The sequence below is a fragment of the Aotus nancymaae genome, unplaced genomic scaffold, assembly GCF_030222135.1.
Source record: "Aotus nancymaae isolate 86718 unplaced genomic scaffold, 86718_ANA_hifiasm-v0.15.2.pri h1tg000039l, whole genome shotgun sequence".
Taxonomy (NCBI): Eukaryota; Metazoa; Chordata; class Mammalia; order Primates; family Aotidae; genus Aotus; species Aotus nancymaae.
In genome coordinates, this window is record NW_026988453.1 from 10,079,843 (window position 1) to 10,137,066 (window position 57,224).

At 48.7% G+C, this 57,224-nt stretch overlaps 2 protein-coding genes across 3 annotated transcripts; both read right to left on the minus strand.

Annotated features, from left to right (window-relative positions):
• Nucleotides 1–3,464: 3,464 nt before the first annotated feature.
• PIGR (polymeric immunoglobulin receptor) lies at nucleotides 3,465–20,961 on the minus strand. Its single transcript, XM_021677317.2, has 11 exons — nucleotides 20,833–20,961; nucleotides 15,078–15,173; nucleotides 13,727–14,071; nucleotides 11,698–12,351; nucleotides 10,047–10,379; nucleotides 8,999–9,325; nucleotides 7,566–7,746; nucleotides 7,036–7,157; nucleotides 6,275–6,406; nucleotides 6,101–6,159; nucleotides 3,465–5,079 (listed from the first exon to the last, which is right to left on the minus strand). The coding sequence occupies exons 2-11, from the start codon at nucleotides 15,118–15,120 to the stop codon at nucleotides 4,984–4,986; spliced, it is 2,292 nt and encodes a 763-aa protein (XP_021532992.2). The 5' UTR covers nucleotides 15,121–15,173; nucleotides 20,833–20,961; the 3' UTR covers nucleotides 3,465–4,983.
• Nucleotides 20,962–32,539: 11,578 nt separating this feature from the next.
• On the minus strand, nucleotides 32,540–44,253 carry FCAMR (Fc alpha and mu receptor). Of its 2 annotated transcripts, none has more exons than XM_064360307.1 (7): nucleotides 43,903–44,253; nucleotides 40,911–40,971; nucleotides 39,343–39,486; nucleotides 36,676–37,014; nucleotides 34,939–35,704; nucleotides 34,200–34,318; nucleotides 32,540–33,209 (listed from the first exon to the last, which is right to left on the minus strand). In XM_064360307.1, the coding sequence occupies exons 1-7, from the start codon at nucleotides 43,939–43,941 to the stop codon at nucleotides 33,049–33,051; spliced, it is 1,629 nt and encodes a 542-aa protein (XP_064216377.1). In that variant the 5' UTR covers nucleotides 43,942–44,253; the 3' UTR covers nucleotides 32,540–33,048. The 2 variants fall into 2 exon arrangements, with proteins under 2 accessions (XP_064216377.1, XP_064216378.1); XM_064360308.1 differs by having other exon boundaries at nucleotides 33,118–33,204.
• Between the last annotated feature and the right edge of the window lie 12,971 nt (nucleotides 44,254–57,224).

The window sequence follows — 57,224 nt, forward strand, 5'->3', positions numbered from 1 at the left end:
GAAATTGTGAAGTTTACGATTGTTACATCCTTACCTTCTTCTCTTTTTTTCTTGTCTGAATTCGATTTCTCCTTTCTGACTCACAGGGCTGCCATGGTGCTCTGTGTAGTAGGAATGTGTGTGAATGTGTGGTGCGTGGCTGTGTGTGTGTGCTCTGTGGAGTGTGTGGTGTGTGCTTGTGTGTGTGAGTGTGTGGAGAGTGTCTGCCAGGCTGGAGCACACCCTGGGGCAGGGGAGCCAATGGCCCAGCAGCCTCTAGGGGCCAGAAGGCGTGAACCTGACGGAAAACATTCACAGCCCCCCAACAGCCGGGTGGAGAGAATAAATAATGTGAGCGACACTGGAAACTGTAAGACCTTTCTGTGGATTCATTCACTCTCCGTGATGAGCTTTCAGCTTAGGCTCTGCCATCCCCCCTATGTCACAGATGGGCTAAGAAGAACATTTCCCATCAGGCTGTTGTGAGGATCACATGAGGCCAGTGTTACAAGGGACTCCACACGGCCTGTGATCCAGTCGGAGTGCAGTGGAGATGAGCCACCCCCACTGGCAGAGGTTATCTGGGTTCTGCCTGGTTATTGCATTTCTCTACTTTAACCTCCTCATGGCCGGGTTAGAAGGGCCCTTTCCTGGGCCTTCCCAAATTGAGGGCCTCCATCCTCAGGTGGTCCTCTCCATGACCCAACGCTGTTCTCTGCAATGACCACAAGAATCTCCTTGTCTGGTGGACTCAACGAGAACAAGCCCCCGCCCCAGGGAGAGGTACCTGACGCAGGCACTCTGCAGTCCCGGCCTTCCCAGCACCACAGGACCCCAGGCTTGCCTGTCCCAGAGCGAGCCACTCCACAGGAGTAGGGCCTTTGAGCATTCCCCTTTACAACAATAAGCCTATTTGTAACTTTTTAAAAAATAAGAAATGGTGGAATTTTGGTGACTAAGATTTCTTTCCTGACTACGGCCATATTCCTATTGGAGTTCTGAGGTTAAAACTCCAAGCTTTTGGATCAACTTCTATGTGACATAACAGCAAAAACCTGGGTTTTAGACTATTCATGTCCCGGTATCTAGGACAAAGGTTTTTGGCTCTGGGGAGAGCAGCTTGGCTGCCCTTTTAAGAATCAGCCAGGCGCGGTGTTTCCCACCTGTAATCCCAATACTTTGGGAGGCAGAGGTGGGCGGATCACAAGGTCAGGAAGTTGAGACTAACTTGGGCAACATGGGAAAACCCCATGTTTACTAAAAAACTACAAAAATTAGCCAGGCATGGTGGGTGCACCTGTAATCCCAGCTACTCAGGAGACTGAGGCAGGAGAATCGCTTGAACTCAGGAGGCAGAGGTTGCAGTGAACCGAGGTTGTGCCACTGCACTCCAGCCTGGGAAACAAAGCAAGACTCCATCTCAAAAACAAAACAAAACAACCCCCCAAAATAAGAATCAGCCTTGGAAGAGACACACCAGACCTGCTTGGTTCCTACTCTCTGCCTGCTCTATGATGCCTCTTCTATGCCTGCTTTGCTTCACGGCCTGCTGAGGCCTTCGGTCTCAGCCTCACGGCTTGCTTCTCAGCCTGTCCACTGTCCACTTAGACATGTAGCCTTTTTGAGATGATCTCTTATTTTCGTGGCACAGACTCCCTAGTAGAGATCATTATTTTAGGAAAGCCAGGGGTGATGGTGGGAAACTCAACTTATTTCTCTGCCTGGGGGACCAGTTTCATAGACCACAGCACAGTCCATTCCTCTCGCTGCTGTTTAATGTTCTTGGGAGAAATGTCATGTCTTGAGTCTTGGAAAAATCGAAATCAGGGATCTATTTTTAGCTTTACAGAACAAAATCATTTGCTATCAACGACTTCCTGGCTGGATGCGGTGGCTCACGTCTGCAGTCCCTGTGCTTTAAGAGGCAGAGGCGGAAGGATTGCTTGAGGCCGGGAGTTCCAGACCAGCCTGGGCAACAAACAAGACCCTGTCTCTATAAACAAACAAAAAACTTCCTAACCACTGTTGGGCCCCACAGTGGTTGAGCATTAATAATCGTTGGGCCTTAATAATACTCCTGTTGGGCCTTAATAATAGTCCTATCTTTACATATTGGACTTTAAAAAATAATAAAAATTAAGATAATTCAAGAATTTTGGGGAAGATTTCCTTGTCATCAAATGTTTAACTAGTTCCTTGAATGCTCGGAGCCATGGACCATTGCTAATTAACTGGTTTATCACCATCAGTCCTGCAGTTGATCGTCACTGCCTTGTACTGAGCTGAAGCATATCCCCTCCAAACCCATGTCCACTGGAACCTAAGGACAAGCTTCCTTCTTTAAAAGGGTTTCTCATGCTACATGTGGGGGCAGATGGACTTTGGACGGTACTGACAATATCACTTAGGAACAATATAAGATCGCCTTTGGCTTTAGTGACATTTCTTGACCTTTGCTTCTAGGGACTGGGATGGGTGGCATGAGCTCAGGACTGGCTCGCTGGTTATTGGCACTGATAACAGAAGTTGCATTTTAATTCTCTACCATACACACGGCCCTTTGGTGAGTCAGAGAACAGCTTCCTGGAGGGGTAAGACACTGGTAGGTTCTGACACACCTTGTCATTTTGATTCTCCTGGAACGCTTTGGTGTCATTCCAGAAGCGATGCATCCCCATCACAAAGAGAAATAAACATTCCTGATGCCCCCTCTTCGGGCTGGATAGAAGCCCAAGGCTCTGACCCAGGTCAGGGCCTGGGAGCTGAGACTGAGTACTGTAATTAGTGGGGCTGGAGGGGAAACCGAAAGAGGACTGAAGGCTGAGTCCCGGGAAAGGGTAGGCTCGGGACGCTCGTAGCAGCCTCGGCATTATGTGCAAGGCCTGAGTGGAAGCAAAGGTTCCCATCATGCTGGCTGGTAGACTGGGGGGAACGCTCGCAGAGGGAACTCTCCACACACAAGCCCTGTGGCAGAGTCTAGGGGTGAGATGGGGGGCTGGCTGCCAACAGACAGCTTGGACAGTCCTTATAGGATATGACATGGTTTTGCACCAGAACTTAGGAATGATCTGAACAGACAAGGGGGTCCCGGGGTGCCTAAAAGTGGGACCAAAGCAAAAGGCAGCAGGATGCAGCGGCTCACGCTTGGGTTCCCAGCGCTGTGGGAGGCGGAGGTGGGAGGATCAATGAAGCCCAGGAATTCGAGACCCGCCTGGCAACATGGCGAGATTCTGTCTCTACAAAAAAGCACACAAAGTTAGCCAGTGTGGTGGCAGGTGCCACCAGCTTCTCTGGAGGCTGAGGTGGGAGAATCACTTGAGCCCAAAGGCCGAGGCTGCAGTGAGTCATGATTGCACCACTGCACTCCAGCCTGGGCAACAGAGTGCCCTGTCAAAAAAAGAAAAGAAAAGAAAAGAAAAAGAAGGGCTCTGAAGGGGCCATCTGGGAGACAGAAGGTATTGGGGACAAATATAATCTGAGCCTCCTTGGTGGCAATCACAGTCTTTAATTATTCATTGTCATATTTCTGATTTGTTAGCAAGTATCAGCTTGTAGGCTGGCTGAAGTACAGAAATCAGAGGGAAAAAGAAACTAAATTTTAGCTTTCTGGAGAGCTGCCCCTCTGTGGCACCATCAGACATTTCTTTGCTTCCCTTCAACTTGGAACTCTTGAAACATCAGGGGTTGTGAGGGTTTGGCTGTTCTTGTATCTTAGGTCCATGTGAGTGACAGAAACGGATAGGGTTGTCTTCCCTCAGGTGGGGTCTGGGAAAGATCAGTCTCCTTTCTTTGTATTTTCTCTTCTTCCTCCTCCTCCTTATTCTAAAACTGTACCTCCACTCTTGCAGAGAGATCCCTGGCCCAGAACAGGAAACGTCAAATTTAGTTTATCTCACTAAGAGCCCTTTAGAAAAACACTTCAGGGCTGGGCGCAGTGGCTCATGCCTGTAATCCCAGCCCTTGGAGAGGCTGAGGCGGGCAGATCACTTGAGGCCAAGAGTTCAAGACCAGCCTGGTCAACACGGCGAAACCCTGTCTCTATTAAAAAAAATACAAAAAATTAGCCAGACATGGTGGCGTATGTATGCAGTCCCAGCTACTCAGGAGGCTGAGGCATGAGAATCACTTGAGCCCAAAAGGCGGAGGTTGCAGCAGTGAGCTGAGATCATGCCACTGCACTCCAGCCTGGGTGACACAGTGAGACTATGTCTCAAAAAAAAAAAAAAAGAAAGAAGGAAAGAAAGAAAGAGAGAAAAAAAGGAAAACAAAACGCCTCACTCCTCCAAACCTCAATTTTCTCACGTGAGATAGTAAGAATGTGGGTTTATAATGACCTGTATGTATTTCCTTCATACATGACACCTAGGGCCTTAGGACTCGAGATATTTCATGACATCTCCCAACGGAGGCAGAGGTGAGCACACCTGGTGAGAAGTTAAGACTCAGTGAGTGTAAATTCGCCAAGAGGAGCTGAGGCTTCTTTCACTGGTGTCCTCAGAAAGGCTGTGAGCGGGATTGGTGGCACACTTGTTCCAGCCTCCAGCAGAGCGCTTGGACTCTAGTACATATTCAAATATATCTTTTGATGGAAGGAAAGAAGAAGAGAGGAAGGACGGGAGGGAGGAATGGAGTGGAGGGAAAAATTCTGTTGCCATCCCATGATAAGGGTGCAGAGAGACACTACATGTCTCTCCTTTCTGCCACCCTGGTCCCTCTTCCTTCAAGGGACACCTGAGGACCTCTCTATTCTCCTCCATAACTGAGGTTCTCTCAACAGAAAGAAGCTACAAGTGGGACCTCCTCACGCCACCCTCACCCCTGATAGGAACAATTAGGCCAGGCGTCGATGTCACTGAGGAGAGGACCAGCACGCCTCTGAGGACAGCAGGAAAACCTAGGCAGGTGTGAGAGCAGGCAGTGGGGTCCCCGGGAGCTGAGGGCCCCAGGATCGACATGATTCCGAAGGTGATTGTCATGGGTGCAGGGAGCAGGCGGCGGCACCATCTAAGCTTCCCGGGGGCCGTCCTGGGCCTCAGCGGCCACCGCGCTCGACTGCAGCAGGAAGTCTCTGTAGACCATCTCGGCTTCCTCCTTGGATGACTAAGGGACAACAGGAGGGGCGTCAGTGTTGGGGGCGCTGGCTCAGTGGGTGGAGTCGGGAGGGGGAGGTACTCAGTGTCCTGAATTCATGATCTTGACCCAAGTAACACAAGCCGGTGGGGCCCACCGTTCTCATCCCAGCCCCCATGCTCACCAAGAAGGACCCATTTTGAGAAACGGAAAGTTGCCGCCTCTAAAAATATCTCCCTCTGTCTCACTACCTCCTCATGACACGTGGAGTGGAACCACCCCGGTTGCCTGGGCCCGTCCCCGGAAGCTGTGCCCACACAATCCAGGGTGTCAACCACGGTGGCTTATGTTTTCCTTTCTCTCCCAGCCCAGAGAGGTAGCTTTTTGGCACCGCGAAGCTAAGGGGTAGACTGTCTCCAGGAATAACTCGTTCTAACTTTGTAAATGCCAGAGCCGTTTCAAGAAAAGGTAGATATGATAAACAAAACAAAACAACTATTGCCTCGCGATTAGAGGCACGAGATGGTATTTTCTGGGTGCCCTGAGTCCTAGGGAAGCTGGAGGGAATGGTAATATGGCACCCAAAGGCAGGAGTTGCCTCTGGTGGGGCTGCTAGCCTCAAACTGCCCACATCTCCTAGGCCCAGGCAAAAGGCTGGTCCTGAGCAAACCCTCAAGGGGGGATGTGTGGCCCAAGGTCCTCGGGTCCCCCAGCCCAGGAAGAGCATGCATTTCATCAGCAGCATCCAGCATGGGAGCTTCCCACCTGCGATGCCATCTTTTATGCGCCTGCTTTCCACATCTCCCGCCTGCCTCCCTCCTGCAGGTTTACAGCCTAATCATGCAGCTCACTCCTTCCTGGGCCTCACCCACATCTGCATCCCACAACCAGTAAGATATAACTCTTCCTCAAAGGTCCTGAGGACTATTTACACCATCCTCCCTATTCTGGGATCAGCCCACATGTTGAGGTAGTTCTTCCTGAAGTCTAACTGCAGTCCCTCATGCTGCATTTCCTTGTCACATAGTGGGGCTTCCTTCTTCCTCCTCACCCTTTTTGCCTTCTTGGGTTCCTTGGTCTCCGTGGTGTTCTCAGTGGTGGCAACGAACCCTGTGTGAAGAGACGGGATAGGTTAGCCCTTACTAGCCTCCTTTTCCCAACCCCGACGTGGGGCCAATTCTTGCTCTCCCCAGGGGCTGAGCATTCTCTTGAGTGGGGGCCATACCATCTTTTCCTCCGAGTGATGTCTCCTGAGTGATGGAGGAGGCTCCCATGTTGTCGTTGGCTCCAAATTCCCTGGAGTTCTCAAAGTCTGACATGCTAATGTCTGTCCTGTAGCTTCTAATCGAAACTCGGTCTGTACAGGAGGAAGAGGAGTTGGTGTAGGGACAGGGGCTGGGGCCTAGAAGGCCAGGCTGGGCGGATCTGCTGCAGCTCCGCGGGACAGCTGAGGTAGCACACCTCTGACTGTGGCCCAGGCGGATGGAAAGGATCCTTCCTAGTCCCTTTTCCTGGGTCATCAAGACTTGATAATCCCTGATCTTTGTCACTCTGGGAACTTTCAACGCACAGCATCTCCCTTGGTCCTCACATCAGCCCTGCAAGGTGGCAATTATCACCCTGGTCTTGACCCATGAGGAAACCGAGGCATGCCATAAAGATGCCCCAAAGTCACACAGCTCATTAGTTAACCAACTAGTCCAAGCCCAGGGTCTCCCAAAACCCGATCTCCTCTTCCTGGCAGCTCTGCCTCTGAACTTAGACCATGGGTAATTGGAGATGATTTTCCAAAGATAGTATTTGGACAGCAGCTCAGAATTTAAATTTTGAGTATGTGTGGTTTCTCTTTGCCCACCCTGCTTTCTCGGGATCCTTTGTTTTAGCCCATGAAAAGGAAGAGACAACACAGCCTCCTCTATGGGTGGATGATTCAGGACCGAGGGCTAGGGTTGGAGGTGTGAGGCAGGGAGTATCCCAGGGACTCACCCACGTTCTTCCTGTGCCGGGCTCTGGCCACCCCTACGGCCACGGCTCCCAGTGCCAGCACCAGGCCCAGGGGCACCAGGGTGGACACCAGCACTCTGGAGCTCCCGCCTTGTTCCTCAGAGCTGAAAGAAGACTTACGTTAGTTCATCCCTGGAAGGGAGAGCTGGGGGCCCAAGGAAGTGCTGACAAGGTTGGCTCGGCTACTTTTTCCTCCCAGATTTATCCACCCCATCCTGCTGATGCAGCTCCTTAGCTCTGTTCTCCTAAGAAGGCTTCCCAGACTGGCAAAGGCAAGCACTGGGTCTTGTTGCATCCCAGGCCTGGAAGATGGAACTGCATTGTAAACACCTCCTCAGCCATGGGAGAGGGCAGAGGGTGCCACAGGACCCTCCCACATATAAGCAGAGGTCGTAAGGGCTGCCCCAGTGCTCAAGAGACAAACAGGCTTTCCTCCTTGGACTTGGTGGCCCAACCTCAGGTCCTCAGCTCTGGGGTGTTCTCCGAGTGGGGAGCCTTGAATCCTTCCTCACCTGCTGGAATCCACAGATGCTCTGCTCCCACCGGCTTGATCTCCTGTGTCTGCCACCGCCTTTTCCTCTGCAAAAAGCCTGGGATCCTGAACGGCTTTGTTCTCAATCTCCTGGACGCCAGACTCCAGCACCTTCTCATCAGGGGCAGCATCTACTTTCGCTGGGCTGGCATCACGGGACCCTGCAAAAGGGAAGATGGGCCTGGGTCGTGGTTTTTTCCCGCATGCTCTTACTCTTTGAGGTGAAGGAGTCTGGGGAGACTTCATGAGGAATCACAGGATCAGGGTTCGATCTCAAGGCTATTGGGGTAGGACCCAGGATGACATTAGAAACAGAGCCGCGATGGCCTTCGTCAGCTGTCACAGATGATCTCTGCCCCATTACTAACAAAAGTATGGTGGGGACCTTCAAGGCTTTGTGTATTAGATCATCTGTGCATAAAGGCTGACCCATCACTTAGGCCAGGGAGACTTTCACGGCTCTCCAGGCTTCCTGGCTGCAGTTGGCTGCAATAGTGCTGCCCCCTAGTGGTAGCCTGAGGATGGGCCCCCTCAGTGAGTCCCACAAGCAGGGTCCAGACACAATAGGATTTCTTGAGGGATTACAAAATACCCTTATTAGGGATAAAACAATTCATGTGAAATTTTAAAAGAGGGCTTGAAATGCAAACTTACTAGATGAGTTGCCTAATTTTCTTGATCAGACCTTGTAAATGAAGGTATCTGGCCTTCTTTCGAGGGCAAGCTTTGGCAAGGGGAAGGAGGATGAACGTATTGCATATGACAGTGATGTATGCATATTATTCTATGCACGGAAGAATATTTACAGAGAAGAGATTTCAATTTGGCCTTAAATGACAACTATTAAACTTGGTTTCTTTTTTTTTTTTTTTTGAGATGGAGTCTAGCTCTGTCGCCTAGGCTAAAGTGCAGTGGTGCAATCTCAGTTCACTGCAACCCCACGCGTCCCGGGTTCGAGCAGTTCCCATGCCTCGGCCTCCCAAGTATCTGGGATTACAGGCGTGTGTCATCATGCCTGGCTAATTTTTGTATTTTTAGTAGAGACGAGGTTTCTCCATGTTGGCCAGGCCGGTCTTGAACTTCTGACCTCAAGTGATCTGCCTACCTTGGCCTCCCAAAGTGCTGGGATTACAGGTGTGAGCCACCACCTTCAGCTGGGACTTGTCTTAATGCCGAGGTTAAATAGCAAACCCACTATTTCTGCTTAGTTGGTATGTTTATTTGAGATGCCCCTTTTGAAGGGCTCAATGAGGCTATATAGGACCTAAATGTCCCCTCCCTTCCCCACTCACTTTCAGCCTCTGACAGCCAAACATAGGGGGCCAGCACTGATTGAGAAGCTCTCAGTCAGGGGCCTTCAGGAAGTCCTGCCTCTGGGTCTGGGGGGCACAGGCCCTGCCCTTGGAGACTCACCTGCCACCTTCTTCTCTTCAACTGCCACATAGACGGCTGCAGTCTCTCCGTAGGAGTGGTCCTGCTTCACTCCACACCAGTACCAGCCTTCGTCCGCCTTGGTCACTGGGTTCAGGGTCAGGGAGACGACCCGGCTGTTCTGGTCACAGTTCACGAGGGCCTGGCTGGGGCCTTCATCTTGGCTGGGCAGGGCCTGGCAACCCTTGTTACTCCACTTGCACCAGTATTTCTCGTACGAGTAGAATTTGCATGGGAAGTGGCAGAGGAGCTTGAGACTCTCTCCCACCACAGCCGTGACATCCCCTGGTACCTTGAGGTTTGGTTCTCCTGGAGGAGGGAGAGAGGTAGAAATAGGCACAGAATTTGGTACTTGGAGATGCTGCAGGGAAGTGACTGGTGGGAACATTTTTCCATGAGTCTTCTTTATATATATATATTTTTGAGACAGGGTCTCTCTCTGTGTCACCCAAGCTGGAGGGTAGTGGTGCAATCATTGCTCACTGCAGCCTCCATCTCCTGGGCTCAAGTGATCCTCCTGTCTTGGCCTCCCAAAGTTCTGGGATTACAGGCATGCACCAGCATGCTTAGTCTACATTTCCTCTTTGGACAGCATTAGAAATTAGTATGTTTTCTGACCATATAAACAATGCAATTGTGGTCTAGGTAATAATTATTATTGATGAGCACCATGGTCAATCCAGAGTCTACCATGGCCCATGGATTCTTTCACATGGACTTCAGTTTGCTTTCCTCACTCTTCCTTCTCTTCTAGACTCAATACAAAGAGCTATCTGCAGTCCTCGACTTCAGCTGACGCCTGCACACTGTGAAAGAGATCCTGCTCTCACTAGCAGGAGGTACCATGTTTGGTATTCCGAGTGTAGGGTGTGTGTTACAGGTATACAAATGTGACCTCTGGACAGGGGGCTCCCTCCTGAGGTCGGGCCCATCAGCGTGGAGGCAGGTGAGAGAGGAGGAGGAGTGGCTGGGGATGCGGCTGCTGGCTGGAGAGGTCTTAGAGCTTTCTCCCTCCCCGTTCAGCTCTTACCTTCGATAATCTTGATCTCCACAGTGGTCCTCCAGCGAGTATCGCCGTTGGTCAGACACCAGTAGAAGCCGGCGTCCTGGCTGGTGAGCTGGTTGAGGATGACAGTGTAGGTGCCGTTGCCGGGCTCCTGGTGCAGGGCGAGCCGGCCCTCGTACTGCTCCTGAACCAGGCCGTCGCTCTCCACCAGCAGGGGGCAGTGGCCGTTCCGGGCCCCTTCCCAGCGACACCAGTACTTGATGCTTTTGCTTTCCTTAGGGTTGTAGGGGCAGACCACGGCCACAGAGCCTCCTACCACCCCCTTCACCACAGTGGGGCTGCGGGGAATTGTGGACTCTGGAAGCACAGACAGAGATGGGATGGGAGGACGGCCACTCAGGAAGAGCCTTGCGTGGCCTGAGAAGTCTTTTGCCCTGGGGTTTCAGCCAGGATGGGGAGTGAAGTTTACACGCATCACCCTACCCTCCTCAGAAAATGAAAAGGAACTTTCCTAATGTCACAGAGTCTGCAGCTGGAGCCACCGGGGCCAGACTCTGGGGACACGGAGTCTCCCCAATCGGCCCGGAAATGTCGTTCTTTCCCACCTTATTCTGAGCAGAGAATGGAAGGAGTCAAAGGGAAGAATATCAGCTCTTCTCCTGTGGCTTCTTACGAAGTCTCCCTCTGTATAAGTTTTTGTCTTTTTATTAGTCTCTTCTACAAAAGTGGCCAAATGGATCATTTCCAAATCAAGAAAATATATTTAGAATGGTATGATATAGAATACAAACTACATAGCACAGGTGACCTTAATTGTTGGGGCCCCAAGGGGCATCTCAAAGAGGACAGCCATTCTCCAGGCAGCTGCCGCTGAGGTCCAGAGAGAACCCGCGTGACCAAAGATACAGGGGGACCTGGTGAGGACCTGGAGCTGGATATGGACAGGACGTGCAGGGAACATAAGTCCCTTAAAGAGAAGTCGCAAGCACAGAACTGCAAGTAACGGTTTGCTACTTCTCACAAGGGCAGTTCTGTGCAGAGTGCTCTGGGAGCGAAGGAGCTGGGATTTAATTCTTTCACTGTGCTGATGGCTTGCTAGAGTAGGGCTGAGTGGGCCAGATGGTTCTGATTGACAAATAACCCTATGAGATGTCGGAGTGAAACATTTAGAAGCTGGGGCACTCCAGTTGGAACACATTGAGACTAGGATAAGCCAATCTTTTCCCATCTGAATGTGAGGGATGAGGGGTGCAGGGTGGGGCTTATCACTGAGACCTAGATAAGCCAATCTTTTCCCATCTTGTTCAGGGGCCAGGGGAGGGGACAGAGGACCCATGCAGAGCCTGCCACCACCACCCTGAAACACAGTGTAATAAGTCCTTAGACTATCCTAACGCTCAGTCAGGAGCATTACTCACCGCTTACTTGTTAAGCAGTGAGAGCCATCAAAAGGACTTTGATAACAGAAGAGTAATTAGGAGCTACCACCAGGCAGAGGCTGCTTTTTCTTGCTGTCCTCTGCAGCAGCCCACACAGCCTCCAGTTCGAGACTGGTCAGTGAGTGGATGCTGTCAGCTGACTGATGACTATTGATGAATGGACTCACAGGGAGCTGAGCTGGGCTCTCACCTGCGAGACTGCCCCACCTCCTCTCCCTCCCTCTCTAGGGTCTTACCCTCATTGACGAAGAGCTGCCAGGCCTGGATGGGCCAGCCTTCCTGCAGCTGACCATCTGGGTGGGCTCCGCACAGGTAGCGTCCTGCATCCTCCTTCCTCAGGCCCGTGATCAGCACACTCAATAAGCCATTCTTGTCCTTGGGGCTGAGCAGGATCCTGCCCTCATAGGCTGGAGCCCTGTTCCCCAGGGTGTTGATGAGAACGTCACAGTGTTCCCCATTGCTCACCCGGCACAGAAATTTGGGCAAGTTTGCCACCTCAGGGCCCAGGGCACAGTTGAAGGTCACTGAGCCCCTCAGGTCTCCATAAACCAGCTCGGGCTCGGGCGCTAGCACTTGGAGGTCAACATTCTTGTCAGCCCTGGAATCAGCCCCGGCCTGGCAGACATACATCCCCGCATCGCTGAGCCTGAGTTGGTTGATGACGACGGTGAACATTAACTGGCCAGTACCATGAATATCAAGGTGTATTCTGTCCCTATAGTCGGGACTCACATACGGGGTAGAGTCAATGACCAGCACAGGGGTCTGGTCTATCATCTTGTAAAGGGACTTTTTCTTCTGAGCATCCTCAGACTTGAAAGGGCAGTTGATGGTCACTGTTCTGCCCACATCCACTGTGTAGACTTCAGTGTCATTTAGGAGCCCAGGATCTGCAGGATGAGGGGTGCAGGGTGGGGAAAGCTGTGATTCTAATTTCTTGCAACATGGGACTATTTTCTATTCCCAGTTAGGGTGTGGGTGGGCTTATAACCTGGAATGTCCTCCTTCCCAGAGAAACACTGTCAGAATATGTCTTCCGAGGCCCAGCTTGACAGCTGTCTCCTCCGTGAAAACCTCCCCGGCCGACATGAATCTCTCCCTGCCCTGTGCTTTCTTCATGCATCTGCATCACTTATTACATCCAATCTGGCATATGGTTGATTATGCTCTCCATGGACTGGAAGTTCCTTGAGGGCAGGGACATGTTTTTCTCATGTTTGACCCCTCTGCTGTGACAAGCACAATGCCTTTGGGTAGCAGGTAGCCAAATCGATGTGCGTTGAAATGAACAGAATGAATGTAAACCCAGGGTGATGGATTTCAATGCACTACAATAAAAGTTTCTCAACATTACGTAGTCTAAATGTGGAATGGGCTGTCTCATGGAGCAGTGAGTTTCTGCTAAAGTGCTTAGTCAGAGGCTGCATACTCATCATCTGCACGTTCTTCTAGGCATCTGGATAGGGTGAACTCTAAGCTCTCTTCACCTTTTAAGATTCTGTGGTTTTGAGACTTTATCCCCACCTAAATGACCTCTTCGTTTAGTCCACAGACAATAGTATACATATTCCAAAGGAGCCAAACGTAACTTTGGGAGTCCCTCTAAATTTCTTTCCTCCCTTAAGACCTCTCTTTTGAGTTGCTCTTGATGGTCTACAATAGCCTCATTGTTAAACCCTTTCAGAAAGAGCTTTTTTTTTTTTTTCTCTTTCTCCAACTAGAAAAGGCTTGTTCGCAACCCATCCCTTCAGGATCTTGGTGTTTGGTCAGGAACTAACAATCTAATTTACCCTGATAACACTGAAGAACTAAGGTTCCCGTGTTAAAAAATATATACGCATTTTACAGGAAGCCATCTGGTGGCCCAAACATTGATGGAAAGGTGCATTAATGATGGGAATTTAAGGATCCCTATAAATCTCCCCCTGCTTTTTCTATCTCCTTAGGCTGATGTCAGATTTCCCTTTCTATCTGTAGCAAACGCAAGAAAGCTTGTCCTATTCATACCTTTCTAAGCTGGGGTCTCCAGAAAGCCCAAAATGTTATAGGCCACCAAGTCCTAGAAAGGTTCACTCATCACCCCCAGGTAGGCCCTATCTGTCTCCTTCTCTTGTTCTAAGAAGTCTTCGTCTGGGGAGAGAGGAGCCTGCTGACCTCCCGCCGGTCTATGCACCCTTGTCAGGAAGATCCTCCTCCAGCTCTTCATGCACCTTAGAGAATTCCCTCTAACCTTCGCCCAGAAGCCCAAGGAGGCTGGATCCTTACCCCGGCTGACCTCCAGGCTGACATCAAAGGACAGGCCTCGGCTGTTGATGCCCAGACCACACTTGTAGCGCCCAGAGTCATCCCGGCTCAGCTGGGCGATGTTCACCACAAATGTGCCGTTCTCCGGGAAGTTGGTGAGGTTAGCCCTGCCTGTGTAGCTGTTGGAGACGTAGCCCTCCGAGGAGATGAGGGTTATGCAGCGGCCGCTGGCTCCCTGCCGGCACCAGTACTTCCGGGTGTGCCGGTTGACAGAGGTGGGTGGATAGTAGCACGTGATGGACACTGAGTTACCTTCCACACTACTCACCTCCTGGGGACCAAATATGGGACTCTTCGTGGATACGGCTGTGGGTACAGAAGAGAGAGGCTTTCTGAGGCCCTTAGGAGGTAAAGCCTGTTCCAGATAACCCACCCTGAGGAGATGTGGTTTTCTACCCGATACGTAGGCCCTCTGTTGATAATTTATCGTATATTATAGCTGGAAAATTGCTGAGATTAAATAAAGTGACTGCTTTAATCATGATTAAATTTTACTTGTAATTCATTAATGATACCCATTTCAAGGACAAGGGAATGACAAATTTATCATATCCCTTGTTTTTTATTTTTTATTTTTTTTGAGACAGAGTCTCTCTGTGTCGCCCAGGCTGGCATCCAGTGGCTCAATCTCGGCTCACTGCAACCTGCGCTTCCCAGGTTCAAGTGATTCTCATGCCTTAGCCTCCCAAGTAGCTGGGACTATAGGTGCATGCTGGCTAATTTTTGTTTTTATTTAGTAGAGACAAGGTGTCTCCATGTTGGCTAGGCTGGTCTCGAACTCCCAATCTCAAGCAATCCACCAGTCTTGGCTTCCCGAAGTGCTGGGATTATAGCTGTGAGCCACTGCATCCAGCCATCCCTTGTTTGTTAAAACAAGAACACCGCTTTTGTAGGGTGTTACGTGCTTGCACTTGCCACGTGTTATTTCCTTACATTTCTGAAAACACTTCGTCGATGATTTTCTTTTCTTTTTTTTCCCAGATAAAAATATTGAGAGCCAGGAAGAATAAGTGACTTCCCTCGGATTCCACAGTGGATAGAGATGCTTGGTTGAAATCACATTCTTTGTTATTCTCAGAGAGGAGACCCCTGGCTTTGAGAATAGGAAGCGCCATTCCTGTCCCCCATTTCCAAGGCTCACAGACATGGCCTTTCAGCATTGTCTCTGTGTAACTCTTCCTCAAAGGGGGTGCCCATTTTGAGAGGGACATCCCTGCGGATGAGTCTGACTTTAGTGTCCCCAGGGAGGGAGCCCTGGAGTGGGGCAGGCTGGAGGGGTAGAGCTTGGGGAGTTGGGACCTGGCAGACGCACCTGGGAAGGCCACCAGCAGGCAGGTGAGCGCAAAGAGCAGCATTGCTGGTGACGCCTAGCTGCCGCACGGCTCGGGCCGACTTCTCGTGTGCAGTGCTGAAAAACGATAACCACAAGATGAAGCTCCCCTTGTCTTCCAAGGCTAGTCGACCTTAGAGTTTCTGTGACACCTGTTCGGCTTTGTATCTCCAGCAACTGACATAAATCCTGTGGAATGAATCAGAGCCTCCACCTTTTTCATGACAACTCATTCTTATCATCCTTCAATGCTTATATTTCCTTAATAGTTATAAGTAGCTTTTGCCTTCTCAATTAAGCTGCAAGTTCCGTTGGGATAGAGATATTCTGTCATTTGTTCTTTTTCCCTGCCCATGAGGCACGGTCCCAGGCACACCGTAAGAGCTCAGGGATGGCTCGCCGGGTGATCGGTTCCTACCAATATGTGGCCCCATCTTTCTGTTTCAGCTGCCCCCCCATATCCCTGGGAGGTGAAGCGGGCTGACATATTTCATGGTGTGTTCAGATGAGGAAACTGAGACCCACAGAGGAGGTGTAATGGTTATTAAGGCTGTAAATGTAATGATGATGGTCCTAACCCCATTGATTGCTCTCTTATCCTGTCCCAGGCCACTGTGTGGAATAATTTATGTGTATTATCTCATATAGGCTTGACATCAGTCCTATAAGGTTAGTATTCTTACCCACTTTCATAGGGGAGGAAATGAAGGCTTAAAGGCTAAGTACTTTCCTCAACGGCACCCGGGGGTTAAGTGTGTGTGGGTACACAGAATAGGGGTCGGGGAAGATTTAGGCCCAGCTTTGTCTGACTGCAAAGTCCGTGTGCTTAACCTCTCCACTGTACTGTATCACACCCCAAATACAACAGCATGCTTTTACCTTATACTTATTCGTGTTATTTGTAGAGATCCTGTTACTTACGAAAGCACTATCTATCATTTACGTTATTTCATATGAGCCTTATATGTTCCCTAGAAATAAGACAGACAGGTATAATCACAACCATTTTATGGATAAGAACGTGGAGATCTTGAGATACTGAATGATAGGCTATGTTTTCCCAGTGACTCGATTATGGGATTGGCATTAAAAGCATAGGTGTCAGGGTCTTGCAATCCTCCCTGGTAAGGCCTGGCAGACAAAGATGAAGAATCGAAGATAAGACCACTCAGATGGAGCAACCCATGTGGACCACGTGGATGCAGCCCAGGGCTGGGGAGAGTTGAGGGTCCCGGGGGCCCACCTGACAGCAGCTGTCATCAAGACCCCAACTATAGCCTAGAGGAGAGAGGAGTCCCCACTTTCCCAGACTTTGACAGACTTTAAACTTTGGAGTTGTCTTGACAAAGAGAGTGTTAAATGATCATAAGCTTGGGCAGTAATGAGTGTCCATAAAGATAAGGACGCTGTAAGCAGGAGGAAGCTGGGCATTAACTCCCAGACCTCCCACACCACCCTGGCCCCTGCTCCTGCTCCCAGAGTCCCTTCACCAGCCTGAGCCAAAGGCAATAGAGTTGTTTATCTTGATTATTTCTTTGCTGCAGGGGAATTTCCCAGCAAGGAACCTTTTATTTCCTTGTGAAGATAAAGGTATTTTGTGTCTGCAGTTCTTTGGAAGTGCAAGGGGAGGGAGTGGGAACAGATATGGGTGTCAGATGGCAACGCTGAGGCTCTCTTGAGTCTGGTAATTGCCCCAGACCTTTCTCACCAGGTCAATGATTAACCTGTGGAGTGGGGCCTTAGCCAAATGCCAGTCAGCTCCAGCGTGGAAGTGCTCTGGGGACGCTGGCTGAGGTATCATCATCTGAGTGGGCACTCCAGGCTGGCATGAGAGATGCTGCCAGGTGGGAATGGCTTTCAGGAGGCCTGGAAGTCTCGGGAATGGTTGGGATGGGCTGGCTGCAAAGTCCTGAGGGGTCTACCATTTGCCGCTTGTGCTGGCACAGGGTTGGTGCAGTCACAGGTGGGAGGACAAAATGCTGCCTGCTTTTAAGAACCCACACCAGCAGCAGCCAGCCTTGGTTCTTGTTCCTGTCCTTACCTCTAGATAAGCAAGCTTTCTAGTATTTCTGTGAGACAGGAGTGGTCTTCCCACAAGCTGAGCTGGGGGATGCAGCCCTCCTCTGGACTTGCCCTGGGTTGCAGAGTCAGGTGCCAACTTCTCCAAGGTGAGGATCCTGACCTCCATCCCAGACTTCTCATGTTGTGACATGTTTGGTGGCTGTGCATGTTTGTGTAGAGAGGGGACATGTGTGTGCATCCATTACCCTCTGCACAGTCTCAAGCCAGGGATGAGAGCATCAGGCATGCACAGGCAGGCCTAGCAGACAGCAACCTCCCTGGGGTGCACACAGTCCAGTCCTAGAGGAGATGATCGGCAGGAGAGGACACCCTTGCTCTGGGGAACAGGAGCACTTCTTTGCCCAAAGCTAAAACTTGAAGCACAATTTCTCTAATAGCAGCTGAAAGGACCCTGAGCTTTCAGAATCACTGGAGACCGCTTTCTCTCAAAACCAGAGACTTTCTTCCAAACTTGGGGGATGTAAATCTCAGAGAGAACCCCCCGGGGTGGCTGGGGCTAGATTAAAAGGATTTGCTTAAAGAAGGAAGAAAAAGAACATAACGTTGGGCACCTGCTATGTGCCAAATGCTTTGCTAGGTTCTTTACCTGTGTGACTTCATCCATCAGCACAACAACCCAAGAGACAGATATTGTTATCTTCATGTCACAGGTGGGATATCTAAGGGTTATAGGGATTCCTGATCCCAAGACCCACTGCAGAATTGGAATTTGAGGTCACTACCTCATTATCACTCTTTGAATGAACAGAGGGGCCTGCTTTATCAGGTTTTGTGTATGATACTATATTATGCATGAGGGCACGTTTTTCTCCTCTTTAAACTAGCAGTTGTTTTTTTCACTGCTGAGGCTAGGATGTGCTAGATCATTTTCATTTACTAACGTAGTGTCCCAACATATGTGTAACATATGTCCCCACAGTTGGATTGGGGCAGGAGTGTCAGCTGTGCTGAAGAATAGTTTTTCTTTTTATAAAATGTATTTAACTAGCTCCTATTCAATTAAAGTGACTGCATTCAGGCCTCATTGTGTAGAGTTCAAACCTTTGTCCATCTAATCTCAGGTTTCCCTCTTTTTCAGGGGAAGAAAGTTCCCCTGGGCTTGACAGGAGAGTAGAAGTCTGCTTGCTGGGCATCCTTTGAATATAGAGAGTGAGCTAGTTAGGTTGGACCCATGTGGGTAAGAGAGGAGACAGGCACTATGGGCTAGGCTAGAAGAATGTACACCAAGTCCTTTCCAGGGGCCTTACATGTGTTAATGTGTTTAATTTTTACAGCCACCCTAGGAGGTAGGAGAAAACGGGCAATCCCATTCCATGAGTGAGATAATTGAGGCACAGAGAAGTAAGACATTCGCCCCAGGTTGCACAATTGGCAAGTGACTTCGATGGGATTCTGGATCCACAGCATAGGCCTTTAGCCACTCTGCTATACCTCGGAGGGTCTCGCTATTGAAAGGAAGCAGTGGAGAGAGGAAGGAGCAGGATATCCAATCTTAGAGAAGACAATTGTTCAGTTCTCCTCTCTCTGCCTTTCACAGAAAAGGTGATTCTTATAAAGAGACACCTGTGGCCAGGCACGGTGGCTCACGCCTGTAATCCCAGCTCTTTGGGTGGCCGAGGTGGGTGCATCACGAGGTCAGGAGTTCGAGACCAGCCTGACCAACATGGTGAAACCCGTCTCTACTAAAAATGCAAAAGTTAGCCCAGCGTGGTAGCGCACATCTGTAATCCCAGCTACTCGGGAGGCCAAGGCAAGATAATCACTTGAACCTGGGAGGCAGAGGTTGCAGTGAGCCAAGATGGCCCCACTGTGCTCCAGCATGGCTGACAGAGCAAGACTCCGTCTCAAAAAATAAAGAGACACCTGGACCCAGGGGTAGGTGCCAGCAGAGAAATTTCTTCCTGGAGAATATTAGCTGCTGTTTATTTAGCACCTACCTCATGTAGGCTATGTAAATAACCATGCCTATAACCAGGCATGTTGATGCCAAAGCCCCTTTCCACTCCACCGCACGTGTTGATGCCAGTGATGCTAGGACTCCAGCCCCAGCCCCTCCAGAGAGAGGGCAAGACGTAGATGGAGGGTCTCTGCTGAGCGCAATGCATAGGTAATAATTTTTTAAGTTAGATAGTTTGCTTTTTAAGTGATATCAAAATATCCTCATGACCATATCAAAATGGCTGTACCAAAACATCATGATTCAAACTTGCTGGGCGACTTTACACCACTCAGATAAACTAGGGAATGGTATCACAAAACCAACCCTGCCTACCTCCTCGTTTCTATCAGGGGAGGATGAGAGGAAGCTGTGAAAGCTCTGGGCAAGTGGGTGTACCAAATGGAAGCCTGTGTGACCCCACGTTTTATTAATAAAACCACAGAGGTCTAGAGGCCCCAGGAGATAGACAGAGAGAGTTGCTTTCCTGACTGCAGGCTCAGTGTTCTTTCTGCTACCTTAGCACATTCAGGAGCGGGGAGAAGGATGGAGAGAGAATTCCACATCTGCCTCTGGAAAGCCACCAGACAACTGGCTTCTACCCAAACCCCTGAAATTGCCATCCAGATGTTAAGGAGCATATAATTCTCCTAGTGAAGGGGGAAGGTGATCGCACAAAATAGGAGCAGCTTCGATGGCTCCAGGCACCGTGGCAGTTGTACAAGGGAACTGGAGGTTGGGGACGGGACGGAGCTTGACCAGCTGCTGCCGTTGTGTGGGGCGGTTTGACAGCTGGCTTGGGATGCTGTCAGGATGGGCAAAGGGAGGGGTGGCCCACGTCTGAGATCTGCTGACTGCAGAGCCAGGAGGAGCAGCGGGAGCTGACCATGCTGCCTGTGTCTTTAGGGGCTCAGCCCCACCTCACTCAGTGGCCCTGTGAGGACCTCAGTTTCTCTACCTCTAGCAAGAGCAGGATGATGTGATGACACACATTGATGTCTCCCGTGGCAGGAATGTGCTAGAGCAAAGCTAGGTGGACTTGGAAAGGATTTCAGAGCTTCTTGGAAAATGAGAAAAAGGAGCTGAACATGCCTTCAGCACAAAGCCACAGTGGGAAACCTCAGAGACTGGAAGAGGACTTGCTGGGTGCCAGACTTTATGTGCATTATCTGATTCCAGGTCTGTCCGGTGTTCGAGAAATCCTTGACTAATTAAACTGAAAAATGTGAAACAATCCCTATTTCACTCTAGAGGTTACAAAGCTATTTCACACATATTTTCTCATTTGAACCCACATTGAGCCTGAATGATAGGTGTTATTTCTATCCTTGTTTTACAGATTAAGAAACTGGAACTCAGAGAGGTTAGGTGGCTTGCCTAAGGCCACACAGGTGATCACTATGAGGATTTAGGAAATCCGGGGACAGACCAAGCTGAGAGAGTACAGCTGCATATGCTCACCACAGAGGCCCCTTCCCACATGCTGATATTTCTCAGAAAAGGACGGGGGGGGGGCCTTCCACACACGTGTGTCCCTACTTGGCCCACTGGGATCTGCACGCTTACTCCCCGACCACACAGTCACGCAGTCTGCCCCTTGTCCTTCTCTCCCCATTATCTGGGAGACTGGGAGTTGTGAATGGAGGGGATTGCCCAGCCACCATCCCAGCCCTTTTCAAATAGCATCCCATCTGAAGATCCCAGAGCAGTGACACTTACTTGTAGCCACTTCCTTCTCTCCCGTTGATCTGATTTCACAGACACAGCCTGCTGGCCAGTCAGTAACCCCTGCCTCTCGAGGAGCTGCTGGCAGGGCACTGGATGCTGCTGCCAAAACTGAAACTCTGCTCAGTGTTTGACCCACACCTGGGCTCTTAAAGGGCCACCCTCCCAAGGCGCCGTGGCCAGCCAGGGCCACGTGACTTTCACAGATCCCTGGCTTTCCTTTCGTTTTGGCTTTCCTGGCTGGCTCCATTGGCTCTCCTTTGACCTTGGGGAGACTCTGTTACTTGGGAATCCTCCATCATTGCAACTGCAGGATGAGGGACAGAATGTCAAGCGTGAAGATGCTGTTCTGTCACTTTCTAGCTGCAAGACCTTAGGCGAGTCACCTTCATATTTCTTTTCATCTGGAAAAGAGGGATGGTAATACCAAATCTGCAGGTAGAGGATATAGCCAGATATTAGCTGTGAAAAACCTGGCCAACGCTTGATTTGAGGTTGACATGATCTGATGGGGCACAGGCAGCAGGAGCGGTTCTCACAGTACTTGGTTTCATAGCCCCAGTTGCTCGGGAACCCTCTCCGACTCCCTAGGTTACTTACCCTTTACACACCTCCTGCAAAGCCCCTTTTACCAGCCCCAGTGCTCCGGGAACTGGCAGGACCATGGTCCTTCCCTTTTCACTCCCCGGAGTCATGAAAGACTCACTGCTTCTGGGCTTCCCTGATCATGGCTGACCTCAGAGTCTTGTTAGGGCCTGGCCTCTCTCCGTAGCAAGGAGGGTGCCGACTCGCGGAGCTGGAGCAGCACCTCTTTGCCTATCTCAGTTAGTCCATGGGGGTTGCCAAGACATGACCTGGTTGGGACTCCCAGGTGTTCCCCAAATGATCGTGGCAGTCCTGTGACACACAGGTGAAGCCCACACCCCAAAACACACACGTGTGCCCCCATCCCTCACTGCAATCCCCCACAGAAATGCTGCCCCATCCTACCTGTGCAGGGCTGACCCAGGCTCTCCCTACAGAGTCCTACAGGCCAAACACAAGAAGGAGAAGGAGAAAAAGAGGAACAGAGCCCTGGAGGACACAAGGCAGCCAGAGCCCTGGGTCTTGTTTGAGCTAACACTCGCTCACCTGTGGTTGTTAATGCACAATCCCAGATTTCAATGGCAAGCAAAAAACCCCATATTTTCTTTACTTTATGTAGCTTATTTCCTTTTTTTTTTTTTTTTTTTGGTTTGCAAATTTGGATTTTCTTTTTTTTTGTTTTAGGTTCCAGGATACATGTGCAGAACGTGCAGGTTTGCTACATAGGTAAACGTGTGCCACGGTGGTTTGCTGCACCTATCGACCCATCGCCCCCAGGTACTAAGCCCCGCACGTGTTAGCTATTAGTCCTGATGCTCTCCCTCCCCCGCCCCCCACAAGCCCCGGTGTGCGATGTTCCCCTCCCTGTGTCCATGTGCTCTCATTGTTCAGCTCCTACTTATGAGTGAGAACATGCGGTGTTTGGTTTTCTGTTCCTGTGTTAGTTGGCTGAGGATGATGGCTTCCAGATGTACCTTAATTTCAAACCCTAAACCTATAATCTGATTGATAAAAGAAAATAAGTTACCTAGTCACTTCCAGGCAAACTCAGCACAATTCAATGATCTCTCAGTCACTTCACTCCAGATTTAAAGTTGAGTCTCATGATGGAGTTCCCTTGCTTTTTTGTCTCCCTTCTCTCCTCTGGGGTCCGTCTGGGGAGAGTGGTCTTGGGTGAGGGGGTGGTCAGTGTTACTGCTGAGGCAGTGAAAAGGAGTGACCCATTATTTTGGTTTTGCTTTGCCACGATGCTGTGCTGGGCTTGGGCTCCAGAAGAAAACAGTTTTGTCTACTGAGATGTAACTTCTCCTGCTTGGTTAGCGGGCTTTGTCCCTGCTTATCCTGAGGGGTCTGTGGTCTATGCTGTACCCTCCGAGTCCATCCTCTGAGCTCCCTTGGGCACGTCTTCCAGGCTCTCAGCCTCTCCTTGCCCTTCTTGTGTGTGCAGGGTGAGCTTGGCTGACCGCAGGCTCCTGAGGCCTTTGGGAGATCCCGTGCAGCAGAGCTGCATTTTCCCCAACACTCTTGTAGCCTCCCATGTGCCAGTGTTCCCATATAATTGGGAGGTGCAATGGATAGCAGCAAGACTGTGGACCACCAAAGTTCTATACAGGATGGGCAAAATGAGGGCCCCCCAATCTGGAATTTCCAAGCGCACCTGGATATCTCTAACATTGTTAATCCCCTCTCCCCTACTGCAGCCGGGACTCTGCCCCATGGTGGCGGGTGGGAGGTCACCAAGACACGTCAGTAACTAAGCTCTCCTTACTCGTCAGCAGTCTTTCTCCTCCCCAGTTCTGGGATTAATGTCAAGGGGGAGGATGTGAGGGGAGACAAGATGTGCAGGTTCAGTGATGAGACAAGCCTGGTTCTGTCAGGTTATGGCTCCTTTCAAAGGGTTCCCGATTTATGCCTCTCTCCATTTGAACTTGATAGTCAAAATATTTGTAGGGTTCGTTTCTTCCTTTCCAAAGTAAGAAATAACGTTCATCCAGTTATCCAGGCTGGAGTAGAAGTCAAGGCAGGTTCTGAACACTAGCGTAGACATTTAGTGAGTGAAGCCTTGCAGGGAGGAAGGGAAGAACACTCATTAAATCATTGCTGGCCAGGTGCAGTGGCTCACGCCTGTAATCCCAGCACTTTGGGAGGCTGAGGCGGGCAAATCGCCTGAGGTCGGGAGTTTGAGACCAGCCTGACCAACATGGGGAGAAACCCTGTCTCTACTAAAACAAAATTAGCCAGGCGTGGGGTGCATGCCTGTAATCCCAGCTATTCGGGAGGCTGAGGCAGGAGAATAGCTTGAACCTGGGAGGCAGAGGTTGTGGTGAGCTGAGATTGTGCCATTGCACTCCAGCCTGGGCAACAAGAGCAAAACTCCATCTAAAATAATAATGATAATAATAATAGTTGCTTCTTATGCTGCCTTTGTGGGGGTGGAGGACAGGTTGCAGATTTCCTTCCCTGCTTTGCTATTTCATGATGGTGGGTAACTTACCAGATCATGTACTGCTGCATGGTTTTCAATAGTCTCCAAAACTGTCTTAGCTGACCCATGTCAGACACACAGGTACACACACAACACACACACACACACACACACACACACACACACCCCTGGAGCCCACTGATCCTACTGACCCAGTTTAAAGAAAGGGGAAAACGAGAAGTAGAACCCTGGGAAGAGCCAGGGAGTTGAAAGCCTACGTCCTATTTTGAGCTCAGCCACACGCCGGTGGTGTGATTGGACTCACTCACTTCCCCTCTCACTCTGTGGTTTCCCCATCTGGAACCCAGTGGCCCTAAAACAGTACTATTTCCTTTTCCTGGGGGAAGAGGGACTAGTCAAGAGGATCTATTGCCCAAATCAATAATAGTGATGATAACAGCAGTAATTTTACTTTCCAAACTTACGACACTTCATCTGCTCACTCTCCTCGCTTCTTCTAAAGTAATCATACAAAAAAATATACAAGCAGAAGAGCAGCTTCTATTGGACTTTCCTGACTCTGGGACTCAGCAAAAGTCAGGGTGGGGAAGTTCAGAGAGACTGGTCTGGGGTCAGAACACCTTTGTTCTGTTCCTGATTCTGCCTCTCACTTGCCGAGTGGCCTTTGCCAGACCACTTCATCCTGTAGGGCTGCGGGGTTGTCTGTCTGTTCAATCAGAGGGCAGGGCCAAATGGTTCCCAAGGCTCTTTCGGTTTTAGAATTCTATGTTTTGGTTGAGCCCTGTATTAGTTTCCGGCAGCTGCTGTAACAAATTAACACAACCTTAGTGGCTTAAGACAACAGAAGTGTATTCTCTTTCTGTTCTGGACACCAGAAGTCTGAAATCAAGGTGCCGGCAAGGCCGCCCTCCCTACGCAGGCGCAGAGGATGGCCCGGCGCTCGCCTCTTCCAGCTTCCGGTTGCTGCTGACATCCCTTGGTGTTTTGGCTAATAGCTGTGTCACTCCAGTCTCTGCCTTCGTAGTCACATTGCCTCCTGTGTGTGTCTCAAATATCTGTTTCTCTGTTAGATGGATGGCATTTAGGGCCCACCCAGCTAATCCAGGATGATGTCCTCATCTCAAGATCCCAAACTGAATCACATCTACAAAGACTCTTTCCCAAATAAGGTCACATTTCCATGCTCCAGGGACTGAGACATAGACAAACCTTGGGGGATGAGGGGTTATTTCTAAGCCTACCGATCATGACCAGCTCAAGGTTCAGGGAGATTTAAGCATGCAGGAGCATGCGCCCCTGTTCCCGATGGGCAGGTAGTCCAATTGAGGGGTCATTATCACATACAACACTGTCAAGGAATAACACAAGCCAGGAGGTAGCAAGCGTGGAGGGCCTGCGTAGCCTTGGGGGAAGAGCAGGGGCTCTGGACCTTGACTGCTCTGGGTTCACATCCAAACCTTATCACCTGCCAGCCAGAGGACCTTGAACAAATTCTTGAATGTCTCTGGGGAAAATTATACTTACTCTATAAGTATGTTATAAAGATTAAGTATAGGCCAGGCTCAGTGGCTCACACCTCTAGTTCCAGCACTTTGAGAGGCCAAGGTGGGAGGATCACTTGAGATCAGGAGTCAAGGACTAGTCTGGACCAGATAACAAGAACCTGTCTCTACAAAAAAAAAAAAAAAAAAAAAAATTAGCCGGGTATGATGACACACCTCTGTAGTCCCAGCTAGTTGGGAGGCTGAGATGGGAGGATTGCTTGAACCCAGAAGTTGCAGTCTGAAATGAGGTATGATTGCACCGTTGCACTCCAGTCTGGGTGACAGAGCAAGGTCCTATCTCCCCAAAATAAAAATCTGAAAAACGATTAGCTATAATGTGTTCAGTGACTAGCATCTAATAGGTGCTTATAATTCAGCATCAAATGAATGGGACAGCAAAAGGCACACATTTGTGTGTGTGTGTGTGTGTGTGTGTGTGTACATGCATGCATGTCTGACACTGTCTGCTAAGACAGTTTTGGAGACTACTGGAAGCATGTACCAGGACATGATGGAGTAACTAGAGTGATTCTCCACTGAACGGTGAAGGACCAAGGATAGAGAAGTGAAATGACTTGTCCCAGTTTGCACAGGAGGTCATGGCACGGATGGTTCTAGAACCAAGGTTTTCCAGCACTGGGCATTTTCCTCCACTTGCCAAAACCTTTGCTGTCAGGATGAATTTTTTGGATGATCTTTCTACAGACAGGACGTCCATTGACACCCTTGGTTTGGCCAGGGAATATTGGAGATGATCAAGCCCACAGGCTCACACAGATCTAACCCTTCAGGCTGTCATTATTAGCTTGATGCTCCATGACCATGAGTTGACACAATTATCAACAGAGAAGGGGAGACTAGACAGCCCTTCTTTATACTCTCCACTGCACGGAGGGCATCCCTCCACATGGATGGTTCCTCCGAGTGTGGCTTTTCCATAAAAATGAGATAAGAGGGACAGAGGAAATGTGGTTTACTGCCAACTCTCTGCTCCTGTGTACAGATCTTCAGCTGAGTCAATGTTTAACCCCTGTCTGGAGTCAATGTTTAATCCCAGGCCAGTCAGCCCTGCAATCCAGCATTCCTCATCGGGCCTAAAATACAGAGTCATCTTAGAATCAATCACCGAAGAATAAAATTGTGACTGAATCTGCTAAAGCCAGATAGACTCTCCCTCCTTTTCAAAAGATACTGGCTGTTTGGGATTATTAATGCCGTCTGTTCCCATTAGCAGATAGTGATATACTGTTTGCAGACCCTAGCTGTCACTCGGTGGCAGGAGCACAGCGTTTATTCTTCCTGTTCCAGTTCTTCCTTTTGTGATGGGGGAGAAGAGCACTGGATGCGGACCACTGCCCTGTGGCAATGAGGGTGCTGCTGGGTGGCAACATGCTTCCTAGTAAGGCCACTACTTGGAATCCCACTAGGGGAGTTCGAACTTGAATGTTCCAGTTGGCTGCATTTAGGCAAGTTTTCTGGGAGTTTCTGAGCCTAGATTTATGTTCAAAGGCTGAAACCTTTTCCCAGATGAGTCTCCCTATTAAGGGGGAGATGAGAGAGAGAGGAGTTCATTAGAAAGACCCTGACTATTGGGTGATTCTCTAGGGCCCCCCAGGGTCCTTCCTAAGGAGCTGAGGGCATATGGGATCTATGACTTGGCAGCATTGTGTCAATTCTAAGAACAACCTTAATCAGGGAAGTCAAAGGATGACCAGCTGGGTGGTGGGGTGCAGGGACGTGACGAGGGAAGGAAGGCTGCTGTCAGATTAGCAGCTCTAGCCTTCAGCTGGTGTTGCAGAGGTGACTTACTGGCCGAAAGTGGGCATGCAATGCTTAAATCTTTTCACTTCCCTCCATGAACACACTGAGACACCTTCTTCTCCTTGATCACCTGCCTCCCTTTGTCACTGCCCTGATGTCCCATCCCTCCTCTGTTTTCTTAGCTCAGCTGCCCCCCAGTCAGAGTGAAAACATTTCTTCTGGGGCTCCCAGAGTGGAGCAGTTGTCGGTACCCTTTCTCATTTTAGCTGGTGAAGGAGTGAAGGTGGAAACTGTGGTAGGAGCCCCCCGAGATTGCCTGTGCCCAGCCCTAAGGAGCCTGCCCTGGGGATCGGGGAGTGAAGCTGAATATAAAAGACCCCTGGAGGCTGGGCGTGGTGGCCCGCACCTGTAAACCCAGCACTTCAGGAGGCCAAGGGAGATGGATCACTTGAGGCCAGGAGTTTGAGACCAGCCTGGCCAACATGGTGAAAAATATTCTACTAAAAATACAAAATTAGCTGGGCAGGGTGGCATGCACCTGAAATCCCAGCTACTCAGGTGGGAGGATTGCTTAAACCCTGGAGGCAGGGGTTGCAGTGAGCCAAGATTGTGCCACTGCACTCCAGCCTAGGCAAGAGAGCGAGAGTATGTCTCAATAATAATAATAATAACAGTAGTAGTAATAATTGTTTTAAAAGGCTCTGGAAATGGGAAATAAGCCATGGTCCAAAAGCTCTCTCAATTCTTCTTTGGGCCTAGTCTCTACACTCCAAAGAGCTTAAATTCTCTGCTTCTGAGAGGCAGGGACATGTGAGCAAACCTTTTTTGAGGTTACTGAACCATTGTCGTGTGCTCTTTTACCGCCACACCCTGGCTAGGGAGGAGCAGAAGGAGGAAGATTTTTGGAGTAGACATCCAAAGTCAACAGGTGGAGTGTCAGGTGACAGGGCCCAGCCCCTCTCATAAGCCACTGGGGTCCTCCTGAAGACTTGCTGTTTCCTTGTTCCTGGTCTGAGCCTGGCTCTCGGCCCAAGCCTTGCCTGGCTGGTAGGCAGTGATTGGAAAATAGCTCCTGTAATCCCCTGCAGCCTGTGCTTATCTGAGCCTCAATGTTCCCATCTGTAGAATGGGAGTCCGTTTCCGTTTGGTGATGTATATTGTAATTGTCTGTACTCCCCTGGTGGAGGTAGGGGAAGAAAGTGCTGGCCCCATAAAATGTTTAGATCAGTTGCACTTACTAATCAGCCCACGCCAGGCCCTAAAGAAGCCACATCCTGAATTCTTTTTCTTGAACTCTTGTCTGCAATGAAATGCAGTATCTTCAGACATATTGCAGAACATTCTAGAAAACATCTTTGGACACAGTAGCCCTAGCTTTCTTCCTCCTCTCTAAAGTACTCATGATTAGGAAGCCAGAACTTTGCCACTCAGGGAAAGAAGTGACCTTTGTATGACCCTGTGTGCTCACAGCAGAACTGGTAGATCTGGATCGAGGTAGCAAATAAGTGAGGAGTGGGAACAAGGCCAGAGGTTGGCAGAGGCAGAACATAGAAGAGTTCAGATTCTACTCAGCAAATGCATGTCTTTTTGTTGTTGTTGTTTGTAGAAATGAGGTCTCGTTATGTTGCTCAGGCTGGTCTCAAACTCCTGGCATCAAGTGATCCTCCTGCCTCAGTCTCCCACAGAGCTGGGATTACAGGCATGAGCCATGTTGCCCAGCCTCAATCAATGTCTTTGATGCAACACGTCCAGGAGGCAAACAGTGGCCTGCAGGCCCGGGGCATTGGCACTGGTGATCTGCACATACCTCCAGAGGTGCAGCCTGGGGGGGTTATCTCCTGCGGCTGCCACTTCTCTGCTGCCCACATGGATTTCAACTGACCCTTTAGAGAGCAGGCAGTAGGATACAGCTCATCCTCCTGCTGACAGTGAAGGGAGCAGGCTGGCAGGGGAAGGCCAGCGCCTGTGAACCAAGCTGTGTCACCATAGGAAAAATGAAGAGTGTGGTGGTGCTGGGCCTTGAATGCAGGGGTTGTTTCTTTCTGAGTAGAATCTCCATTCTCCATTCCACGTTAGTCATGCTTTCAGCTCTGGGATATCTGCACTAGGAGCACAATCAGATAACTTGGTGAAGTGCATTATGGGTCTCTGTGTGGAGGCATCTTCCTCTAGGGTCTGACTGAGGCTGTTATCAAACTGATTCTGGTTGTCTCAGACCACAGTGGCTATTGGAGGAGAGGAAGAAAGTGCCGAAGTGTTAGCAGAGAGCTGAGCGATTGGCTCAGAGTCATGCATTTGCCCTGAGTAACCTCAGACAGATGGACATTCCAGCAAATAAAGACCCGAGCTCCTTTTGTACAAATGTCAACAAGGACCTCAGGGCTGGTGCCTGAATTTTCAGCTCTAGTTCCGGCTCTCTGAACTTTTTTTTAAATACTTCATTAGGCCAGGATTGTAATAAACTAGTTAGGTGACTAAAGATAACCAATTCCTGGAAATGATTATGAAACCTTCTATGCATGAGCCTAAGAAAGAAAGAGAGAGAGAGAGAGAGAGAGATGTGGAGGTGGGCTGCTTTGCATCAAGTCCCAGTGTGCTGTTTCCTGAGTAGTATAACTTAATTTCTCTGGACCTCAGTTTTCTCATCTGTGAAATGGGACTGATCACACCTACCTTACAGAAATGTCACTCTGTGAAACACAACGTGAAAACACCTAGGATAGTCCCTGCTATGCAGAGACACGCTAACAGGCAGGTAAGTGGAAGCGTAAGTAGAACTGCAGCATTGCTCTCTAACCTGAGAATCTGCTTGATCTTGTGAAAATCAATGGCCTCCCTGCATCCTCAATTAGATTCTAATCGTAGGTTAGAAATCCCCGGGGAGGTTTCCCTGATTCTGGCCCTGACCCTCACCTCGGTGGTATAGGCATCGTGCTGGCTGGAGGTGGAAGATGAAACCCAAGAGCGCTGACAGTACCAAGCGGTGGGGGTGGCCTCCTCTGCCGGTTTGGCCTCTGGCCCTTTAAATCAACCCTCCTGCCTACTCCGTGCATCAGTTAGCCCATAAAGGAGAGCTGTAAACAGTTGGGGCTTCCCCGCTCCCGTCCCTGAAAGTTCTTTCTCGGATCTTATCTCTGCCCTCTCCAATCTCTTGGCCCTGGGACTCTCATCTGGCTCTGCTCTGGCCTTTTGAACTCCTACCGGCACCACCACTGGTGGAGCTCAGCTTTCCCTATAACGGCCTCACCGCTGGAGACGCTCCTGGTTCTAGCCTCGTGGCCCACACCCTTGCTGGGCTGGTTGCCTCCTCTCCTCTCTCCTTCCCCCAAGATGGGGTAGTCAGATAGAACATTCTAGCTGCTGAATTCCCAGTGAAAGTATTGAAGCCATTTGGAGGAAGGAGTGGTCCTGGAGAAAGGTGATCAGGGAAGCTCTTGAGGAAGAATAGGATCTGATCTCCAGATCTGAGCGGGAACAAGAGAGTCCTGTGTGGTTTCATGGCTTAGTGCAGGGACTGGCAGATTCTGGCTCTAGGGCCAAATCCAGTCTACCTCCTGCTTCTGGAAATAAAGTTTTATTGGAATACAGCCAAGGTCATGTGTTTCTGGACTGCCTGGCTGCCATTGCAATGGCAGAACCGAGTCGTTGCCGCAGAGACTGTATGACCTGCAAAGCCCAAAGTATTTTCCATCTGGCCCTTTACCGAAGAGTTGGCCAACCTCTGGTTTAGTGCAGCAGGCTTCCCCAAACAAAGAGTGATGTGAGGCACTCCAGCCCTGAGAGACTGCTTCACTGAAACACAATTACCCAACACAGCTGGGAAACACACAGAATGCCCCCACCCCGAGCTGTGAAAACCCACGGTGCTTCACAATCCACCCTCATATAGTAAAGGCTCCGAAAGATCCTGCTAGAAGAACGTTAGTTGTTTCTCAGCATTTCCAAAACTTCATTAATCTACCAAACCTCCTTTTCCTCGGAACGTCTTTTCGCATCCTGAGAATCTAGCATTAGAAATATTCTGGGTCCTGGGCCCATCCCTGCCACAAATGAGAACCAATTCCTGGAAATGATCATGAAACCTATGCACGAGCCTAAGCGAGAGAGAGAGAGAAATAAGCGAGCCTTTAGAGCCTTACACAGGATAGGACTTGACCGGATACCCTAGACCATAAATCCAAGCAATGTCCGGCAACCCGGAAGTAGCTGTGGAGGTGGCTGCTGCCAGTGGCCTCGGCTAAAGTATACACCGGGCCGGGCCTGCTTCCTCACTGGTTGAATGGGGTCCATGGTGTCTGTCCTATCTCCATTACAGGTTTTTTTTGGGCAGGTCACTGAGAAAGTGAACAGGAAAACAGTCTCGAGGGATGACTGTGGTATCCTGGATTTTTGACAATGAGTTTTGCTTTGGTGCATTGCTCAGCAATGGTGAAGTGAAAAAGGCCCCAAACCAAGGTCACAAGTTCTCTGTGCTACTCCTCACGGTGCTATAACTAACTGGGTTAGCCTGGTGACTGTAACCCTACCTGTTCCCTTAACCCTGCTGGCCTCTGAGATTCTGTGATTCCACTTCCCTGCTTATCCACAGCAACAGCTTCCTCTCACAGGCCATGAAACCTGCAAGGAATCTCCTTGATTTTCTTGGTACTGTGTCTAAGTTCAGAACCAGGTATGCAGAGGTATTACTGAAGGATTTCTGGGCTGCTGACAGCTTAGAAGGCAGGGCTGAGCTTTCTGGAAATGTCTACCTGGCAATTCTCATCTGGATATTGGAGCCTGTCTTTCCTTTCTGCCTCCATTGCTCGGGCTGCTCTATCCAACAATGGATCCCAGACAGCTTGCCAGCGGATCTGGCAAAAGAAAAGAGTGGGTGAGATTCCTGCAAAGACAGTGGGGCCAAGTGTGGCGCGTAAGTTCCCTGACAGGCATGAGAAGATGTAGTTACAGGGCAGAATCCACATAAAATTCTTCTCTTTTGTCTCCCACCTCACCCCCCAAAACCATCTTCCAGCTTCACCAACAGTCCTCCATATCGAGGATTTATAAGCAGCTGAACAAGAGGGGCTTTATAGAGAAAGCAAGAATCTACTGAAAATACCCAGCTCTTCTGTGAATGTAGGAAAATCCCGGAAAACCTTGGCTGGGTCAAAAGGTCTATGGCACAATGAGCCTGGGTCTAAATGGGGCGGGATGATGTGAGGAAAGGCTGTTTGCTCGTTCGGTCTTGGTGTGGAAACCACCTGCCTGTGGGATCATCTAGAGGATTCCCAAAAGGAGGGGCAGAAGCCCAGGGGGACCCAGAGCTCTTATGTGGGCAGAGTGCCCAAAGGCCATTGAGCCCCCAACTCAGTCAATCAGCCACAGGTATTTATTGGGGTCCTATGAGTTGGAAGTTCTCTGGGAGATATTATGAGATGAATAAAACACAATTACTGCCCTAAAGGAGCTTAGAATCTACGTGAGAAGGCAAGGCTGGTAGACTTAAATATAATTAAATGTGAGTGCTAACAGTAGCCAAAAAAGGGGCCCCCAGCAAGGGCTGAGAGTGATGATAGAGGATTTGTCACTTTCCACACTGACTGGGAGCCCCTTCTATTTTCAAACATTCAGGAATGGAAATTTCATGCTTTTCCTTGGTGACCTCTTCCAGTGTTTCATACACCTTTCTTGAAGTCTCCTTTGAGTCAGATCGTTACCTTGGACATGGACAATGCTTGACTTTCCTGCGCCCAAGGGTTGGCCTGCTTTTCTTCCTTGGGTGGAGACCCAGCTGCAGAAAGGTGGAGGAAGGATGATGGAAAGAGGCTAGGGTCCTGACGGCCTTTGATCTTGGTCCTCTTTCCGCGGTGACTGAGCAGTTCATCTTTCCATCCCTCAGGGTCCTGGATTCCTCTCTGGGGCAGTCAGGCTGGTCCCAGCGGGACAAGAGTCATCCTGAAGCATCTTTCTTTCCACATGGGGCAGCTGGTCTGGTTGCAGGTTCACCTCCAGAACACGTGTCATCTGAATCAGGGTGACCCTTTCTGCCTCCTGAGCTGCGGGGACACAGAGTAGACAGTGAGGGTTCTGGGTAAGGACAGCACTGACTCGGATTTCCTAAGAACCACTCTTACCCACTGCAAGTTTTCAAGAACTTTCTGACACGGGGGCAATGGAGTCCTCATTGGCTAGGCTAAGCCAGTCTAGCCCTGATAGGACCTGGACTTCAGGACCTGGGTCTGAGAACCTTAGCCTCCACCACTAGGTGCCAGAAAAATCTCACCCTTTCTTTACTAGGTCAACATATCACAGAGCTCTCACTTTAAGAGTATTTAAACCTGGGCACATTACTGTCAGAGAATCTCAGCAGGGCCATGCAGAAGGGGGCAAATGTGAGGTTTGATCACAGGTCTGGGTCCTGCACTCAGGCTCTCTGCTGTGAGGGTTGCTTATGTGGCTTATGGTTAACATGGGCATCACAGCCTTTGTAATCCCTCAGGAGCTTTTCCTTATGCTCTGGGATGCCACTGACACATAAGTACAGAGATGAATTCCCATTTTATTGATTAAAGACCAAGGCAGGTTGGGTGGGGTGGCTCATGCCTATAAGCCCAGCACTTTGGGAAGCCAAGGATCACCTGATGTCAGAAGTTCGAGATCATTCTGGCCAACATGGTGGAAACCCATCTCTATTTAAAATACAAAAATTAGCAAGGCATGGTGGCGCACACCTGTAGTCCCAGCTACTTGGGAGGCTAAGGCAGGAGAATTGCTTGAACCTGGGAGGCAGAGGTTGCAGTGAGCCGAGATCATACCACTGCACTCCAGCTTGGGGAACAGAGAAGACTGTCTCAAAAAAAGAAAAGAAAAAAGAAAAAGGTAAAGAAAAGAAAAGAAACCGAGGCCGAGAATGGTTAAATGGCTCAGCCTAGAATTTAGCTCTTTTGCATTGAAAAGTTCTGGCAGGACTCTGTCCCCACCCAGCCCTGAGGGTATCAGGTGGGAACCACAACTCCTCTATCTAGCCTTGGGGCTACTCAACTCACAGGTCCTCCTTCTCCGGAGCTTCCTTTGCAATAGAACCAGAGCCATAAGCATAAACAAGACCAGCAAGGTAGAGACGGGAGCCAGTGTCCAAGAGTCGCTTTCATCTTCTGGAAAAGCACTGGAGTGGGGAGGATGGAAAGAGCACAGGAGAGAGGAGGTTGGAGCTGGGCGGAAGATTAAAGACCATTTACCCATGACCTCCTTTTACAGGTGAGGAAGCTGAGGCCAAAGCAAGTGGGCAGCCCTGCTTTCCATGGCTGAATGGCAGAGCCGGGACTAGAATCTCTGTCTTCAGGCTTTCAAGGCTGAATCTTTTTCTCTCTTCCACCCATCTGTGTGTGGACCCCATGATGCCTCTCAGTGAGAAGAGGACTGGGTGGGAGCCAGGGACTCCAGCCTCAGCACTGGGCCCTGCCACAGCCTTTCCTTGTGTTTTCAGCGCATCACCCCCTCTCTCCAGAGGTCCTATTCTTCATCTTTAAAACCAGAAAGTCCTGAGGAAGCTTCCAGCCTAAATATTGTCTTTCTATCATTTAGATTTCACTTGAAAACCACATGGAGATACTCAGGAGTGTTCTCACAGCAAGACCCTTTGAGTGAGGGAGGGCATCTGATGTGTATGTCACTGTCTTATGGGTACAAAGGAGAGAAGTGAGCAGGGGGAGAGGTGCCTCCCTTGCATGCCAGGGATGAGGCAGATGTGGGGCCCCCGACCCCGAGAAGGTGCCTGGGGGTTACCTCTTCACAGAAGACTCCTTGCCAGGGGGCCTCCAGGGTCCTACTGCCAGGGCCTGGCTCGGCGTTGCTTGGGAACCTCTGTCTCCAGTGGTCGCATCCGGGTCCCCTGCAGCGCTTCCTTCCCCAGATGCTGCCTCTATGCTGGTGGTTCCCAAGGTCCACACGCCTGCAGCTGGACTTGTTTCTCCAATGGGGCCTAGAGATTGCTGCTTAGAAACACTGGTTTCTAAGCAACACTGTGGGAGGATTTCCCAGGCCAAAGTTTCTGAGACCGGAGCTGGCGGACTAACGGTTCCTAGGGACTTTTTGGCTGCTTCAAGAGCTATGCTGACCCTCTCTGTGTCCTCCCTTGGCCTGTCGACCTCGGTGGTTGTCATCTCCCTCCCATCTTTGCTGGCTCTAGCCTTGTTTGTCACCGAGCTTCTGGTGCCACCCCGAACACCTTCCGTTGTATTGGACATTCTGCTTCTGCTTTCTGAAGCTGGACTCTCTGGAATGGGAGCTGGTGCTTTGGTAGAACCCTCCGCGCGGCTGCCTGTCCCCGGAGCTGCTGGCCTGGCTGCTCCTGAGGTTTGTCTTCCCTCAGCTGAAGCTCTGGTCATGCTGCTTCCTGGAGCTGAAGCAACTGTGTCCCATGCTGTCCGCTGTCCTAAGGTCTGGGTTGTTCCTGGGGTCCATCTGTTGGCCACTGGAGGCGCTGTTCCATAGGATCTCATGGGGAGCTCCCCAGTAGCTGGAGTGGCTGTGGGGAGGGTGCTGGAGGGACCTGTGTGGACAGCAGAGGGAGGCCACATGGGAAGGCTGGCAGGCCATCCATTGGATTTGGCAAAGGACGTTCCAGATTTAAAATATGGAATGAACCTCACTAAGAGATGCAGTCTTTGGCCAATAGGTTGGATAAAATAAAAAACTGGGAAATGTTTTATTCTCCAGTGTGTGGCAGACATTCTGTAGTCTGTGGCAGACACTGACACATTACATTCCCATTTCCTTCTCCCAGGCCCATGTATTTTCTCTCCAGCTGTCTTGGATCCTTACGCTGCATTCTCCAGAGGCCCACAGCCAAACAGATACTGCTCTTCAAAAGAGATAAAAGAAACACTCCAGTCCCAGCAGAGCAGCCAGTTGCAAAACGTGGCTGGAGAGCAGCATCTAATAGAACTAACCTGCTCTCAGGATACGTCCTGTCATGCTGTCTCCTCTGCCAAGTGGCCTTTCACAGCCTGGAGGCCCTTCCTATGCTCTGGGTGCCTGACTTGGGATCAACAACCAGAACCTGCAGCAGAGGGACTAGGCCTGGGAGCTGGCAGGTGTCTGCTGAGGGGCTCAGCAAGCATCTGTGTGAGGGCGAGCCCAGTTGCCATTCCTCTGTCCCGCCTGTCACGCCTTCTCTGCAGTGCTGCCGCATCTCTGCATGTCTGAACACGGAGCTAGCAGGATCCTAAGAAGCCACATCATCCCACTCTTGGAACCATCACCAAATATATATTTCATGATATTTGGGGGAATCGGGTGGGAGAGCATACAAGCGATCTCCGGGGAAGTTTTTCCTGATATCTCCCTTTCTGTTGAAGGCAGCCTTCTTCTGAAATGAAAGCCTACCTCTTCAAGTCTTTGCCTTGCCCCAGCTTTTCATCGTCACTCCCCTAATCTTTCAAGCCCTTTTAGGGTTCTGAGCCTTCTCTCTCACTTTCTCCTTCAAGCCTCAAGCTTGGCCCATCAGCCACAAGCTCATACCTGCCGAGACGGTCAGATTCATGCTAAAGAACAGCACGTTGTTTTCATCTCCGATGCCGCAGAGGTAGCATCCGATGTCCTCCAGGGACAGCTGAGACAGCCTCACCACAAACAAGCCCCTCTGTGGAAAGTCTGTGAGGGCCACACGGTCACGATAGTGATGGTGAATGTAGTGGTTGGTGGACACAATGGTCTGGCAGATCCATCTTGGGGGCCCCAGACGGCACCAGTACTTCCTCTGGTGCCTGTTGACAGATGAGGGGGCATAATGGCACTGGATGGTGACAGCTCCTCCAGGATCCCCAGACACCAGCCTTGGGCCCTTCAATGCATTTGCAGCTGCAGACAGAGAAGGAAGTCAAAGGAGAGGGAGTGGTGAGCATAGTCACTGTTTTGGGGAGTCACAAGCTCTGAACTCTGCCAGAATTATGGGTCAGGTCAGAAAATGCCACTGTGAACATGGAGGAGAATCAATATAGAAATGGCAGAGTTCAGCCACTGGGAAAGTAGACATTGCCCCAAGGTATGGAAGATGAAAATGTAATGATAATCTTACCCACTATTTAGCTAACGCTTACCCTGTGCTATCCTGGTCCATCCAGAGCCTGGGTTCCCCTGTGCTCCAATGCAGATGTTTAAAAAGGTGCCATCTAAGCAGGTGTAAGAGGGCTGAGGCCACATCTGACACTCACTCACTCAATCACTCCTCACTGTAGATTTAGCCAACGCAGCCCAAATCATGCCACCAATGATAACATTAGATGGTAATTTATCATTAAAAGACAAAAATATTCACAATTATAAACAAGAACCCTTTCAGGACAACAGTGATGATTCCCTGCTGGAAGGGCTCTGGTTTGCATGGAATGTAAAAGAGAGAAGCTAAACGGTAAGAACATATCAATGTACCTTTCATCTGCGAAAGAACAGGGGCCCTGAAACACAAGAATCTTGTTCTGCTTGGTGGGTATCTATCTGGACCAGTGGTTGCAAAATTTTTCACACTAGTCACTTTTCCATAGAAACAAAAACAACCAAGTGCCACCATATAAGCACAGATGAGCAGTCCTGTGGATGTGCCTGCTTGGCAACAGGCATAGGGACAATCTGTAGTTGAACCACATATATGGCCAGCTTCCTGGAAGACTTAAATGTGATGGGGTGTAAGCAGAAACAAAGTTTATTCTTCCTCTCACTGCCTCTTCATACCTTCTCCGTGGACTCTGCTCCTGGATGAAATCTGAGGCATCATCTCATGTATAGTAGCTTCCATAATCTCTCTTGGATAATAAAGCCCCACCTAGTCTAAAATTATACATCTAGCCAACCTCTTGCCCAATTGAAACCTTTCCCTTTCTCCTAGCGGGACTTGAAGTCTGTCATGGAGGACGGGGCATGCTTGGTGGGAGACGATTGGGTCATGGAGATGGACCCCTCGTGAATGGGTTAGGACCACATCCTTGGTGCTAATTAAGTTATTTCTCAATTAGTTCACATGAGATCTGGGGTCTACCTCCACCCCATCTCTTCCTCCCCCTCTTGCCATGTGCTGTGCTGCTCCTGTTTTGCCTCCCCCATGAGCAAACGCTCCCTAAAGCCTCACCAGAAGCCAAGCAGATACCGGCACCATGCTTCCTGTACAACCCGCAGAACCATAAGCAAAATTAAACTTCTTCCCTTTGCAAATAACCCAGTCTCAGGTATTCCTTTATAGCGCCGTAAAAATGGCCTAATATAATCTTATTGCCAGGAACAGTTAAATAGTTTGTGGGTGCCAGTGCAAAATGAAAGTGCAGGACTTCTTGTTCAAAAGTTATCAAGAATTTCAAGATGGCAAAGGCAGAGCATTAAGCAAAGTACCTTCTGAGAATGGGGTCCTGTGAGACTGCGCGGGCCGGGAAATCTACCTTGCTGCCTATTATGTGTGTATTCAGGTCTAATTACAGGAAGAGTAGAGGTGGTAAATGTTACGGCTGTACTGATACTCGCTGTAAGTTTAATTAAACAGCACACCCCAAACCATGCCACTAACGGGAAAGTTAAATGACCATTTAAATTTACCAAATTGTGAATATTTGCAATATTCACAATTACAAACAGGGGCCATTTCAGGACATCAGTGATGATGCCCTGATAAAGTGTTCATGTCCCAGATTTCAGGAATTCTCCTGATCTACATGTGGCACATTTGAGAGGGGCACAGTTCCATTAATCAGCAGGATAGGGTGATCTGACTTCATAGCAGAAAGCTAATTAAGAATCCTTAACCCTTGCAATGCACATAAGTTTTTTATTAATATCAAAGTTAAGAACCAATACCTTAAGGATTCATTTGATAGATCACTGATTGGTAGCTCTTTGTTACACATAATAATTACACATTGGGAAATTTTATATTAACTACCTGTGGGAATTCAAGACCAGGCCAGCATTTTAGAGCGAATGTGTGCCCACCTGAGGGCCCTGATGCCAACTCTCTGCCCATCCATGGAGGTGGGTGCCCCGGCTCTCAATCCCTCACTGTTACTCAGCAGTTAGTTGTCTATCGCTATGGTGTCTATTACGAGAGGCTAGGACTGCCTATAGCTGTAGGGAGCCTGACTTGGTCTGAGAGAGCCTGAGAGGTCTGAGGTCCGTGGTCGGACAAAGGAAGGGTAGGGGTTGTACCTGCGAAGGAGCTCCCCTCCCGCCAGCAGAGGGGTGAAGAAGGCATGAGTGTTCCCATGGCCTGGAGATGGGTCCTGGAGGGGAGAGAGCCTTCCCACAGCCATCTGAGATGGGGTCTTTTTTGTGGAAGGGCGAAAGAAGAACCTGCAGCAAAGGGAGGAGATGGGTCATCAACGGCCATCCATGTGTCCACAAAGGCATCCACAGAGGAAAAAGCAAACAGCCAGCTCCAAACCCCTGCCAGACCAGAGAGCTCCAGGCCATCCATCAGGTAAGAGCTCCCTGCCCTCCTGCAGCTCCTCCCTCCCACCGCCACCACCCTGCTGGGGTCTCAGGCAGTAGCTGCCTGGATGGGGAGGAAAGGGGGGGTGGGGGGGAGAGGGAAAGCAGCAACCACACCCTCTTCCTGGACTGCAGGCCTGAGGGGGATGAGGGAGTATACCTTTAAATGAAGATTAAAGTGCTGACCAAACTATTTAACTGGAAACTTAAAATGATCAAATTTAGAACATTTGAGACTTAAGGCAATTAATTTAGGACCATTACTTAGCAGAAAAGTCATAGCCCTGCCTCAGTTGTCATTTGGGGCAGGGGAAGCCTGCTCTTACAAAACATTTTAAAAGGGAGCGCAGGAGATTAAAGAGTGGTGTGATTTTAGCACGCAGAGTGCTTACTCAAATATCGGCTACATTTTATTCATTGAAACTTTGATTTGTTTTTAAGCCAGTTGTCAATCCTTTTTTTGGTATTATCGTAGAATTTCCATTCCTTCATTAATTTATTCAGTCACTATTTGTTAAGCATCTACTTGGTACTAGCTTCTAGGTACCGGGTACTCTTGGCGCATACTCACTGTATTCCTCAATGGTTCCCTATTACTGTCAGAATGAAACCCAGCTACTACGGCATGAAGATAGAGCCACTTGTCATCTGAGCCTCGTTTGTACCTGGCCAGCTTTACCATATACGACCCTTTTAAAGGCGAGGGCCTTTAGGACAGGGCTCCTGCCTTTCATTTATCTCGTCCCCAGTGTCCGGCACATGTTGAACTCTTCATAAATGTGTGTTGAATAAATAAGTAAATGAATGAATATAATTATTTATTTGCCTATGTAGTTTCTTTGAACTCACAGCAGAGCAGGGTCTTCATCTCTATGTCCCCAGTGCTGGGCCTGGCACTTCAGTGTTTGTGGTAAGGAAGCACTCCTCCTTCTGCCCTTTGCATGCCCTGGAACCCTGGTCTTGAAAATTCAGCTGACTTTTAGTCATCAATTAAATGCAAGAGAGCCCAGAGAAGGGGAATTTCAAAACAGAGACTATTCCAGGCAAGCTTCTGCTCAAGGCAAGCTTCTGCTCTCTCATGTGGACCCCTGCAACCCTCATTCCTCCTGGGCCCACATCCGACCAGTCTCTGGGTCCACTGCATGACCCTGGATCCCAGGAAAGAAGCTGTGGATATGCCCAAACTGTGCTGAATGTCGCTGTAGTGCCTGCTAGGAATCTCTGCAGCCTGAAAGACTCAGGTCTGGTTTTGCAAGCCCTGAACCTGGACTGGGTGTGGAACTCACCTTGTAGCAGGCACAGTATGAGGAAGAAGGGCATTTTCCATCCCGCCCTCCTGCTGGTGACCTGCAAAAAACACTGTAAATGAAATGAGGCCTGAGAGAAGCTGGGTGAGAGGTGGCGGGACTTGAGAGAACGAGCATCTTTTCACTTTGGGACCTTGGTTTGCTTGGTACAGGAGCTGGGTTGCAGATATCTGAGAGTAAAACAAGCACTTCCCTCCCGAGAAAGCGTGACTTTATCCTCACCCTCCTAAGCATGCACCTTTGGGTCACGTCCACAAGGTTAAAATGTCCCTTACCCTTGAGGGTTCTGTGTTCAGAAAAGGTGAAACTCCCTCTGTAGGATTCTAGCCTGGGCACCCACCTGCCAGCCTGGAGCTCTGGGTTTGTGGGGAGCACCGTGTAGTGAAAAGACCACGTTTGAATTCCAAACTCTAGCTGGAATTGTGGGACCTTGGAGAGTGAGTCTCAGGGATTTGTTTCCTCTCAGGGGAATGACGGAATCTGCATGGCGTTCTTATACAACTGAAGTGAGATTGTGGTGAAGTGCCGGCAATGAGCCTGCAGTAGTCAGCTTCCGCTTCCCTCCTCACTGTTTGCAGAAGGGGAGTTGATTTTTTTCAAGGGAAGATTTCTGTTTCACTGCTAGTGTGCCTCTGGTCAGTAACAAGGAGTTAAAAATTAAATCTCAGGCCAAGTAGCTCTGTGCAGTAGGGTGCTGTTCTGTTTCTTCTCCACAACTTCTAGAAGGCCCTCTCTGTCCCCGCATTCATGCTGACCTTCGCTCCACTCTGTTCTCTCCCACCGGCCTAGGGAGCTTCCAGAGGGGATGGCTTTGTGTCTCATCCCTCTACCTTCAGGCTCTCAAACAGGATCTAGCACATTGTAGGACTGCAATGCACAGCTATTGTGAACAGTAACTCTCCCCTCGTAGTGGACACTATACTGATCACTTCTCAATGGTCTTTCACTGCTTGCTGATTAAAAAGACAGAGATTGTGGCCGGGTGCTGTGGCTCACTCCTGTAATCCCAGCACTTTGGGAGGCCCAGGTGGATGGATCACAAGGTCAGGAGTTCGAGACCAGCCTGACCAACAGGGTGAAGCCCTGTCTCCACCAAAAATACAAAAATTAGCCAGGCATAGTGACGTGCACCCATAATCCCAGCTACTCGGGGAGCTGAGGCAGGAGAATTGCTTGAACCCGGGAGGTGGTGGTTGCAGTGAGCCAAGATCGCACCATTGCACTCCAACCTGGCCACAGAGCGAGACTCCATCTCAAAAAAAAAAAAAAAAAAGGCAGAGATTGTACATTATACTCCTTTTGTATTCCCCAGAGAGTATTCATGGATACTTTGTGATTGAATCTACTATTTGCGTCTATCCACTCTTCTGTTTCTGGGACCTATAGATTTTTTAAAAAGCAAACTAAAGTTAGCCATTGTGTTTTCCTTCCTACTCGAGTATGTTCCTCGTTAATGTTAAGGACAGGCGCTAACAGTCAACGGTTTGGCCCATGGGCAGAAACCCCCTCACTCCCCAAACAGTTAAAGCCATGCAAAGCCACCGGCCAGTTTGGGACACAGGTTGTGCAGGAGGGAATCACAAAGAGGAACAGGAAATACGGGAAAAAAGAAGGCAGAGGAAGTAGGAGAAGGGGGAAAGAAAAGGAAAGGTAGGAGGTGAAAGAAGGGAAAAGGGAAGAGAGAGGAGGGAAGAAAAGCAGAGCGTCCGTGGGGTGGCCCTGTCAGGTGAGGTGTCCCCTCAGCGTGGCTCTGCCCAGCCCTCTCCACTAAGCCCTTTGCCTGCTCTATCCAGTTTGAGCCCCAAGGGCGGCCAGATCTTTAAAAATCTGTAGGCTCTTTACTCTTCCTTCTGTGCCTTCCCTCTAGCAAGTTCCCTAGCTTGTGATGGCGGTCTCAGACCTTTCCCTGCCTTACAGAGCTTCCTTCTGCATCCATCTGAGTCCATAAATAAGATCCAGTGGACTCTTACGGAGACTCTCCCGGGGGTTCCTGCACCTAACTCATAATTTGATTAATATTCGCCAAGTCTCAGCTGGTTCTGGGGCTGGCACCCAGGCTCCCCCAGGGCAAATTTTTCTAAAGCGTTAAGTGCTGACCCAGCACGTGTCGAGGCCGAAGTCTCGGCATCACACCATCCAGTTTTTCTGAAGCCACCGGTGCAACAGTCTCTGGGCTTCAGGAAGAAAAGCCGCCTCCATGGGGCAATGAGGAAGCAGGAATATGAGATAAAATGTTTCCAGGGAATTATCAGCTTTGATTGGAGGCTGGAAGGATAATATTCAATGGAATGTCTCCAAGTCACCCTCTCTGCCAATGACCTTCAGAAATCCTTTCTCCAGGAGACAGGAAGCCATAATTCAGTAGCCTGGGACCACAAGCCTCTGTTACTGCACACTGCATTTTAGGGGATGAGACACATGAGGGGACTTTCTTGTCCCTCTCGTCCTGCTGGGAAGAGCATGCACCTCACCTCAGCTTCAGCACAGGCTGCGGTATGACTTCCCAGATCCGGCCCTCTGAGCCTCAGTTCACTCCTATCCCCTCTCTACATCCCCTGGGCAGCAGAAAAGAAGGGAAGGAGTCAGTGTGATATACAGGCGAGAGCACCAGGACTCAGAAGCTGCAGCAGCCTCAGGCTGATACAGTAACTTGGCCAATGTTCTGTTCCTCTCCCCTAAAGAAGCGCTTTGCCTGCATGTTCTCCATGTCTCTCCTTTCTCTAATATTTTTTGGTTCTAAATTACCCAGGGCTTCTATGGAACCATGTATTCTGGTGGGGGTGAGCAGAATAGTAGGGAGCTGAGAGAGAGCCCCTGTGTCCTGGACTCCGGAATCCTTACCTGGCCTCCTGGGCAGGAGCCCACCTGCTCTGGGAAGGGCATTGAGGAGCATGTGTGACAGCTATAGCTGCAATTCACCCCCCACATTCAGAGGCAAGACCCCAACCTCCAGGATAGAGCCTCATTTCACCTTTTGTTCTCTGGACTTCACTGTGGCTTCTGTATCCATCTCAGTCCGTAAATAAAATCCAGGTGGACTTTTCTTCTCCTTATGAGATGCAGGTGTTTGGACGTCTTCTGGTTGCTTTTCTTTAAACCTGGAGACTGAGAAGTCAAGGCGATATGTTGGAAATCAGCTAGAGCTAGCACCAGCAGGTCGGGGTGCAAGGCGTAGCTCTGCCACTCAACTCAAGTCACTTCTCTCTGGATTTTATTATTTATAAGAGGAAGCCAGTCCTAATCCCTCCTTGTTCTTACTGTCACTTATTCCTGAAAAACTTTTCCAGAAGTGGTAACAGTAACTTCAAGAAAAAAACACTGATCCACGTCCTTCCTCCTCGCGTGTCCCCTCTAGTCCAGGGTCCCAGACTATTCAGGTGCCCCAGCTTATCGGCCCATTCAGGCATCTCCCAGACAAGTGATGCAACAGCCTGGGCAGGAATGCAGGGAAAATTCAAAATTCAGGAGAGGAATTCCCCTGTCCTTTGGCTGGCAGCTGGTGCCCTCCAGCTGAACTGGCTCCTCCGACTCTCATAGAGAAGCACTTTGGGCAGCTTGGGTCACTGACTTGGGTTCAACGGCATGAGCTGGTGGTTACTAATTCATGTCCCTGACAAAGCACAGTGCAGTAAACGAGACGATCTTCACGGAAAGAGGACATAGAGAAGTGCGGCTTACCCAATAGATGACACGCTTGAAAAGTACCCCAATATTTCCCTTTGGAAAATAGTTTATGTGTTTATGTTTTTTTTTTTCCTTGTACAAGGTGTGATCTTCCAATCTCTGTTGGTCTGAAACTGACATTAAAATGGCTGGTACAGCTGAAGCCCCCAGCAATGAATGGCACGAGAGGAGCGGGGGGGCTGCAAGCTGTAATTAGGGCCCCTCACTAGGACCCCTGATAAATATGATACCATAGCACCTCTGGGCCAATTAGAAAGGGAAACTCTTCCTTAAGAATAAATTCAGTTGGCATATTGTTGTGTAATTTGCTGTAGCCATAGATGGCAGCATGTATTCTCCATGCATTTCCCTTTCCAAATTAGAAGGCAGATCACTGAAAGCAGCAGAGGAGGAAGAAAAACAGCTCTACGGGGTGCTTGGAGTTCGGCTGTGACAGGGCAATTGTGCACTTGTGTGTGCTGGTAGCTGTGTGTAACTGTGTGCACAGCTGTGTGTGGTACTCTCCCAGGATTTAGTCAGCAGCTTCCAGTGCTAGAGTTGCAGATATTCACCTCCATCCATAGCCTCTCATATTAATTAAAACACATCTACAGTGTGAATGGTATCTCCTTCGTAATGGTGTTCTTGAGCAGTGCACAACCTGAAGAACCGTATACAGCGGCCCTGCATTCAGAGACTCATTTCCAAAAATGAGTGACCCTCATGTAGGTGGTAGAGAGGTGGCTAATGCCTGGTGAGATTCTCCCCTTCCACTTCTTATGGAGCAGTAGTGTCGTGTTTTATTGCGTAGACTCTGGAGTCAGATTCCCTGCTCCTCTCAGTTAAGATCTCAGTTCTACTTTTTACTGGGAAAATGACATGGGTCAGGTTACTTTTTCTCTTTAAGTCTAGTTTTCCTCATCTGTTAAACAGGAGAAAATAACACCTACCTCATAGAGTTATTATGTGGATTAACTGTGATAATCCATATAATTCAAAGTTCCTAGCTTGCAATTAATTTTCATTAAACATTAGCTGAGAATATTACTTGGCTTATAGCAAAAGGAGCCAGTGTCTTATCATGACCGAACTCTCAAAAAAAAAAAATCCCTTTGAGGTTTTTCATCTATTCAAGGGTCTCCTCCCTCCCTCCCCTCCCCTCCCTCCCTCCCTCCTTCCCTCCCTCTCTCCCTCCCTCCTTTTCTTCCCATCATTTTGGCATTTTTTTTTTTTTTTTTTGAGACAGAGTCTTGCTCCATCGCCAGGCGCCAGGCTGGAGTGCAGTGGCGCAATCTCGGCTCACTGCAACCTCTGCCTCCCGGGTTCAAGCAATTCTCCTGCCTCAGCCTCCTGAGTAGCTGGGACTACAGGTGTGCACCACCGTGCCCAGCTAATTTTTGTATTTTTTTAGTAGAGATGGGGTTTCACCATGTTGGCCAGGATGTGACATTTAAAAGATTAAAAATTAATCAATTTGTCAAGAACACTTCTGAATTAAATTTATATTCTTAAGTAAACATTTGTCAGATTTTCACCATTTTGTAAACGTTGCTGCCATTTGCATCCTTAAGGGCATATTTTCCTGCTTTATCTCCTTTTGAACACTTTGAAGACCGTTCGATTACAAAAGACATAAATTACAGTAAAGTACAATCAATTGAAATGCGCTGGCCCAGTTTTCAGAGCACTTTCTCAGAGCCATGATGTCCCTTCTCTGAAGCTTTATGGAGGAGGAAACTTCATACTGGCTGCTTTTCTTGGAGGTACAGTTGAATTTTCTTACCCAGCACAAAGCCCCAGGGGCTCCTTTACATAGATACGCGACACTGTAACCTTCTGACTTCAGGCCCTAGATTACGGATAATCAGGCTTTGACCAAATGTCAAACCTGGGAAGAGCTCTATCCATTCCCTGTCCTCCAGCTCCCACCTCCAATCCCCCAATTAACAAATGACTTTATTTGTTAAACATACACACATGAGAATAAAAACTAGCAAGGAGAAAGCTAACCCAAAAAAGGAAAGCTACCCATGTTGTAAAACAATCCATATGAATCTCTTCCCTCTCCAAAATGTGCTTGCTAATATGTAATAAAGAGCAGTGGACAGAGGTGCTTTAGGCTCCCACGTGGCTCACCCAATCCTCTCCCTTTCCTTGGTAGTCAGCGCTTATCCTTCTCCTTATATGTTACGGCAGCTTTCTGCTCACTCTACCCACTTTGTAAGCTTTTTCTACCCTTGTTGTCTGCTGGAAAGGCACATTGTTCCTCCTAGCTCAGGTAGAATACTAAGTATTGAAGAAAACATTGTTTTAAAACACCTGCATTCGTACAAGTCCTTGGTCACTTACTTAGAAATTCACAAAGGAAGGTGAACTATGAGCCTTGTCACTTCTCCAAATGACAACAGAAGAAAGTATTTGTATAGCATAAATAATCATTTTATAATGGCATTTAGCAAGCTTTTATAACATCAACCACCATTGACCTGATAACAAAGCTTGCAATTCAATAATATTCAACCCCTAAACACAGGAGGCATTCCGAAGGCAGTTAGTTGAGTGCTGAGACAGTTTAAGTTCAGGTACAGACTGTTGGTAAAAGCACAGAGTAAATAATCCCAGGAGATTATTTCATAGATGGGGGTATATTAGCCTAAGACTTTAGCTGTAGCTCATTCTAGAATGTTGGTATGAATTGCTGTTGGAAAACATGATCAACACCTCTTAGCATAATCTTTTTGGGGTGACTTGAGTCCGGGAATTGAAATGAATATGTTTCTTACGGATTAAGATTATTTCGTTAGGATGCTATTTGGAGTATACATTCTCCTGTGATAATGATTCACCGGTCCTGGCAGGATGGAAGGGCTCCCCAAAAAGTTAACTTGCCACAGAGAAGGCTGTTGGTCTCCGTCTCCTGGAAGAATGGTGCTATTTGCGGGGGCTTGGTGTTCGTCTCTGTTGCTGGTAGGTTGAACGTTTGATAGCTACAGTAACTAACAGCGTTGATTAGTGGGAGCCTACACTGTCTGCTGGGCCCATGCATAGCCTCCATCCCTCTGACAGTGCACCTTCCTTAGTGTGTCCACTGTGTTAGCACCAGGGTGGCCGATGGCTGAAGCTGTCTGATGTCAGAAGGCCAAGCCATCCTGTCTACTTGGCAGTTAGTGGCTCTTTCGTGGTGGATTCTCTCTGATGAGCATTAGCATATAATACAAAGATCTTCACACTTCCTGCCCACTCCCTTGTCCCTCCACGTTCCACCACCCCTACCTTTCACTCTGTATGTATTCTAACATTAAGCCAGTTTTCCTTTCACACACAATAGATGAACAGGTGCACTGTCCAAGCTCTGCCCCTTGGAAAGACTTTCTACTGACTCTGTCTTTCAAGGCTACTCCTTGTAGAACATGTGCTATCCACTTTCTACTTGAACTTAGATACCAAACCAACTCACCTATAAACTAAGCTTGGGTTTTTACCCTCTTTGCCATTGGCTATAACGTATGCTCTTCAGTGGTCCCTTATGAGCCTGGGGAGGGGCACTCGTGCAACAGTGGCAGTTATGAGGGTCTGGGCTGCCTGCTTATGCCGCTTGCTGTGCTCCAGGTCCTTGCGCTTGATCCCGGCTAAAGCACTTATAAGTCGTGATGAATTGCTGCTGGGTCTGCCTGACCTTAGGACTTGGTGGGTGTAACGACTCCCAGCTCATGACGGACAGTTCCAGATGCATACTCATTTGGTGTCTTGTGTTCAGGTACCCTGTCTCAACCAGGACTCAGTATCACACCAGTTGTTTTTCAGAAGGCACATGATGCTGCCCTGCAGATGCCATGGCCTTGCAAAAGAACCTTAGGGGACCATGTGAGTAGGTAGTGATTCTCCCACTAGGACTTGCCATTAGCTCTGCACAGCGTCTTTTCCCACCACCTACACCTCTAACACTAGTGAGTGCAGGGCTGCTTATAGCTAAGCCTGGACCTGCTGCAGAGGCCTTTCCTGCTCTGGGCCCCACTCAGAGATAGAAGCCTTTCATGTCACTAAGTGTATGGGCCAGAGCAGTGTTTCCAGCTGTGGAATATGCTGCCTCCAGAACCGAAGAGGTCTATCAGGAGTGTTGCTTCCTTTATTGTGGTAGGACGTGCAAGGTGTAATAGCTTGTCTTTTACTTTGGATGAGGTTTCTTGGCAGGCTCTTTATCACTGAACTCCTAAAATATTACCCATGTGACAGGCCCCTGAATCTTCATAGGTTCTCATCCATCTTCTGATCCACGTGTCTTATGAAGGCCTCCCAAATGTAGCCACTTCTTATCATGTGCCCCGACTAGCATGAGAGCATCAAATCATGGGTCAGTGTGACATTTTTCATGATGTCTAGATGATGTTGATTCCTTTGGACTGTATTATGACAGAGGACAGGGGAGCTAATAGCCCTGGGGTGAAACTATAAACATATATTGTTATTCATCTGCATAGAGGCAGATGGTCTCCAACCCTCTTTTCTGAAGGGAATAGCAAAGAATGCATTCACCAGATCAAGACTGCATGCCATGTACCTGAGGCTTTGCCGATCTGCTTGTAGCAGGTAAACAGACACAGTGGCCGAAAATGGGATTACTGTTTAGTTGAGTGTATGGTCATTTACCGTCATCCTTCAGGGCCACTTAGTTTCTGCAGGGGACAACTATTGAATTAAATGGAGACATCCTGGGAACTGCCATTCTTTTAGCATCATCTTTCCAATCCTTATGGATGATACTAATCTCCAGAATTACCCCCGACACGTGATACTGTTTTATATTTACTGTCTTGGCTGGGGATGGGGCAGTTTCAGAGGCTTCATTGGACCCTGAGTCCAAGGGGCCTCAGAATATTTGAGAGTTCCCTTTCCACAGGTACAGTTACCCAAGTATATGACCCTGGGTCCCTTTGGGAAGGGCTTATGGAATTGTTACTGTGTATGTTTGCTGGGGTGTTGCAGGGTTCTTTCTCCCAGACACCTGGCTGAGTCCACATCTGAAAACTGGTTCAGATCCAGAAAAGGCCAAAGGACCATGGCATTGTATTGGGCGACTGCTTTCAGACTCCTCGTCGTCCGTCCTTGACTTCTTCTAAGCCAAGCTAAAAAACACTCTTGTTGGTTATCTCTTTTGTCTCTAGGGGTCTGCGTTCTTTTAACCATCTCCATAACTCTGTGGGTCAGGCATCCTTGGCTGACGATCCAGCCCCGTTGCTCATTGTAATAATGGCATCCACTTGGCTTCTGCAGTTAAGTGCCGCCACCTGGCTTCTTTGGCTCTGGGCCTGTCATCACCATTGGTATCACTGAGTCAAATTTTCTACCCATCTTTCCAACATCAACACTGGCTTATCGAGGAGATTCCCAACTGATCTTTTCAGTAATGCTGATGTCCTCACTAGATCATTTCTTCCGGCTCTTGTAAATGGTGTAGACTCTGGCCCTTCTCATAGAACAGAATCACCTGGTACGCCTTCCAGTCTTATGGTGTATCCACTCTAGCATGCTAACTTTCCCGAGCTTTTCCATTTCTGCCTCTACCGTCTGCTGGAGTAGTCCTGGCACTTCAATCACATCAAGCTTGGGCCATCACTTTCTCCCTGCTTTCAGGAGTCATTTCAGCAGCAAGGTCACATCACCTCCTGGGGTCCTTGCTAGGGTGTCAAATCCTATATCTCTGGAGAGTGACCTCAAATCAGTAAACTCTTCCCTGTCCTACCTGATGCTCCCATCCTCTTGATCCAGCACCTTCAGGATCCAGTCCTGCATGAACTCTTCTAACTTTTCCTGGTAAAGCCTGGCTAGGACTAGCAGCTCATTTGAGGTCTTTTCCTCCATTATCAGACCCAACACATACCCAGTCAGGTCATGCTATGACTTACCCCTAGTTATAAGCCTAGTTACAAGGAGCAGAGATGGTGGGGAGAAACCTCTGTATTGTCTTCAAGTAAAGTGTGGGAGGGAGAGTTGGGAAGGGGACAGTAGTTAGCTCTCAATAGGGACAGGTGGGCAAATCCTGAAGGATCAGATTTAAGAGAATCTGGAAGTATAACATTTGGGGTTCATCCACCAGGCTGTTCCCACTCAAGTTCCAGAGTCCAAGTGCCCTCCAAATGTCTCCTTTTTCTTTAGACTTGAACCTGTAAGTGTCCATGAAATAGAAAGGGCAGAGCTAAACTTCCTTTATAGAAATTGTTGTGTGCTCACCCAACCTGCCTGAAATCACGCAGAAGCCAGTATCAACGGGGTGCTCAAGGACCGTTTTCCTACCAAATACTGCAAGAAGCAAATCTCCAGATTCGCTGCAATAGGACAGGCTCCGTAATGATGAGAAATTTTATCTTGATTTACGTTTAAGTTATAAATAAATGTTGTTTAAGTACCACATTGACAAAATTACTTAAGAAGGCAAAATACATTACTATCTTCAGAGATCATTACCCTTAATCTTTCACTCACTTTTTAAAATGGATCCTACACAAGAATGCCCTAGGAAATGATAAAATGTTCCACTCTGTATTTCAAAAGCTGACACATAGGATCCCAGTGTTCCTGGGGTCGTCTCCTTCCTAACTGTTCAATTCATGAAGCTGAGCTTTATTTTGAAGGAGAGAAGGGAAGGGGATCTTGTAGTTCCACCTACTTCAGCATGGGAGTTTTTCTCTCTAAAAGGAAGCCCTTCTTTCCTCTTTAACAAAGCTTTATCAGGCACCCACACGCCGCAATGCTAGGAATGTCAGGGAGGGTAGTAAGACACAGGCACGTGGTTACTGTCCTCAAGATATTTAGTACCTAATTGGGAAGGAATAGGGAAACTCAAATATCAAAGCAGGTCTTACATATTCAAAAGAATAAAACCTCCAAAGAGTGAGAGAAATTAATGGGCCAAAGACATTAGGAAAGACTTCTCATGGAATCATAAATTCCTAGATAATCATGAAGTAGGAGACCTTAGAAGTGACCTAATTCAAGTCTCTGCTCAGGACACAGTATCTTCAGATACTTCTTTTAAAAGTGGGCATTCAGTCTTAGTTTTGTTACCTCCAGGGACGGGGAACTCAAGTCAATTCCGTTTTCAAATATTTCTAAATTTTAGGAAATTCTAATTGAGAAAAATCTAATTTCTTTTAATTCCTACCTATTGGTACTACTCACATCTTCTGAAAGGAGAAATATAGGGTTAAATCTACTCCCACTTCCCTCAGTAGCCTTTGAAATAGTCCCCCAGAGTCTCCTGTTTGCTCACCTTGTTAAATCAAGTTCAGCCTAAAGCTGCCTCTTTACATATTTTAAGTTTGACCTAAAAGTTTCTCTGGACATTGTGAACTCTAACAAGCGGGAAGTGTAAACAGACTGTAGCCTACTCTTGTGCCAATCACTGACTTCTGGCCAATTAAATGTGGCCAACTGTTTGAACCATGTTCAAATAAGGCAAACGCTGAGCTGTAACCAATCCAGTCGTTTCTGTAACTCACTTCCGTTTTCTTGTACGTCGCTTTCCTTTTTCTGTCCAAAAATCTTCTTCCACCACATGGCTGTGCTGGAATCTCTGAGCCTGTTCTGACTCAGGAAGCTGCTCACTTCACAAATCGTTCATTGATCAATGAAACTCCTTCACGTTTAATTCGGCTGAAGTTTTCCTTTTATCAACCTGAACATTTCTCATTCCTTTGAACTAAAATCATAGAATATTATTGATGTAAATAGCCATCCTTTATTAGATTGACTATTTTCTGCCAGTGGCCATGCCCGCCAAGATCCCATTTAAGCATTGCAATGACCCTGTGAGTCAGATGATAATATTATCCCTACCATATGGATAAGAATTCTGGAGCCTCAGGGAAGTTCAGCCTCCTCTCACCATCTGAGTTTTCCCTTCTAGATGAATTTGTTTGTCAATGTGTCTCGAAAGCATCCAGGAATTGAACCCGTAGGTAATGTTTTTTTGAGCAGGGTAGTGGCGGTAGACAAAATGTACTGAAAGGAAAATATTTGGGAAAATAAAGACCTTTTAAGAAATTGTGACAATAACCAAAGGTGATAAGGTTGGGATGGCAGTGATAATTAGCACAAGATCAGGTGGATGATTCTGGTGTTGGGGCGTGAGGGGGTGGTGGGATAGAGAATGAGAAAAGATGGGGGGATTAATTTAATGAGTCTTCAAGTATTTGTCAAGAAGGTATTATGCAGCAGGCACTTTGCTGGGTACTGAAAAGAGACAGTGAACAAAACAGACACATCCGTTGGTTGATAGTCTGCTGGGGTGCTGGGGGAGAGGAACATTAAGCCAGTTAGCATAGAGAGAAGTATATACAATATAAGTGATTTAGAAGTATTGGTAGGTGTTAGGAAGGAAAAGAATAGGGCTCCAAGGAAGCAATCTGGGATCATTCCGGAATAGGGAATGTGCTATGTGACCTTAAGATTGGTTGGCCATTCTGATGGGGAGAAGCCCATCTCCCGGTTCTAAGTGACATGCTCTAAGTTTCGCCGACTGCCCAGCCCCCACCAGCTGCTGACTGGACAGAGTGAGAATCTGGTTTTGGATGGTGCCTGACTCGAAGCACCCTCTAGTGTTGTGGGAAGGAAGGTAATAGCTTGAAGGAGAGAGAACTGGGGAAAGGCAAAAGAAATGAAGTTGAGATTTGTTTTGGGAACAGGTGGGCTGAGGAGAAACCCCAGAGGCCTGTGCTAACAGGGTTGGAGATGGGCTTCACAGAGTGTGTCCCTACACCCCAGCTGAGAAAGCGATGAGGAGCCAGGAACTCTTCCACTGCTCCACGTGGTTTTACTCAAGTTACTAGTAGAATCCTATACTACAGGTCTGGAAACAGACATGGAGATTAAATAATTTCTCTAAGGTCACATAGCTTGTAAGGGGTTAGAGAACAGAGCCAAGAGCCAGTGTCACTATACCAAGTGGCCCTGGCAGATCTGTGTATCCCAGTGCAGGTTTGAGATGATTTAGATGTGCTTGGCTGAGCTTTTCTTTGCAACAGCTTGCCTAGGGACTGATAAGGAAATTCAAATAAATGTGATAAGTTGTGCTACCTGTTGCTGGGCTGATGCCGTAGACAAATCCTGAAGTCTCAATGACTTAGCACCGCAGACTTTATGTCTCACTCAAATGAAGTCCCGTGGGGCATGGCAAGGGCGGTCCAAACCACCTCTCAGGGACCGAGCTCCCTTTGTCTTACGGTGCTGCTCTCTCAACACTTGGTCTCCAAATTTACCGAGTCAGGGAAGGAAGGGAGGGAAGAGGTACACTGGCTTCATCCCAGAACTATCACACCAAACTTCCACTGTTAATTAGCCTGAATCAGTCCCATGGCTCCAGCCTAACTGCAAAGGATGGTGGGGAAATGGAAACACATGGATTGTTAGCAGAGCACTATGCATGCCCTAAACTGCGACTGACCCCAGAGCCCAGCAGCAGACAGCAGAGGCAAGGAAAAAGTGGATGAGCATAAGTAGTGGTTCATTCCCTCCCCAACCCTGCAAAGCAAGGTAACACCCATCGGACTGCTGGAGAACACAGCCTGTCCTTGCCTGGGGTCAGCCTGTTTCAGCTTTTCCACTCTGCCCCTGCCCCAGGATTTGGAAACCCCCTTCTATGCCATGGTCCAACTGTTAGCAGGGAAAGAGGAGGAAAGTTGGGAAAAAGGTCCCTCCACAGAGCAGTGAGAAGTTGCACTCAGTTTGTGAAGGCGGAAGAAAAAATAATTTTTAATCTCTTGGATGTATAAGGAGACCGTGACAGGGGAGAGAGCAGAGAGATTTAAGCCCCTGGAAGTTCAGCCTAAAAACCTAATCCCTGAAGAATTTGCTGTCCTTCCTCCTTGTGGGGTGTGGCTCCTGTGGTCCCCACCTCCTGGTGATCATGCCCCTGTGTTGTCCCCTTTCTTTGGTGTTGATGAGACCTGTGACTTACATTTAATCAGTAGAATACAGCAAAGACGATGAGAAGTCACGTCTGTGGTTAAATACAGAATGAGAAGATTGTAACGCCCATCTGTTACAAGGAGCCTCTGTCCCTTGCTGACTTTGTCGGAGCTGGCTGTCACGCTGTGAGTTGCTCAGTGGAGAGAGCCATGTGGCAAGGCAAGGAGGGCAGCCTGTGGCCCACAGCCAGCGAGAAACTGAGGCTCTCAGTCTGTTTACCCACCGGGACCTGAATCCTACCAATCTTTACGTGAACTTGGAAGTGGATCCTTTCCCAGTTGAGCTCTCAGATGCAAACCCAGACCTGGCTGACATGTTGACTGAAGGACCCAAAGCTGTGCCAGGACTGTTGACCAAAAGAAAGAAGGAGAGAAACGTGTGTTGTTCTAGGCTGCTGACTCTATGGTAGTTTTGGTACACAGCAACGGATAAGTAATGCATGGGGGTCAGAAAGTGTGAGAGAGGAGCACATCGGTTTCCCAAGGCTTTCGTAACTAAGCACTATAAACTGGGTGGTTTAAAACAGCAGAAATCTATTCTCACAGCTCTGGAGCTAGAAGTCTGAAATCAAGGTGCTGACAGGGCCATGATCCTTCCGAAGCATCTAGGGGAGGATCTGTCCTTGCCTCTTCCAGCATCTGGTATCCCAGGCGTTCCTTGGCTTATGGCAACATCACTACAGTCTCTGTCTCTGGTTCGCATGGCCGTCTTCCCGTGTCTCTGTCTTCTTTTCTTATAAGGATATAATATCGATTAAGGGCCTGCCTTACTCCATATCACCTCATCTTGATTACATCTTCAACGATCCTATTTCCAAGTAAGGTTATTCTGAGGGACTAGGGGTTAGGACTTCACCATATCTTTTCTGGCACATTTCAACCCTTAACAAGAAGAAAAAGAGAGAGAAGAGCTGACAATTGAAGTATTGTCTGAAAAACATGCACCTTCTTGATGGCCAGGTGAACGTATCCAAGCAGTCTGCACATTTAGCGCAAGGATGAGTGTCTTTGTAGGTGAGGATCTCAGAAACTGCAGAGAGCGGACCCTTCCCTTCTCTCCAGGAGCTGCTTGAAATTTGTGAACAAAAGCCTAACTTCACCAGCTGAAAGAATCCCCATCCACTGCCAAAAGGGTTGTGTGGCCTGCCCTAATGGCGGGAGGTGATGATCCTGCATTCGAAGTCCTTGCATTCTAAGGTACCCTCATTCCATTAGTTTGGTGCTATATTTGGAACCCTGTCTTGGGTTCATGAATGGACCCTTTTCTCTGTCACAGATACTGGAAGGGCCCACAAGCTACAGTATGCTTTCAACTGTGGGCAGCTGCTGCCACCTTGTGCCAGAAAGACTCCATGGCTACAGTGACCAAGGACCTCAGATCAGGACACTGTGAAGAAGCACGTCTAATAGTTATTCTGGGGCAGCAGGTGTAAATCGGAACTGTCCCACGTCACCCCTAGGGAATGCAAGGGAACAACAGGATGTGCAAGGATTTTCCCAAGAATAAATCTGGCAGAGTTTTCCAAAATATTCTACTTCTCTACGTTTACTCTCAGCATGAAGCTTCTTATGCCACTTATGCTGGCCATCACACCTCATGCAAGGTTAACAATACATGAGAGTTCTGAATTCCTCTGGCACAAGGAAGAATGAATTTCCAGCTATGCCTAATGAAAGAAAAATGTATCTTTCTACATTGCCTGTGAACACAACATGCCCCAAACGCATTTTAAATCAATAAAGGAACAAAAAGCCCAGAAAGGGCCTAACTCCAACTCTCTCTCTCTCTCTCTCTCTGTGTGTGTGTGTGTGTGTGTGTGTGTGTGTATTTGGTGCTTTCAAAATTGACATATTATATTACTCGGATATGGGAAAAAAAGTAAATTTTTTGTCTTATGATTGTTTAGTGTGGGTAATAATTTCTGCTGGTAGCAGGGATGAGGTGACATTGGCAAGATATTTAAACATACTAATTAATGGAAAGTTGATCTCTATTGTTCAGATCTGTTTTAGGTAAAGCAGCCAATTCAAAACTCAGACGCTAGACAGCTTGAAGGTACCTCTCCAGCCCCTTCTCAGGGTGGTGTCTGGATGTAGTGATATTGCTCCAATGTCCTTGGTCCTCCCTACCCTCTGCTGACATGCCCCTCATTCTGCTTGTGATGAAGATGCCATTGGTTTGATCTGGTCTGTGGGCATCATAGTGACATCTGCCACCCCCACACTGGTCCTTGCCATTGCCTCTGGTGACAAGAGCTCCTTACTCTGAGCTTCCTTAAAAACTTGGGTCTTTTCTGGTCTCTCAGCTATCGTGCATCTCAGTGGGTTGCCAGAAAACTCTAGATTGCTTTTTCTCCAACATACTGTTGCGTGTGGACCCTTGAAGATTGCCCTCAGCACGTGCCTGTGATTGCTAGTTCACCTGTCTTGGATCATGTTGGATGCAGCATCCCCTGTGGTGGAAGGTTTCTCTGCAAGGTCTATGGTTTCCCCAAGCTCTGCCCAGTCTGTGAAGGATACTAGCTCCTGAAGTTCTTAGACTCTCCCAAATTTATCTCAGGGGTGGTTTTATCCAAGATGCACCCTCTTGCCCTGCAACACCTCTTGTTAATGTTCCATCCTGGGATGAGGAAGGGAGCCAGTACATTTCAGGTCATCCTTTGCCCCT

Excerpts from the sequence above, each read along its gene's own strand:
- PIGR (XM_021677317.2), bottom strand. The coding sequence starts at position 15,120 with ATGCTGCTCTTTGCGCTCACCTGCCTGCTGGTGGCCTTCCCAG. Across the intron at positions 10,380-11,697 it reads GCAGCTCTTCGTCAATGAGG|AGTCCACAATTCCCCGCAGC; the intron begins GTAAGACCCTAG and ends CTGTGCTTCCAG. Across the intron at positions 7,747-8,998 it reads TGAAGAGAAGAAGGTGGCAG|GGTCCCGTGATGCCAGCCCA; the intron begins GTGAGTCTCCAA and ends TCCCTTTTGCAG.
- FCAMR (XM_064360307.1), bottom strand. The coding sequence starts at position 43,941 with ATGGATACAGAAGCCACAGTGAAGTCCAGAGAACAAAAG. Across the intron at positions 34,319-34,938 it reads AAGGAGTCTTCTGTGAAGAG|TGCTTTTCCAGAAGATGAAA; the intron begins GTAACCCCCAGG and ends TCCCCACTCCAG. Across the intron at positions 33,210-34,199 it reads GCTCCGGAGAAGGAGGACCT|CTCAGGAGGCAGAAAGGGTC; the intron begins GTGAGTTGAGTA and ends GTGTCCCCGCAG.